The 71,387-nt window shown below is 41.8% G+C and overlaps 1 protein-coding gene across 1 annotated transcript; it reads right to left on the reverse strand.

Annotated features, from left to right (window-relative positions):
- Positions 1 to 32,784: 32,784 nt before the first annotated feature.
- Positions 32,785 to 49,546, reverse strand: cckbr.S (CCKBR cholecystokinin B receptor S homeolog). Its single transcript, XM_018250510.2, has 5 exons — positions 49,183 to 49,546; positions 37,450 to 37,701; positions 36,148 to 36,409; positions 34,859 to 34,986; positions 32,785 to 34,553 (listed from the first exon to the last, which is right to left on the reverse strand). The coding sequence occupies exons 1-5, from the start codon at positions 49,373 to 49,375 to the stop codon at positions 34,027 to 34,029; spliced, it is 1,362 nt and encodes a 453-aa protein (XP_018105999.1). The 5' UTR covers positions 49,376 to 49,546; the 3' UTR covers positions 32,785 to 34,026.
- Between the last annotated feature and the right edge of the window lie 21,841 nt (positions 49,547 to 71,387).

Here is a 71,387-nt window from a genome sequence, read left to right on the forward strand (position 1 = left end):
GAAATGACCTTTCTGCAGTAAAAGCCTTTTTCTCCCACACTAATAATGGCTGCCCACGTATGTGCCATAATTATCCTAATTGTGTGACCTTTATTTCAGGGAAAGGCCTTTTGTAAGGGTAATGGTATGAATGGGGTCATATTAACAGGGGTGAAAGTGCAAGGGAAGCTCAGGGGAGGAGGAGGCTCTGGGAGTTTAATTATAATAACGAGCTCATTATGGTATCTAAGCAATGACATTTGCACTTCTATTTTATATCTCAAGGCACATTCCCAGCATGCCCTTTCCTCATGCACTTCGTCCATTATTATTGCTATCTCACAAGACTATCTGGATGTATCTCAGATACAGGTGAGCTCCTCTATGGCAGAAGTCACTTGGGTGAATGAAAAGATTGGGGTTACGGGAGAACAATATGGGAGCAGTGGGACAGGTCAGGTAAGGTTAGAGTTGACTTCTCCCTGTTTGGAATCTCAGCTCTTTCCTTTAAGCACCGGGGTAATTCGATTCCTATAACAAGAGAAGGAGGTGAGGCGGCTGCTTAATTCTGATTTATTTTACTTGCACTTATTCTCCGTATTGCTGTGCCAGATGCGAGGGAGATGGCGCTGATTAAACTAATGATCTGTGCTAATTACAATGGGCCGGTCACAATATTGCTATGCTCACATTAACCCCAGGAGCTGATCTTCTAGCAGAACAAATTAACCCACTAAAGCTCTTCAGCTGTTGTTGGACTATAACTCCCTGAAACCCTACCTGAGGGTTTAGCAACAAATTATAGGCCATAGTTTGGGCAGCACACATATGTCATATATTATGAGCAATGATGAGATCAGTTTGGTGGGGGGCAGCTGATCACTTTTCTGGGGGTAATGCCGAGTATCTCATCTAGTGGTGGGTAATTGAATGTAGAAACCTACAGCGATGTGAATACAGGAGCATTATTGAATAAAACATTTATAACTGATGCCATCGTGTCCTATTATCACTATCCTGCCACAATGTCACTTTCTCACATTTTTGTCTCCATCTTGTTCTACTTTCTCCATCTTTTTTTTTTACTTGTCCTAATCTCCCTGTTTTGCCCAGTTGTCACCATGCTGCTCTACGGCACTGCCATTTTCATCTACTTTTGCCTACTCTTTGTACCTTGTTGTACAGTAACAATCTCGCCCAACTTTCACCATCTTCTCCAGCTCCTTTTTACTTATCCCACTGTCTCCCATCTCTCCCATTTTGTTCTGTTATTGTGTTGTTTCCATCTTGCCCTATTGTCACCATCCTGCACATCATCATCATCATCATCATCATCAATCATCTTATTTTACAGTCTACACACTGTCCTATCATATCTTTCCATTTTACTGACACCATTTTACCCTCCTGTCCCCAACTGTCACATCTTGCTCTACTGTCTCCATCTTATCCTTAATTCTTTTCCTGCTGCCTCAATTGTCTCCTACTCTCACCATTCTGCCCAACTCTTGCCATTTTGTCTTACTTTTTGTATCATGCAATCCATTTGTCCAAGTACCATCTTTATAAGATACTCTTCCAGCTTCTCCAGCATCCTGCTATTGTCAAGTAGTTTCCCTATTAGTTACCTGTTGCCCTACCATGACCTGCCTCCATCTTGTCATCATTTACCAATGTCACTGTTTTGCCTTAATATAAGCAATATTTTCCAATTTCCCCACCTGTAACCTCCGCTTCACAAGACTATGGTCCCACAGAAACCGAAGAGACAAAACATTATAACATATGGGCTGTATTTTATGAGTCCGTAACTGTCCATTAAGGAAAGTTGGGATTTCCTTATACAGAACTGACCCATCATCTAAAGCCATTAGATCCTATTCACATACAGTAACGTATATTAAGGAATTGAAACAAAGGATTATTTACCAAGACATATTCAACACTCATTAAAGCCTTGACTTCAGGATGTGTCACATTGTGACCTCTCTAATTTTACAGCTAAGGCACAGATTTATCTCTTATTATATCTTTCTAAATGCTTATTATGAAAGAAAATTTGCAAAAAAAATCCTCTTTTGGTGATGAAAACCACAATCTGTTCCATTTCTACCTGCCAGGGACAAGAAGTTACTCTACAAGGGTAAACCCAAGGTCATTCCTATTGGATCCTGTTTGTCCCATACTTATTATTGTGTGATTGTTACTATGGCGACACTAAGAGGGAACAGTTGGAATAAAACTTGATGCTGACGTCTGTATTGTAACACTGGGCAGAATTAATTGATAATTCAGTTGCAGATGTTGAATCCTCACATAATCCTGATAGTTCTCAAGACTGGAATATTTTATATTTAATTGGGGCAGAGGCAGTGAAATGTATCATCAAGGTTTCATCAATGTTTCTTCCTTTTTTGAGGATTAATTTGCTAATCTGGTGCAATTAGCCATATGATTCATAGCAACCAATCAGATGAAAAGTCAGTAATTGAGGTATAGTAAAAGAGTAAACCAATCAAAGGGAAGGATTTCTGTGGATAATTGAATTGGATCAAATCAGTGACCAATCCTTCTTGTCTCCAAAAGAAGAAGAAAAAGTAACTTAAGAGGTAACTTTATTGTGTTCTGGCTTCTTTTATTAACCTATATTAACCTCATTAACCTATAAAAGACTTTGGCTGCAATCAGCACCAAGATGGAATACGCTAATGAAATCAGCCTGACATTCGCCTGTATACTGAGAATAGAGCAACCTAATCAGCCAACCAGAGCAGATAATGATCCTGCCAGCTGGGTACATCAATAATCTGACTTTTGCTCCGTGCATAAATAAAGGCACCAAAATAAACAACAAAATGTGCAATTATAATGGACAGGTTCAGTCTCTGGAACAAAACCTGAGCAAAACTTCCATAATGTTCTGTGTATTGGGGAAAAAGAATGAAGACAGATTGAGAGAGGAGAAATATAGAAGGGGAGAGAAGAGGGAGGATGGGGGAGAGTAAGGCCAAACAGTTGGGGGAGAAAAGGAAAGGAGAGGGGATGAGAGACAGAAGGAGAGAAGGGAAAGGGGGTTAGGGAGTAGAGAGACAAATGGGGGAGAGGAGAAATATAGAAGGGGAGAGAAGAGGGAGGATGGGGGAGAGTAAGGCCAAACAGTTGGGGGAGAAAAGGAAAGGAGAGGGGATGAGAGACAAAAGGAGAGAAGGGAGAGGGGGTTAGGGAGTAGAGAGACAAATGGGGGAGAGGAGAAATATAGAAGGGGAGAGAAGAGGGAGGATGGGGAAGAGTAAGGCCAAACAGTTGGGTAAAAAGTAAAGGAGAGGGGATGAGAGACAGAAGGAGAGAAGGGAAAGGGGATTAGGGAGTAGAGAGACAAATGGGGGAGAGGAGAAATATAGAAGGGGAGAGAAGAGGGAGGATGGGGGAGAGTAAGGCCAAACAGTTGGGTAAAAAGTAAAGGAGAGGGGATGAGAGACAGAAGGAGAGAAGGGAAAGGGGATTAGGGAGTAGAGAGACAAATGGGGGAGAGGAGAAATATAGAAGGGGAGAGAAGAGGGAGGATGGGGGAGAGTAAGGCCAAACCGATGGGGGAGAAAAGGAAAGGAGAGGGGATGAGAGACAGAAGGAGAGAAGGGAAAGGGGGTTAGAGAGTAGAGAGACAAATGGGGGAGAGGAGAAATATAGAAGGGGAGAGAAGAGGGAGGATGGGGGAGAGTAAGGCCAAACAGTTGGGTAAAAAGGAAAGGAGAGGGGATGAGAGACAGAAGGAGAGAAGGGAAAGGGGTTAGGGAGTAGAGAGACAAATGGGGGAGAGGAGAAATATAGAAGGGGAGAGAAGAGGGAGGATGGGGGAGAGTAAGGCCAAACAGTTGGGGAGAAAAGGAAAGGAGAGGGGATGAGAGACAGAAGGAGAGAAGGGAAAGGGGTTAGGGAGTAGAGAGACAAATGGGGGAGAGGAGAAATATAGAAGGGGAGAGAAGAGGGAGGATGGGGGAGAGTAAGGCCAAACAGTTGGGTAAAAAGGAAAGGAGAGGGGATGAGAGACAGAAGGAGAGAAGGGAAAGGGGTTAGGGAGTAGAGAGACAAATGGGGGAGAGGAGAAATATAGAAGGGGAGAGAAGAGGGAGGATGGGGGAGAGTAAGGCCAAACAGTTGGGGGAGAAAAGGAAAGGAGAGGGGATGAGAGACAGAGGAGAGAAGGGAAAGGGGGTTAGGGAGTAGAGAGACAAATGGGGGAGAAGAGAAATATAGAAGGGGAGAGAAGAGGGAGGATGGGGGAGAGTAAGGCCAAACAGTTGGGTAAAAAGGAAAGGAGAGGGGATGAGAGACAGAAGGAGAGAAGGGAAAGGGGTTAGGGAGTAGAGAGACAAATGGGGGAGAGGAGAAATATAGAAGGGGAGAGAAGAGGGAGGATGGGGGAGAGTAAGGCCAAACAGTTGGGGGAGAAAAGGAAAGGAGAGGGATGAGAGACAGAAGGAGAGAAGGGAAAGGGGGTTAGGGAGTAGAGAGACAAATGGGGGAGAGGAGAAATATAGAAGGGGAGAGAAGAGGGAGGATGGGGAGAGTAAGGCCAAACAGTTGGGGAATAGAAAAGGAAAGGAGAGGGGATGAGAGACAGAAGGAGAGAAGGGAAAGGGGGTTAGGGAGTAGAGAGACAAATGGGGGAGAGGAGAAATATAGAAGGGAAGAGAAGAGGGAGGATGGGGGAGAGTAAAGCCAAACAGTTGGGGGAGAAAAGGAAAGGAGAGGGGATGAGAGACAGAAGGAGAGAAGGGAAAGGGGGTTAGGGAGTAGAGAGACAAATGGGGGAGAGGAGAAATCTAGAAGGGGAGAGAAGAGTAGAATGTAGAATGGGTATAATATACAGTGGGATAATATATAATGAGTAGAATGCAGAATGGGTATAATACAGAGTTAATATTATAAATAATCGGTATGGGATATGGGAGAGTTTGTCAAATCCTACTTTACAAAGAAAAATGCAGTTAATTAACAGCGGCGCAGTCTTTCTACAGATATTTCAGAAAATAATTATTAAGCAACATGACTTTCAGGAATAATTACGGGGCGCTGAGGGGGGCAGAGGAAGGAAAGTGAGTGATAAACTCATTAGTTCTGGTTAGTGGAAAAGAGTCAAACTTGGACACACTATAGTTTTAATAAAAATCAGTACAGACTCTTAATTCACCTTCCTTGGACTATGATAATAAGTGAACACCATTTGCTTTTAGAGAAATCTATAACTACAAGTTCCAACATTTTGTCAACTATCTCATCTAATAGTAACACTTTTTATCATCAAGGGCCCTCATTTCAATATGGTTTAAAGGTTGACTTGAGGATGTCAGTTTCTCTGTCCAATCAGAAACATTCTTTAAATACCGTCATTAGTACTTATCTGTTATCTACTGTGTATCCTGTGCTTGAATGGCTGCCCCCATGGTTACACAGCAGCTTGTTTATATAAACTATAGTAGTACTTATCTGTTATCTACTGTGTATCCTGTGCTTGAATGGCTGCCCCCATGGCTACACAGCAGCTTGTTTATATAAACTATAGTAGTACTTATCTGTTATCTACTGTGTATCCTGTCTTGAATGGTGCCCCCATGGCTACACAGCGCTTGTTTATATAAACTAAGTAGTACTTATCTGTTATCTACTGTGTATCCTGTGCTTGAATGGCTGCCCCCATGGTACACGCAGCTTGTTATATAAACTATAGTAGTACTTATCTGTTATCTACTGTGTATCCTGTGCTTGAATGGCTGCCCCTGGCTACACAGCGCTTGTTTATATAAACATAGTAGTACTTATCTGTTTTACTGTGTATCTGTGCTTGAATGGCTGCCCCATGGCTACACAGCAGTTGTTTATATAACTATAGTATACTTATCTGTTACTACTGTGTATCCTGTGCTTGAATGGCTGCCCATGGCTACACAGCAGCTTTTTATATAACTATAGTAGTACTTATCTGTTATCTACTGTGTATCCTGTGCTTGAATGGCTGCCCATGGCTACACAGCAGCTTGTTTATATAAACTATAGTATACTTATCTGTTATCTACTGTGTATCCTGTGCTTGAATGGCTGCCCATGCTACACAGCAGCTGTTTATATAACTATAGTAGTACTTATCTGTTATCTACTGTATCTGTCTGAATTGCCCATGGCTACAGCGCTTGTTATATAAACATAGAGTACTTATCTGTTATCTACTGTGTTCTGTGCTTGAATGTGCCAGGCTACACAGCGCTTGTTTTATAAAACTATAGTAGTACTTATCTGTTATCTACTGTGTATCCTGTGCTTGAATGGCTGCCCCATGGCTACACAGCAGCTTGTTTATATAAACTATAGTAGTACTTATCTGTTATCTACTGTGTATCCTGTGCTTGAATGGCTGCCCCATGGCTACACAGCAGCTTGTTTATATAAACTATAGTAGTACTTATCTGTTATCTACTGTGTATCCTGTGCTTGAATGGCTGCCCCCATGGCTACACAGCAGCTTGTTTATATAAACTATAGTAGTACTTATCTGTTATCTACTGTGTATCCTGTGCTTGAATGGCTGCCCCATGGCTACACAGCAGCTTGTTTATATAAACTATAGTAGTACTTATCTGTTATCTACTGTGTATCCTGTGCTTGAATGGCTGCCCCCATGGCTACACAGCAGCTTGTTTATATAAACTATAGTAGTACTTATCTGTTATCTACTGTGTATCCTGTGCTTGAATGGCTGCCCCATGGCTACACAGCAGCTTGTTTATATAAACTATAGTAGTACTTATCTGTTATCTACTGTGTATCCTGTGCTTGAATGGCTGCCCCATGGCTACACAGCGCTTGTTTATATAAACTATAGTAGTACTTATCTGTTATCTACTGTGTATCCTGTGCTTGAATGGCTGCCCCCATGGCTACACAGCGCTTGTTTATATAAACTATAGTAGTACTTATCTGTTATCTACTGTGTATCCTGTGCTTGAATGGCTGCCCCCATGGCTACACAGCAGCTTGTTTATTATAAACTATAGTAGTACTTATCTGTTATCTACTGTGTATCCTGTGCTTGAATGGCTGCCCCCATGGCTACACAGCGGCTTGTTTATATAAACTATAGTAGTACTTATCTGTTATCTACTGTGTATCCTGTGCTTGAATGGCTGCCCCATGGCTACACAGCAGCTTGTTTATATAAACTATAGTAGTACTTATCTGTTATCTACTGTGTATCCTGTGCTTGAATGGCTGCCCCCATGGCTACACAGCGCTTGTTTATATAAACTATAGTAGTACTTATCTGTTATCTACTGTGTATCCTGTGCTTGAATGGCTGCCCCCATGGCTACACAGCGCTTGTTTATATAAACTATAGTAGTACTTATCTGTTATCTACTGTGTATCCTGTGCTTGAATGGCTGCCCCATGGCTACACAGCAGCTTGTTTATATAAACTATAGTAGTACTTATCTGTTATCTACTGTGTATCCTGTGCTTGAATGGCTGCCCCCATGGCTACACAGCGGCTTGTTTATATAAACTATAGTAGTACTTATCTGTTATCTACTGTGTATCCTGTGCTTGAATGGCTGCCCCCATGGCTACACAGCAGCTTGTTTATATAAACTATAGTATACTTATCTGTTATCTACTGTGTATCCTGTGCTTGAATGGCTGCCCCATGGCTACACAGCGCTTGTTTATATAAACTATAGTAGTACTTATCTGTTATCTACTGTGTATCCTGTGCTTGAATGGCTGCCCCCATGCTACACAGCAGCTTGTTTATATAAACTATAGTAGTACTTATCTGTTATCTACTGTGTATCCTGTGCTTGAATGGCTGCCCCATGGATACACAGCGCTTGTTTATATAAACTATAGTAGTACTTATCTGTTATCTACTGTGTATCCTGTGCTTGAATGGCTGCCCCCATGGCTACACAGCAGCTTGTTTATATAAACTATAGTATACTTATCTGTTATCTACTGTGTATCCTGTGCTTGAATGGCTGCCCCCATGGCTACACAGCGGCTTGTTTATTAAACTATAGTAGTACTTATCTGTTATCTACTGTGTATCCTGTGCTTGAATGGCTGCCCCCATGGCTACACAGCGGCTTGTTTATTAAACTATAGTAGTACTTATCTGTTATCTACTGTGTATCCTGTGCTTGAATGGCTGCCCCATGGCTACACAGCGCTTGTTTATATAAACTATAGTAGTACTTATCTGTTATCTACTGTGTATCCTGTGCTTGAATGGCTGCCCCCATGGCTACACAGCAGCTTGTTTATATAAACTATAGTAGTACTTATCTGTTATCTACTGTGTATCCTGTGCTTGAATGGCTGCCCCCATGGCTACACAGCGGCTTGTTTATATAAACTATAGTAGTACTTATCTGTTATCTACTGTGTATCCTGTGCTTGAATGGCTGCCCCCATGGCTACACAGCGCTTGTTTATATAAACTATAGTAACTTATCTGTTATTACTGTGTATCCTGTGCTTGAATGGCTGCCCCCATGGCTACACAGCGGCTTGTTTATATAAACTATAGTATACTTATCTGTTTCTACTGTGTATCCTGTGCTGAATGGCTGCCCCCATGGCTACACAGCGCTTGTTATATAAACTATAGTAGTACTTATCTGTTATCTACTGTGTATCCTGTGCTTGAATGGCTGCCCCCATGGCTACACAGCGCTTGTTTATATAAACTATAGTAGTACTTATCTGTTATCTACTGTATCCTGTGCTTGAATGCTGCCCCCATGGCTACACAGCGCTTGTTTATATAAACTATAGTAGTACTTATCTGTTATCTACTGTGTATCCTGTGCTTGAATGGCTGCCCCATGGCTACACAGCGGCTGTTATATAAACTATAGTAGTACTTATCTGTTATCTACTGTGTATCCTGTGCTTGAATGCTGCCCCATGGCTACACAGCGCTTGTTTATATAAACTATAGTAGTACTTATCTGTTATCTACTGTGTATCCTGTGCTTAATGGCTGCCCCATGGTACACAGGGCTTGTTTATATAAACTATAGTAGTACTTATCTGTTATCTACTGTGTATCCTGTGCTTGAATGGCTGCCCCCATGGCTACACAGCAGCTTGTTATAAACTATAGTAGTACTTATCTGTTATCTACTGTGTATCCTGTGCTTGAATGGCTGCCCCCATGGCTACACAGCAGCTTGTTTATATAAACTATAGTAGTACTTATCTGTTATCTACTGTGTATCCTGTGCTTGAATGGCTGCCCCCATGGCTACACAGCAGCTTGTTTATATAAAACTATAGTAGTACTTATCTGTTATCTACTGTGTATCCTGTGCTTGAATGGTTATCTGTGCTGAATGGCTGCCCCCTGGTAACAGCAGCTGTTATATAAACTTAGTAGTACTTATCTGTTATCTACTGTGTATCCTGTGCTTGAATGGCTGCCCCCATGGCTACACAGCAGCTTGTTTATAAAACTATAGTATACTTATCTGTATCTACTGTTATCCTGTGCTTGAATGGCTGCCCATGGCTACACAGCAGCTGTTATATAACTATAGTAGTACTTATCTGTTATCTACTGGTATCCTGTGCTTGAATGGCTGCCCCCATGCTACACAGCAGCTTGTTATATAAACATAGTAGTACTTATCTGTTATCTACTGTGTATCCTGTGCTTGAATGGCTGCCCCATGGCTACACAGCGCTTGTTTATATAAACTATAGTAGTACTTATCTGTTATCTACTGTGTATCCTGTGCTAATGGTGCCCCATGGCTACACAGCAGCTTGTTTATATAAAATAGTAGTACTTATCTGTTATCTACTGTGTATCCTGTGCTTGAATGGCTGCCCCCATGGCTACACAGCAGCTGTTTATATAAACATAGTATACTATCTGTTATCTACTGTGTATCCTGTGCTTGAATGGCTGCCCCCATGGCTACACAGCGCTTGTTTATATAAACTATAGTAGTACTATCTGTTATCTACTGTGTATCCTGTGCTGAATGCTGCCCCATGGCTACACAGCGCTTGTTTATATAAACTATAGTAGTACTTATCTGTTATCTACTGTGTATCCTGTGCTGAATGGCTGCCCCATGGCTACACAGCGCTTGTTTATATAAACTATAGTAGTACTTATCTGTTATCTACTGTGTATCCTGTGCTTGAATGGCTGCCCCATGGCTACACAGCGCTTGTTTATATAAACTATAGTAGTACTTATCTGTTATCTACTGTGTATCCTGTGCTTGAATGGCTGCCCCATGGCTACACAGCAGCTTGTTTATATAAACTATAGTAGTACTTATCTGTTATCTACTGTGTATCCTGTGCTTGAATGGCTGCCCCATGGCTACACAGCGCTTGTTTATATAAACTATAGTAGTACTTATCTGTTATCTACTGTGTATCCTGTGCTTGAATGGCTGCCCCATGGCTACACAGCAGCTTTTTATATAAACTATAGTAGTACTTATCTGTTATCTACTGTGTATCCTTGCTTGAATGGCTGCCCATGCTACACAGCAGCTTGTTTATATAAACTATAGTGTACTTATCTGTTATCTACTGTGTATCCTGTCTTGAATGGCTGCCCCATGGCTACACAGCAGCTTGTTTATATAAACTATAGTAGTACTTATCTGTTATCTACTGTGTATCCTGTCTTGAATGGCTGCCCATGGCTACACAGCAGCTTTTTTATAAACTATAGTATACTTATCTGTTATCTACTGTGTATCCTGTGCTTGAATGGCTGCCCCATGGCTACACAGCAGCTTGTTTATATAAACTATAGTAGTACTTATCTGTTTCTACTGTGTATCCTGTGCTTGAATGGCTGCCCCCATGGTACACAGCGCTTGTTTATATAAACTATAGTAGTACTTATCTGTTATCTACTGTGTATCCTGTGCTTGAATGGCTCCCCATGGCTACACAGCGCTTGTTTATATAAACTATAGTAGTACTTATCTGTTATCTACTGTGTATCCTGTGCTTGAATGGCTGCCCCCATGGCTACACAGCAGCTTGTTTATATAAACTATAGTAGTACTTATCTGTTATCTACTGTGTATCCTGTGCTTGAATGGCTGCCCCATGGCTACACAGCGCTTGTTTATATAAACTAGTAGTACTTATCTGTTATCTACTGTGTATCCTGTGCTTGAATGCTGCCCATGGCTACACAGCGCTTGTTATATAAACTATAGTATACTTATCTGTTATCTACTGTGTATCCTGTGCTTGAATGGCTGCCCCCATGGCTACACAGCAGCTTGTTTATATAAACTATAGTAGTACTTATCTGTTATCTACTGTGTATCCTGTGCTTGAATGGCTGCCCCCATGGCTACACAGCAGCTTGTTTATATAAACTATAGTAGTACTTATCTGTTATCTACTGTGTATCCTGTGCTTGAATGGCTGCCCCCATGGCTACACAGCAGCTTGTTTATATAAACTATAGTAGTACTTATCTGTTATCTACTGTGTATCCTGTGCTTGAATGGCTGCCCCCATGGCTACACAGCGGCTTGTTTATATAAACTATAGTAGTACTTATCTGTTATCTACTGTGTATCCTGTGCTTGAATGTCTGCCCCCATGGCTACACAGCAGCTTGTTTATATAAACTATAGTAGTACTTATCTGTTATCTACTGTGTATCCTGTGCTTGAATGGCTGCCCCCATGGATACACAGCGGCTTGTTTATATAAACTATAGTAGTACTTATCTGTTATCTACTGTGTATCCTGTGCTTGAATGGCTGCCCCCATGGCTACACAGCAGCTTGTTTATATAAACTATAGTAGTACTTATCTGTTATCTACTGTGTATCCTGTGCTTGAATGGCTGCCCCCATGGCTACACAGCAGCTTGTTTATATAAACTATAGTAGTACTTATCTGTTATCTACTGTGTATCCTGTGCTTGAATGGCTGCCCCCCATGGCTACACAGCAGCTTGTTTATATAAACTATAGTAGTACTTATCTGTTATCTACTGTGTATCCTGTGCTTGAATGGCTGCCCCCATGGCTACACAGCGGCTTGTTTATATAAACTATAGTAGTACTTATCTGTTATCTACTGTGTATCCTGTGCTTGAATGTCTGCCCCCATGGCTACACAGCAGCTTGTTTATATAAACTATAGTAGTACTTATCTGTTATCTACTGTGTATCCTGTGCTTGAATGGCTGCCCCCATGGATACACAGCGGCTTGTTTATATAAACTATAGTAGTACTTATCTGTTATCTACTGTGTATCCTGTGCTTGAATGGCTGCCCCCATGGCTACACAGCAGCTTGTTTATATAAACTATAGTAGTACTTATCTGTTATCTACTGTGTATCCTGTGCTTGAATGGCTGCCCCCATGGCTACACAGCAGCTTGTTTATATAAACTATAGTAGTACTTATCTGTTATCTACTGTGTATCCTGTGCTTGAATGGCTGCCCCCATGGCTACACAGCAGCTTGTTTATATAAATTATAGTAACTATCAGTTGTAGCTGTGCAGGGCAACACTACATGATATTTACATTACTTTCAACACTTTGATTGTTTAGTATTACTGTTTCTTTACGTTTATGTGGCATTTCAGTCACAAGTTGAACAAGACCTACTTGGAGAGTAACAAGAAAAGGACCCGGTCACTTTGGTAGGAGTTTGTTTTCCTTAATTGACAACAGTAAAACTCTGTCACCTTGTTGAAATGTGAGGTATCCTGACGTATTGTCATAGCAAGTTTTTGGTTTATGTTGGTTTCTTTTAGATTCTCCTGAGCTAACGCATATATTTTGACTCTTCTATGTAAGTAATGTGAGTTGCCAAGTTTTGAGGTTGTGCAGTATCTTTAACCCAGTTTTCTTTCATAACATCAAGAATTCCACTGAGTTGTCTCCCATAAAGCATTTCAAAGGGAGAAAATGCAGTGGATATTTGAAGAACCTCCCTAACGGTGAACATTAAGTATGGAAGCCATTTGGTCCAATGTTTTGGGTCTTGAGAAACTTTAGAAGCCTGTACTTTGGTGTCTGATTCATCTGTTCAACCAGGCCATCCATTGGAGGATGATATGGATTTGATTTACCCATAACAAGTTGAGCATTTGTTTTCAGAACACAGAAGTAATATTGGTCCTGTAGGAATTTCCACTCTGCTAAAGATTTTTTCAATCTCCTGTGCAACTATGTTTGAATTAATGTTACTCGGAGGAATTCTTCTGGATACCTTGTCCAGTAGTCACCAACACATACGTCTGACCCTTATTACTTTCATCTTTATATTGCTCATTAATCATTATCCCGTTTGATATCTGGTGCTGTTTCTGCAAGGTGTTCAGGTTTTTTTAAGCTTCCATCTTTATTTTTTGGACTTATTTTCCCTTTACCATGGAAAATGTCAAATGGAAAAAGATGATACAGAAATGCAGACGCTCTTTTCTATCTGTTGCCCCTTTTGCTTGAGGCCGTGTGGTCACAGCTATTATGGGTGCCGATGCTTCACTCGATAATTGAAAAAAACAAAGAAAGAAACGGGAACTTGTCTACCCAAGATCACAAGAGTAATTCAAATGATCAATAATTCCAACAGCAACTGTCTCAAGCTAATGTCCAACATCAACAGTCACTTGGGATGTTAAATAAGGCTTGGTATAACCATGAGCACATTTGATTTCAGTCTTACACTTTCTTGGTGGTGAAATAAGCCTCTATATCTTCATCTGCAGTGAGCTTAGGAATGGAATTTCCAGATCTTTCACCGTTTGCTCTTCTGTAGGCTGGAAATGGCACTCACTCATTGTCTTTAGAATGTCTTTGATTTGTAGGACTATAACTCTCTCAGGCTGTTGCTTCTCCCACCTTCTCTCTTGTTCAGCTCTTAAATGTCTGTCTTCCTTTTGCCTCTTCTCTTCAGCTCCCCTTCTTTTGGACTCTGCATCCATCAGGACCATCCATTTCAGAAGACCTTCAAGATCCTCTGGAGGTTGAGTAGGAACAGTCTCAATCTACGGGTGGCCAGTTGAAGGAATGACTTTAGACTTCACATCTGGGAATAAAGGTTGTGCTGATTCTGGTGCAGCTGCTTCTTCCACCAGTGGCACAGGGGCTGATGATGCCATTGCAAGATCTTCCTGACTATTAGTCTCAGAAGCCATAGTTCTTCTCTTGTAAAGACCTCTCTTTATTCCTAGCTGTTCTTGCCTTCAATAAGATAGGCTGCCAGGCGATTTACTCCATTTCTATTCTTTGCATCAGATTTAGGAGCACGTTCCAGTGATGGGATGGCATCTCACTTCTGACACCAAGTGTCGTGTGGGTCCTTGTGCCAAAGTTTGATCAGCAAAGAAAAATAAGGATTTATTACTTAAGGCAGAAGCGAAATGGTGTTTCACACCTTAATAAACCATTGACTCAAAACGGCACCGCAGTCTTTCCACCGATATTTCAGAAAATAATTTTCACGCAACATGACTTGGAATATAATAAAGAATGGGGATAATTTATAATGATTAGAATATAAAATACAGAATGGGTCTGATATAGATTGAATGTAATGCTGAATATGGGTATGACAGAATTAGGATAATATAGGAAAGGTATAAAAAGGGTATGAGACTTGTATCTCTGCTGAATGCTGTTCTGCTTCATGGCCCCATTGATAGATAATAAGGATAATCATGAAGCGTTGCCGGGAGTAGGAGAACAAGGTTACCAGCACTGAATTCTCTATGAAATCTGATCATACCTGAGCCGCTGAGAAATAATAGCAAAAACCTTGGTCAGGGCTGTGGGAGGAAAGCTGAGTAGAAATATCTCTCATTTCATTAAGTAAGACAATAATCTGATCAGCCAATAGAAGTCTGTCCTGCATTATTAATGATGAGCTTCTATAGGCACTTCTATACATTCTGGAGCAATGGGACTTTGTGGCCTTGCTGCAAATCTGGCTATTGGCATCAATATCAATGAAGCAGAATGAGTTGACTTAAATATGTTCATTAAAAGAGAGAAAGGTGAGGTGAAGTCTAAAGCTGTTGCTTACAGAGGTCTTCTCTAATATTCTCACTGTAATATATTTTTGAAATGACATGGGGAGAAATTGGGTACCTGGTATATTATAGCACCCATAGGGCAAACTGAAACATCTCTGGAATGATGTGGGAGACTCTGGGCACCTATTGGCCGGCACTGGGCACACCTGATCATCTCTGGAATGGGGGGGGGGGTAGACCTGTGTTATCCATTCCATGTTGCTAATGAGTATTTAGAAGGTGCCTGGGGAGTGGGGCTGTTGGGAAAGGATGATTTCTGTGACAATAATATAAATCAATGAAATGACATTGATATCTGGGTTAGGTCCTATTTGTGTATTTGATAAGGAGAATACTTCTGAATAGGCAACGTGTAGAGTAGAAACTGTTGACCTCAGGTTGTTCCTAAGTTTTCCCCTAGAGACGACTGTTCCCACCCGTACAAGGCACAGTCTATTGTCACCCAACAAACATCTCTGTGATAATTGCCTGAGCCAGACCCTTATTGACTGTACAAACAGCTGATAGGCTGAACACTGAGCGTCTCCTGCCGGCAGAGCTTTGTGGGACCAACAGCGGCTGAGCAAATACCCAGAGGCCTAATTACCGGAACACAATGGACCCGTCTGTTTGAGCTGATTGTGGCTCTGCCTGAGAAGAGCTGACACTTCTATACACATGAGCCCGGCCAGGACAAGGCCCCTTCCACTTGTTATCTAAGTTATTAGCAGTGATTGCAATGAGTTAATGAAACCAGTATCTTCTCTTACTGGTTCAGGATGTTCCTGCTGAACTGTGCTTAGTACAGGGGAGATATGTCATTATTTAGCTTAATACAACATGTAAAATAATAACACAATAATGCAATGATGCCTCTCAGAAAACAAACAAAACACAAATCAAAGCCGGCAACTTCTCTACCCTGAAAACTGGAAATGTGGCTGCTCATACATTGACTTTTCTTTTATAGATAATGATAATCACACTCAGTGGTGTAACTAGATATGACAGGGCCCCACAGCATATTAATTCTAGGGCCCCTTCCATGTCCAAAGGTTTTCCTTCTTTACCAATATTGAATTGCTCATTATTCATGCCCCCCATATCTCCTGGGCCCCCCTGTAGGGTCTGTTTCCCCTATAGTTCCAGTCCTGTTCATTGTACATCACAACTGATACTGAAATGTCTGGTGGAGCCACAATTCCAACATTCCCTGGGATGGCTGAGATGAAAGCAGCAGACTAAATCCCTGCAAATGTATGTGGAGCTGGAGATGTGCTGGGGGACATTGCCTATAATGTGCAGGACTTTAGCTTGCCAGCCCCCCGTCCATATCCCCGGGACCCAAAATCCCTCTCCATCTCTCCTATCACATCACCTTTTGAGTCAAATCTTAACATCTGCGGGGGATGGACTTATGCTCTATGAGTATAATTACCCTACACACTAGTCATGTGTGGGTCGGGTTTTACCCAACCCACACCCGCCCGATACCCAATCTCCCTCCCCCTAACTTTTATAAACCCGCCCCACTGATGATGTCAAAAAAGGGGCGGCGCGTGTCTATAAAAGTAGAGCATTGTAAGGTCGCTGAGAAGAGCTTGATCCAGGTCCACCCGTGACTTGGAAAGGGGGATGCGAGTTCAATCCAAACCTGCCTGACTGGCTTACACAGCTCATAGCTTCCACTGAAGAATACTTATCAATGATATAGTATGGCCTATACCTGCCGCAGTACACTTCATGCAACTAGATACCTACAAAGAGGCATTTAATCAGGGTATAACACACAAGATAAAAGTGGAAAATCCCCACTGCCAGCTGAACAACAACATACATGCCAAGTGGACAAGGATACCCCATTGACACTAACATATCTGCTCTGCCCAATGCTTTCTAATGAGCTGAGGAAAGAGAGAATCCAATATTCCTATTAGTAAGAGCCACAACAGATTTGCACCTCAGCAGTAAACTCAAACTCAACTGGACAAGAGGCCCAAGTAATATATAATTAGCCCACAACTCAGGCTCAGCCAGGTAGGACCGGAACTCTTGGGCTCAACCAGGTAGGACTGGTCTATGGTCAGGTGGATGGAAAATTCAATGTGCCACTATTAACCTGTGTATAAGATATCAAGGGCATCTACATAATAACACAAAGTGTAATAATATTGGTCTCTTGACAGAAAAGTCACATCATGGGAATGACTCATAACAAGGTCATGTTTTGGCATAGAGCTCAAGAAATTGCCTTGTGTGTTTTTCATCCCAAGTAAAGTTACTACTGAATGACATTTTACACAAGTGAAACTTATATTTTATAAAGTATTGCCCCCCCCCCACAGCTTATTACAGAGTTGGAGAGATACAAATAAGGGATTTCAGTTACACAGACAGACTTGCCATCAAGATACTAGTTAGTGTGTACAAGAGAATCAGTGAGCCATTAGTTAGTGTGTTGAAGACAATTCTGGATTTTGTGAAAGGTAGAGAAGCTGTTGAGGGTTTCAAGCTTGGATGAAGTCGTAGGTTTCATGGGAGTATTTAAAGGCCCAGAGGCATTGAGATGGGAAAGAAAATGCCAGAAGATGGGTCAGTAGGTGAAAAGCAAGAAGGACCTCATGTGTGGACTGAAGGTTACATCTGGGGTTGTGCTGTGTAACTTATTAGGGGTGGAACAATGTTGAGTGCTGTGTGCGTACCAAAATGTTGAAGTAGATTCTGGGTATGGGTTGGAGGGGGCCGTTTAGGTGGAGCAATCTGGGATAAGGAACACTTCCTATATATATATATATTTAGCACAGCTTTTCCTTCTGGTGGTGCAACTCCCTAACATATGGCCACATCAATCAATGTAGTTCATGTGGAAGACGGTAACGAATCATAGGCAGAAGCAAAAGTGACTTCTAAGCAGTGGATTTTGGCAACCGCAGCTATCAGTATTAATAGATATTCCAAGCAGGATGACAGAAGTGGAAGGTGGGAAGATACCAGATCAGTTTTGTCCTTGTTGAGTTTGAGGCAATGATAGACCTGAACATTGGACCTAAGAGGAATTGCTGTGAGAATAGCAGGGTGCAATAACTGATCCTTGAGGTACCCCAAAATAAATTGGATTGGGGTGAGATGCTCCTTGGGGTGAGACGGTGGAGTCAGCATGAGAGACAGAAAATGATCAATTAGATAGGATTTCAAAAGAGGAGAAAACATGGAATGCTCAGTGGTGTCAAAGACTAAGACTATGGATCATTGGCAACTATTGCAAGTGCTGTTTTGTTGGAGTGAGGGGGGGCAGGACGAGCCTGCAGTGGGTCTAATAGGGGGCTAGTTGATAGTGGGTCAAGTCAATGTAAAAGTGCTAATGAAAATGAAAGCAGTGAGTGAATGTGACCTTTTGTATTTCACTTTTTTGTCTTTACCTGATCTATAAAAGCCTGAAGTTTCATTGTTCCATTTCCCCTTTGTACCAGTCTGACCTTAATGGGAACACGAAATACAGAATGAAAACGAGGTCTCTCCTATATCTCGATCTGAGACTTGTGCCCCAGGTGAAGAGACAATTGTAGTTGTATTAGTAATGCCCCACACTACCTATAAACTGATGAAAGTAGGACATGGGATTGGGGCGGTCACTGAATCAACAATATCATTTAATGGATTTTGGCTCCAGGTCCAGTTCCTTAAATGAATCATGAGGAGCTGTAACGGGATAAGACTGGGAGACATTTGAGTGCAGGAGAATCCCTTGAGATGTTCTTAATAAAGTCATAATAATGAGATGTTGCTCCTGCCCTTGAGCCCACATCACAGATAAACCATTATAATGAGATATTTGAAAAAAATTCAGTAGCAATCGATTATTTTAGATTCTTTATAAAAATTTCATTGAGTGTTGGGTAGAAATGTAACAAACTAAAAGGATAAAGACCCCTGTCCCCCAACACCCAGACCAATAGGGTTACTATAAAGTTGCTCCTTCTCTTCTGGGCAGGTTCCTACTTTGGTGCTGGGAGTGGTTTCCATTGATATAAGTAAGAGTTTGGGCAAGTTCATGTCAGGGGAATTTATTCGCCCATCACTAGTGTTCTGCCCTTTGTTGCATTGCTGCATGTTTTTGGGGAGCAGATCCCCCAGGAATCCAGCGCCGATTGTAATGGTTTGTAGTGGGGAGGGCTGGGATGGTGGAGACACACAGGGCCTGTGGCAAGTGATTGGGACGGGACTGACCTGCCCCCCGACTCCCATTTAAAACAGGGGCTGTTGAGACCTGTCCCCTCTGCCATTGCTTAATGTGCGGATCTGAATGATACACAAGCTGGAGGGCAAGTGGGGGGCAAGTGCAGAACACAATGTGCAAACAACTTCATTCTGTAACACAAATGTCCATTTATTCGTTGGCTGGAGGCAGAAAGTCTTTAGTGGAAGTGTTGGTTCTTGTCGCTTGCTCCATTCTCAGGAACATACTGAAAGAACTGGAACATGATGAGTGATGGACCTTCAACCAATACACTGATACACTTTGTACATATGGGGGTCCCTGAGTTTTTACTGAGCAGATACTCGCAGGGGTCTATATAAAGTAATACACAATTTATCATCAGCACAGACAGTAAGAGATCGCAGGAGCAAATGAAGCCCCTAAAAAGTCATTTATTTATAAATACATTAGACAGAATTCAGCATTTGCTTTTAGTCCCAATCACTTTCCCTGTATGGATTAAAGATGGCGGCAAGAACAGGGTCCTGAGCATTCTGGATAACAGGTCCCATACCTGTAATATAATTAATAGCTTCAATGCCCTTCAGATTGTAGTGGTATGGGATCTGTTATCCAGAATGCTCCGGACCTGGGGGTTTCTGGATAACAGACCTTTCTGTAATTTGGATTTTCATACTACTAGAAAATCATATAAACATAAAATAAAGCCAATAGGCTGGTTTTGCCTCCAATAAGGATTAATTTTATCTTAGTTGGGATCAAGTACAAGCTACTGTTTTATTATTACAGGTATGGGACCTGCTATCCAGAATGCTCAGGACCTGGGTTTTCCCGGATAATGGATCTTTCTGTAATTTGGATCTTCATACCTTAAGTCTACTAGAAAATCATATAAACATGAAATAAAGCCAATAGGCTGGTTTTGCTTCCAATAAGGATTAATTATATCTTAGTTGGGATCAAGTACAAGCGACTGTTTTATTATTACAGGTATGGGACCTGTTATCCAGAATGCTTGGGACCTGGGGTTTTCCGGATAATGGATCTTTCCATAATTTGGATCTTCATACCTTAAGTCTACTAGAAAATCATATAAACATGAAATAAAGCCAATAGGCTGGTTTTGTCTCCAATAAGGATTAATTATATCTTAGTTGGGATCAAGTACAAGCTACTGTTTTATTATTACAGGTATGGGACCTGTTATCCAGAATGCTTGGGACCTTTGGTTTTCTGGATAACAGATCTTTGAATAATTTGGATCTTCATACCTTAGATCTACTAAACATGAAATTAATCCAATAGGTTGGTTTTGCTTTCAATAAGGATTAATTATATCTTAGTTGGGATCAAGTACAGGTATGGAACCTGTTATCCAGAATGCTCGGGACCTGGGGGTGTCCGGATAACGGATCTTTCCATAATTTGGATCTTCATACCTTAAGTCTACTAGAAAATCATATAAACATGAAATAAAGCCAATAGGCTGGTTTTGCTTCCAATAAGGATTAATTATATCTTAGTTGGGATCAAGTACAAGCGACTGTTTTATTATTACACAGAAAAAGGAAATCCGTTTTATAAATGTGGATAAAATAGAGTCTATGGGAACTTTCTGGATAACGGATTTCCAGATAAAGGATCCGATACCTGTACTTGTAATGTAACTTGCCTATTTTCCATACAACTGTAGCTTATATATAACTGTATTATATGCCCATACATTCCATAAGATGGATCTTGTTTTTGTCCAACAATAGTTAAGAATATTCCAGATCTAGTCGTAGAGTTACTTATTCACAACTGTCAGCTGACCAGCTCCTCTGGCTGCTCATTGGCTGTGACTGCCACTTATACTTCCCAAACAGAATTTATATCCTATTTATAAACATTTCTACATTTACACTTCTTTCTATTTGGCAACTTTCAATTTAACAACAATTATTCTACTTTTGTTTTAGCACATTTTCTGTTATTTTCGGTTATTACTATAATTGCTTCCCCTTCCCCCTTCCTTTATGATTCATCCTGAGTGAATTGTTCTTATCTGAAGAAATAATTATCTTTTTATAGTAGAATTAATCAAAAGTTATTAGTGGAGAACCCCAGGGCTCTATACTTGCTCCTCTACTTTTCAACTTGTTTAGTAAAGGGGTGGTTCACCTAAGTACTGTTTCTATTTTTGCTCAGGATACAGTGTGAGTGTAAGGAGGGGTGAGTGTGAGTTTAAGGAGGGGTGAGTGTGAGTTTAAGGAGGGGTCAGTGTGAGTGTAAGGAGGGGTGAGTGTGAGTTTAAGGAGGGGTGAGTGTGAGTTTAAGGAGGGTTGAGTGTGAGTTTAAGGAGGGGTCAGTGTGAGTGTAAGGAGGGGTCAGTGTGAGTGTAAGGAGGGGTGAGTGTGAGTTTAAGGAGGGGTGAGTGTGAGTTTAAGGAGGGGTCAGTGTGAGTGTAAGGAGGGGTCAGTGTGAGTGTGAGTGTAAGGAGGGGTCAGTGTGAGTTTAAGGAGGGGTCGGTGTGAGTGTGAGTGTAAGGAGGGGTCAGTGTGAGTGTGAGGAGGGGTCAGTGTGAGTGTGAGGAGGGGTCAGTGTGAGTTTAAGGAGGGGTCAGTGTGAGTGTAAGGAGGGGTCAGTGTGAGTGTAAGGAGGGGTCAGTGTGAGTGAGAGTGTATGGAGGGGTCAGTGTGAGTCTGAGTGTATGGAGAGGTCAGTGTGAGTGTGAGTGTAAGGAGGGGTCAGTGTGAGTGTGAGTGTAAGGAGGGGTCAGTGTGAGTGTATGGAGGGGTCAGTGTGAGTGTATGGAGGGGTCAGTGTGAGTGTGAGTGTAAGGAGGGGTCAGTGTGAGTGTATGGAGGGGTCAGTGTGAGTGTAAGGAGGGGTCAGTGTGAGTGTAAGGAGGGGTCAGTGTGAGTGTAAGGAGGGGTCAGTGTGAGTGTAAGGAGGGGTCAGTGTGAGTGTATGGAGGGGTCAGTGTGAGTGTATGGAGGGGTCAGTGTGAGTGTATGGAGGGGTCAGTGTGAGTGTGAGTGTATGGAGGGGTCAGTGTGAGTGTGAGTGTAAGGAGGGGTCAGTGTGAGTGTATGGAGGGTCAGTGTGAGTGTAAGGAGGGGTCAGTGTGAGTGTAAGGAGGGGTCAGTGTGAGTGTAAGGAGGGGTCAGTGTGAGTGTAAGGAGGGGTCAGTGTGAGTGTATGGAGGGGTCAGTGTGAGTGTATGGAGGGGTCAGTGTGAGTGTATGGAGGGGTCAGTGTGAGTGTGAGTGTATGGAGGGGTCAGTGTGAGTGTGAGTGTAAGGAGGGGTCAGTGTGAGTGTAAGGAGGGGTCAGTGTGAGTGTATGGAGGGGTCAGTGTGAGTGTGAGTGTAAGGAGGGGTCAGTGTGAGTTTAAGGAGGGGTCAGTGTGAGTGTAAGGAGGGGTCAGTGTGAGTGTATGGAGGGGTCAGTGTGAGTGTATGGAGGGGTCAGTGTGAGTGTATGGAGGGGTCAGTGTGAGTGTGAGTGTATGGAGAGGTCAGTGTGAGTGTGAGTGTAAGGAGGGGTCAGTGTGAGTGTAAGGAGGGGTCAGTGTGAGTGTATGGAGGGGTCAGTGTGAGTGTGAGTGTGAGTGTAAGGAGGGGTCAGTGTGAGTTTAAGGAGGGGTCAGTGTGAGTGTAAGGAGGGGTCAGTGTGAGTGTAAGGAGGGGTCAGTGTGAGTGTGAGTGTATGGAGGGGTCAATGTGAGTGTGAGTGTATGGAGAGGTCAGTGTGAGTGTGAGTGTAAGGAGGGGTCAGTGTGAGTGTGAGTGTGAGTGTATGGAGGGATCAGTGTGAGTGTGAGTGTAAGGAGGGGTCAGTGTGAGTGTATGGAGGGGTCAGTGTGAGTGTATGGAGGGGTCAGTGTGAGTGTGAGTGTAAGGAGGGGTCAGTGTGAGTGTAAGGAGGGGTCAGTGTGAGTGTAAGGAGGGGTCAGTGTGAGTGTAAGGAGGGGTCAGTGTGAGTGTAAGGCGGGGTCAGTGTGAGTGTATCGAGGGGTCAGTGTGAGTGTGAGTGTATGGAGGGGTCAGTGTGAGTGTGAGTGTAAGGAGGGGTCAGTGTGAGTGTGAGTGTAAGGAGGGGTCAGTGTGAGTGTAAGGAGGGGTCAGTGTGAGTGTAAGGAGGGGTCAGTGTGAGTGTAAGGAGGGGTCAGTGTGAGTGTAAGGAGGGGTCAGTGTGAGTGTATGGAGGGTCAGTGTGAGTGTAAGGAGGGGTCAGTGTGAGTGTAAGGAGGGGTCAGTGTGAGTGTAAGGAGGGGTCAGTGTGAGTGTATGGAGGGTCAGTGTGAGTGTAAGGAGGGGTCAGTGTGAGTGTAAGGAGGGGTCAGTGTGAGTGTATGGAGGGGTCAGTGTGAGTGTAAGGCGGGGTCAGTGTGAGTGTATGGAGGGGTCAGTGTGAGTGTGAGTGTATGGAGGGGTCAGTGTGAGTGTGAGTGTATGGAGGGTCAGTGTGAGTGTATGGAGGGGTCAGTGTGAGTGTAAGGAGGGGTCAGTGTGAGTGTAAGGAGGGGTCAGTGTGAGTGTATGGAGGGGTCAGTGTGAGTGTAAGGCGGGGTCAGTGTGAGTGTATGGAGGGGTCAGTGTGAGTGTGAGTGTATGGAGGGGTCAGTGTGAGTGTGAGTGTATGGAGGGTCAGTGTGAGTGTATGGAGGGGTCAGTGTGAGTGTATGGAGGGTCAGTGTGAGTGTATGGAGGGGTCAGTGTGAGTGTATGGAGGGGTCAGTGTGAGTGTGAGTGTATGGAGGGGTCAGTGTGAGTGTGAGTGTATGGAGGGGTCAGTGTGAGTGTGTAGATGTCAGCTGGGGTGTTCAGCTCTGTCCTTCCCTCCCCTATACAGTTCCTGGGGTCCTCTGTGGCCCCCCGCACCCCCCTAAGTACCCGCTGACCCCCCCCCCCCAGTTCTGAACCCCAATTACTTCCAACGAAACAACTGGATCTGTAGAGCGAGAAGCAGGTGAAATGGGCCAGTTGCCAGACACAATTAAATAACCAGTGGCCACAAAGCTGAGTAGTTATATGACTGATGCCCCAGGTTGGGGCAATTAAATGCAGAGACATTCATGCTGAGTGTATATATTGATATATAGTGAATAAAGTACCCCCTCTTGTAAAATATAAGGATATTATAAGTTACCGAGGAGTTTCATGACCATATAAAAACACGAGGCTGAAGGCCGAGTTATACAGGTCATGGAACTCCGAGGTAACTTCTAATATCCTCATATTTTACAACTGGGGGTACTTTATTTATTATAATACACAAATTTTAGTGAGTCATGTGACAGAAATGACATCAGAACTCACCGTTTATAACTGATGACATCACTACTCACCGTTTATAAGGATATCATTTACAGGATATTCATGTCTTTTGTGTATTATATTGATATTATATATATATATGATATATTATGATAAGGGGGGGGTGCCAGTAACACAATGAGAGCTTTACTCACTGCACAAAACTCATTAACAGCCCCCTAATCACATTGTCTCCCCACTCATCCAGGCTCCACCATCTCTTCATTTATTTGTCTTTCTTTTCTCTGCGATTCAGTGTTTTGTTATTATTCACTTCTTCATAACCAGCCTCTCTACCTGCCCATGGGTTTTAATGAAACAGCCATCAATCATCATTGTCATCCAATCATGTGCCCCTCCTGCTACTTACTGTGCATCACAATGAGACCCACACAACTCACACACTACTTCCAGAATCCTCTCTTTCTGGGGGGAACAAGTCCCCGACTTCCCTGTCTCATCTGTAACATGGGCAAGGGGTCTAAAATGTGACCCCCCAGAAACAAACCACAAAGGAAAGGAGATCTCACCATCAGCATAGGAAGGGGTTCTTTACTGTAAGGACAGTCAGGTTATGGGATTCCCTACCAAGAGAGGGGAATGAGTGATTCATTGGTGGGGAGGAAAGGAGATCTCACCATCAGCATAGGAAGGGGTTCTTTACTGTAAGGGCAGTCAGGTTATGGGATTCCCTACCAAGAGAGGGGGAATGAGTGATTCATTGGTGGGGAGGAAAGGAGATCTCACCATCAGTATAGGAAGGGGTTCTTTACTGTAAGGGCAGTCAGGTTATGGGATTCCCTACCAAGAGAGGGGGAATGAGTGATTCATTGGTGGGGAGGAAAGGAGATCTCACCATCAGCATAGGAAGGGGTTCTTTACTGTAAGGACAGTCAGGTTATGGGATTCCCTACCAAGAGAGGGGGAATGAGTGATTCATTGGTGGGGAGGAAAGGAGATCTCACCATCAGCATAGGAAGGGGTTCTTTACTGTAAAGGCAGTCAGGTTATGGGATTCCCTACCAAGAGAGGGGGAATGAGTGATTCATTGGTGGGGAGAAAAGGAGATCTCACCATCAGCATAGGAAGGGGTTCTTTACTGTAAGGACAGTCAGGTTATGGGATTCCCTACCAAGAGAGGGGGAATGAGTGATTCATTGGTGGGGAGGAAAGGAGATCCCACTATCAGCATAGGAAGGGGTTCTTTACTGTAAGGACAGTCAGGTTATAGGAGAAGATAAGGTTAAAACTAAATAAGCCTTAACAGAAAGGTCCATCTAAATATACCAGTAAACCCCCAAAGTAATGTTGCTCTGAGTCCCCTGTCAAAGAAACACTGCATTTCTTACCTTCTATTGTGTACTCATGGGCTGGGGAACCTTTAATATTCTGTATGTGATTCAAGGAACAGTTCTGGGGGAACAAATACATTAAAGGTTTCCATGAGTTGCACTAATTAATTCCAGGAAATCCTCAGTTGATACAAGGGCAGGATTTTGGGTATAAAATATGAATATGTTCTATATTCCCCAAGGGAAATGTCCTAATAAATGGTCAAACGCAGGTCGTTGCTGCAAAAGTTGAGGTGCTTCAATTTGAAGAATGTGTTGAAAATAAAAGCACCTCAACCTCTGCAGCAACGACCTGCCATTGACCATTTGTTAGCACATTTCGTACTGGCCCATTGGGTGGAATCAGTGGTTAATAGGTCTAAGGAGTTGAATCCACACTTCTTACTGTTTTGAAGGTTCTCTATTCCATGGCGAGTGTTAGTCAGAAGCCAAAGACTCACACAGGAGATACAGGTCAGTGCTGAATATATGACTTAGTGAATAACACAATAAATCAGCATATTCAGAGGTAACTGTGTCACAAGATCCAGGTGTATCAGCGAATACATAATCATGTGACCCCTACATGCCCCTCCTCCTCAGGTTTCATGAACCATTGGCTGCACCGTCTCACAACACCTTCCCCAACTCATAAACATCTCCGGCTGATGAGGGACAGGGGCCGGCTGTTGTGTGTAGGCTCATGGCATTCTGGGAGTGTGGGCAAATCAAACCTGGGGGCTTTCATTTATTTAAAGTAGGAGCCATCAACCAAAAGTCCTTCAGCTGTTTTTGAACAACAGTTCCCAGCACATTCAAAAAGCACCCGAGGCTTCTGAGAGTTGTGAACAATGTAACATTTAGCAGCTGATCTAAAATATTATTGTTGACATCTTGGTTTACTCTCTCCATTTTACCCTACTGCCTATGCCTTGTGCCACTGTCTCCATCTTGCAATACCATCTCCATCTTGTCCTACTGTCTCCATCTTGTCCTACTGTCTCCATCTTGTCCTACTGTCTCCATCTTGCCCTACTGTCTCCATCTTGTCCTACTGTCTCCATCTTGTCCTACTGTTTCCATCTGGCCCAACTGTCTCCATCTTGTCCTACTGTCTCCATCTTGTCCTACTGTCTCCATCTTGTCCTAGTGTCTCCATCTTGTCCTAGTGTCTCCATCTTGCCCTTCTGTCTCCATCTTGTCCTGCTGTCTCCATCTTGTCCTAGTGTCTCCATGTTGTCCTACTGTTTCCATCTTGCCCTACTGTCTCTATCTTGTCCTACTGTCTCCATCTTGCCCTTCTGTCTCCATCTTGTACTACTGTCTCCATCTTGTACTACTGTCTCCATGTTGTCCTACTGTCTCCATCGTGCCCTTTTGTCTCCATCTTGTTCTACTGTCTCCATGTTGTCCTACTGTTTCCATCTTGCCCTAGTGTCTCCATCTTGCCCTAGTGTCTCCATCTTGCCCTACTGTCTCCATCTTATCCTACTGTCTCCATCTTGTCCTAATGTCTCCATCTTGCCCTACTGTCTCCATCTTGCCTTACTTTCTCAATCTTGTCCTACAGTCTTCATCTTGCCCTACTGTCTCCAACTTATCTTACAGTCTCCAACTTGTCCAACTGTCTCTATCTTATCCTATTGTGCCTGTTGTGCCCTTCTCTCTTCATCTTGCGTCTACATGTTGTCTTTATTTTGTTTTACTGTTACCATTTTGTCCTGCTGTCCCCATCTCATTTTATTGTTTTCATTGTGTCTTGCTATTTCCATCTTGTATTGCTCTAACCATCTTGTCCTACTGTCTCCATCTTACCATTCTGCCCTCATCTTGTTCTACTGTCATCATCCCGTCCTACTCATCCGAATGTCTTGCACATATTGACCATCTGTCATCTTCTTGTGGTTCTGTCTCCATCTTGTTCTAATATCTGCATTTGGCTATAGCATTGCTGAATGGCATGGTCCTGACACTTCTATACACAGTGGCTTATGGGTAGGAGAGTGGTCCACACTGTGTAAATCCTGGACTCCCAGCTGGTTCCTACAATCAGAAGCCAAACATAAGCTCAGCAAATACATTTACCCTTGTAATAGACAAACTGGCACCTGGTGCCGCTCCCTAATCCAGCTCTTATCTTTCCTCATTACGGTGCCTGCAGGGCTCACAAAAGCTTTTTATTTAATCACTTCAACCCCGACGGTCACCGTTGGCTGTATCAGCTGTCTCATATCTCTGGCCCTCTGTGTGCGGGGCCCTTTTACCCTGGTGATGTCACGGCCCCTGCTGCAAGGAGACTGCTTTCTGATCCTCAACTAATAAGGAACTGCACAGATTTGTTAGGAGATCACTGTGTCAGACACGGCTTATTCTATGCCAGGGGCCACAATCCAACCTGCAGCTCTCCAGCTGTTACTCAACTACAGCTCCCAGCATACCCCGCTTGGCACTGCATCTTGTATGTCCCTCTCTCCAATCTAGACAAATCCCCTAAAAAGTTCTGCTTCACCCCAATTCCTGCATTCAGGGCCATATTGGAAGCAGATTTTTCACTAATTTTCTGAACAGTGAAACGGGTCACATTCACTCGTCCCTAATTGTTATGGCTTTTGTGTGGAAATATTAATTGGTTGGCTGCTGTATAATTACACTGAAATTCTGGGGAGGAGTGTTGTGTTGCAGATAAAGAACTTGGTGAATTATTTTATATTTTGCATGAAATATTCAATTCATAAAAGTGCCCATTAGAGCTTTGATCTAATCCCAGGGATTAGGGCTCAGACACACACCAGAAGGAGCTTTACCATTCATAGGGGGAGTCCGAGATTTATTGGACACAGACCATTTCCCTGGATATTTTCTCAAATTGGTTTATTAAAAAAGAAAACTGCTATTGTTTTTCTCTTCAACAAGTAGAAAACAGCAAAGATCTTATATTATGGAAATTGCTGGACAAACAATGGGATTGCCCTTTGTTATCAACTTTTACTTTCCTTATTTACCAGTTGAGGGGCAGTAGATAACTCAGGCAGTGTTACCTGTGGTCTCTTGGGATCATAGAGTCCTCCCCCTGGAAATGCTGCAGTTAAGGTGTCTGGGTGAGGACACTGGAAGTTCTACAAGATTAGAGCTTCTTTATTCTCAGATCATGGATTGACAGGTAGTTACACAAAACTTTATTACCATTACAGATTTTTCTTAAACAACGAGATTGGTAACATAAATACAGACACAAGGAATATATTACATCCATTGGTTTCTTACAGCCAGAACATGACAATCATCTCAGAGAATGTCCTTGAATTCTTTCAACTGACATCAGCCCCATGGCCATTCAGCCTCAGACAGAACTTGAAAGAGTTCCTCAACAATCCAGGAGATCCTACAACACAACCTGATGGAAACAGTGACTGCAACTTTTTGTTTGTTCTGAATAATCAGGTGATGAATTCTTCTCCAGCTCTACCACGTTCTACAGTGGTCGGATGCCCAACAATTTCCATGGGACCAGAAAGAGCTGATTCATTGGGAAAGTTTGGCAAGATGAATGAATGGAGAGTCAGGTTAAGGTTGCAGAGGGAATTCGCTTTCATTTGATAAGTAATAAAACAAGTTTGTGGAACAATGGCTATTTGTAATAAGTTTTTATAACTTTTAATATAGTGTTCTGGCTCAGTACATTACACAAGACCAATCATCATATAAAGTCCAATATCAATTGCACAGGGAACTGTCTAAATACTGAGGCAAGAGCAGGTCACTAATATCATCACATGTACACATTGTCACTGAAACAGAGGGACTTCAACATGACTTCATTCCACCCAGCCTGCACTTTAGCTACAACTACTCCACCCCCCAATAGATCTATTGTTATATAGTCATCTCAAAAGACAAAATATTGCAAAAAGGATATAAAACCTATAGTCTTGCATCTGAAGGACATCTGAGGCCACTGCATTGCCACGTTGACCAATCAAAGTGTAGACAAAATGAAGGGGAAGTACATGGAGGTTGGAGCTCACATACATATATACAAATATAGGGTCTGGGTAGGAAGTATTTAACAAAATCTGCCCAACTTGGGCCTTAAATAGGAAAGAGTTTTCAAGGGAAGTCAAAAAGCCATTGCCCATTGAGAAGAAAATACCAGAAAGACTAGGACTGTTGGGAGAGGCTGTGAATGGTAAAACAGGAGGCAGTTGACTGCAAGTTGGGTGCCCATGATATATACACAATACTATCCAAATCTTCTTGCATTAAATTCTGCTGTGTCTCTTCTGCACAATTAGGGAGGCAATGAAGCTGATATCAAACACACAGACCATGGTTTACTGGAACATCAAAAGGGGTTCCCAGATCACTCCCCCCAAGATAAGCAAAACACATACATGGCACAATTACAGCTACAGTTGGCACTCAGAGCATGTTACCCCAAACTGTACACAGGGTGAACATCAATCACTATCAATGCAGTGGGGTAGAACCCCCAATACTTCTATTTACACACCTGTCCTGAGTAAAATCTAGGCTTGTATGGCATGCAAATGGCTGTGCAATTATTTAAGTTTGTGTAAACAAATGAAAAGATTTACCCTTGTAAGGGTAGGTTGAAGAGCATACAATAGGTACCCCAAATCCCAAATAAACTAAAGATTGATACATACTGTATATAAGGGAGGCCATGCTACTATATTGAAACAGTTTCTTCAAATGCTAAACTCTATAGGCCAGTGCTATGCAGGCTGATCCATTGGAGTACATATGGGTCAGCCAGCCTTTAAGGTGCAGGTAAGAATAATATAAGCATCTACAGTGAAGGGATATTGAGGTTATATGTCTTGAAGGCTGAAATATACACCACATAGTGTTCTGCACATTATCACCCACAAGTCTTCTCTTTTCATGGCAATATCTTCTCTCAGGAATCCTTTGCTCTAGATAAGGATGTGCCCCAACAAACAAACTGCTCTTGGTTTCAATGTTTTCCAAGTGACAAGTTAGGATCTTTACCTGCCTACAGCCTGCTCAATGTATCTCTACAACTATCTGTCCCGTTGGTCTAAATCAGTCAACAGTCTGCCTTATGGATCTATACCTGCCAATAGTCCAATAGTCTGCTCGGTGGATCTATATAAACCAACAGTCTGCCATATGGATCTATACCTGCCAATAGTCCAATAGTCTGCTCCGTGGATCTATATAAACCAACAGTCTGCCATATGGATCTATACCTTCCAACATTGTTCTACTGACATAGCATGGTTGGGAAAATAATGTTGGGTTGAGTTTAAAAGAACTATTATAAATAATAAAATTATTTCTGAACTTGATTTTTAAACAAATGTTGCCGAAAGTTACTATTTGGGTAAGTCTAAAAATTATAGGAAGATATTCTACCAGATATGAAGATGGGTTTCAGTTTATGTTACTATTTCTTGTCCTGGATCATAATATTTGTATCAGTATCAGACCAGTTCTGTAGAATAATTTGACTGAATGAAGAACTGCAAGATTTATGACTAAACTTTATAATTGTGGAGTTGAGAGAATTTGGGATTGATCACAGGGCAGTGTTAATGTAGTTAATGGAACAAAGCTGAATAAATGATGTTCCTTATGGACCTCTCCTGGGCTCCTGTTCTTCTAAAAGTCTTTAGAAGTCTTCTAGGTCCTATTGAAGGTGAGGTGAGTGTGTTTGTAGATGACACAGAGATTGATAGACCACAAGCCAAATGCAAGATAAACTAGGGAAGAACAGACAATGGTTTGGGATCATACATTGAATGAAACAAACATTGAATGCTAAACACAGGGCACAGAAATCCCAAAGTCCACATAGACTGAATGATGATTTAGTTTCACACGATAATAGAAAGGAGGGATCTGGCAATAAATATGGAAAGTTGTGGACAAAGCAAATCAATCAGTACAACACTAAAGATAATTCATGGAAATAAAAATAATATCTGGAATAACTCTAAGTCCTTCATAAGTGCAACATAAATGAGAGAAGAAGGATTTGGTATCAAGGAATTGGCAGAGTTCAGGGGAGAAGAATTTCAAGTAATCGGGGGGGGGGTTTAACATTAAGTGGGAGTATGGAAATCTTAAAGGGAACATAAAGCAACAGAAAGTTAAATGCAGGAAACATGAATGAAATGCAGATTCTCAGGGAATATACTTTATACAAAGCAATAGTAAAAAACAGATGGAAGATGAATTAAATGGGTTAACAGGTTATTTCCTGATGTAATGTGTATGTATTAGGCCTAAAGGGCAGTGCCATGTGTTGTATCACCTATAGGAAACCTACAGATCTCGTGTATTTGTTCCACTCACTGAAATGTCACATTCCCTCATCATTTGCTCCGGCAGTTTCTCATCCCTTTGAGTTCAATGAGGCTTGTGATGAACTGGACTGTTCCATGGACTGTTCCATGAGCGGCCGGGAAGCTTTCCAAACCCCTGATAACTCTAAGACTTTAAATGGAATTGTAACAAACGTTTAATTATTCACTGTGACTTCTAAAATATTTATCATGGAGTGGCAGCGGAAATGGCCCACAAGACAGAATCTTTACTTGTGGGACTGGAATGAGGAAAACAAGAGATAAAACAATTCATCAGTTTGTCACAATGGATTGGAGTTAATAAAGCTGATCAGACACTGGGGGCTTCTGTGCCACTGGGGGCACCTCTCTCTATAAAGACTGACACCACTAGATTCTCCCGGATATATTGACTCTCATTCAAACACATAAAGGTCATAAAAAATTAAAATGCCCTCTGGCTCATCTGTCACTATTAAAGTGCAAGTTGTTTCTGATCTGAAGCCTTAAGCTGATTGGCACAAGTAGGGCACCAAAAGGGAAAGCCAACCTGTATTATTTATTCACTGTCTGCATTAGGAATCTCTGCATCTGCTGAAATGATTCACATGGGTGCAAATAATACGAGAAGTATCCAGACAAAGAGACAAGCAATGATATGCATGGGCCATGGACAACAAATGCAGGTACAAATGCATGGAGTAGAAGTATAGAGTCCTATGAATGCAACATGCTTATAGGTTATTACATTGGCTCAGTGAGTAGCACTTGTCAAATGCAGCGCTGGGGTCCTGAGTTCAATTCCAGCATTCGCACTATGTACAAGGAGGTATTTGCTCTCCCCATGTCTGTGTGAATGGTTCCTTCCATGCTCCAAATACATACAGGCAGGTTCATTGACAACTGATACAGGACTTAGACTGCAAGCTCCAAGCGTGTGATATGAATAACCTCCGTAAAGCACTGAAATTTGTCAGAAATACCTGGAAATAATTTTAATTGCCTGGGGGTGTTTTTTTTTCAGTTTAAACTGAAATGATATTAGAACATGAAATTGTCCAACCAAACATTGGACATGGATTTGAGGTTCCTGTACTGAGAGCCCAAGGTTCCTTTAGGAGTATATGTAAGATGATGAATACCCTTAGAATTGCTTGAGGATGGTGCTGATATTGACTCATGGAGGGGTGCATGTTCCCTCACTTTGTTTTAGGATTCGTGCACAAGGAATACACATAGCAGCTCAGGATTCCCCAGAATTGAATATATTCAGGGAGGAGACATACAGCTTAGAGTACCTCCCAAACATGGAGAACGGTGTGACAGCATTCTAAAGAACCCACATACAGTAGTTTATTGGTTCCCATAGTTCTATGGGGATGTAACTTTGGAGAACAAACAGTTTTCAGTTCCTCAGCACTGCTTGATCATGTAGCCATGGTGTAGAACCTTCTTCCTTCAGACTTGGTGTAAGAATGGAGAACACATTTGTAGCTTTCTAATTCTCAGGACTGTGGGACAATGTAACTGTGAATACTCAACATTTATGGTTCCTCAGGAATGTTTGAGGATGTAACACAATTTTAGTCCCCCCCTTAGAGTTCCTCAGAACAGAGGAGGACATAAATATAGAAGTTAATCATGATCTGTGGGCTCCAGCACCCCTGAAGTATTGTATGTATATGAAAACCACAACCACGAGGAACAGGGTGAACATTAAAAGTAAGTCATTAAAGTCATGAAAGTCCAACTGCATCTCATCTAATTTATTTCAAGCAGTATTCAGGCGGGACCCAAGCTGCTAACTGTAGTATAACTGAATTTAGAGAGAGACGCTCCTGTGGCCGCTATATCCTCCTCTGTGTCGCGGAAATTGCGGCACGGCTTGATACAGCTGGCAAACGTGCCCAGAAAGGCCTTGCGGAAACGCTTGTTCATGAAGCAGTAGATGAGAGGGTTGACACAAGCTGATGTGTAACTCAGGAGGTGGATGAAAGAGATGGGTGCTCCCGTCAGGGCATTGAAAGCAGATAACTCATCAAAGGCCTTCCAAGTGTTGGCTACAAAAATGGGCATCCAACATATGAAGAACATGGCCACGATGACAATTAGCATTCGAATCACACGTTTCTTAGCCATGAGTTTGGCTTCTGAGTTGTTGATCCGTGCTCGATCCATCTGGGTGCAGGCACTCGGGGTCAATGTGGACATCTCCATGGTCATGCGCCTCTTGGTGACCTGAATGTAACAGCCGTCTCCCTCATCACCGCTCGGAATAGTGGTTGGAGTGGGGACTCCATTTTTGTGAGCTACAAAACAAAGATATTCCATTAAATAAATAAGGGATATTTCAGTACCCATATTCTCCATATTGTCCCATGTTGTCCAGCTGTTGTTAATCAATAACCCCAATGGTGTTCAGCTAAAATGCCAATGTATTGCTCTGGTACAACAGCAGTGGGTCAAAATCTCATTACCCTATAACTTCAACCTGAGGTATTCACTGCTTCATACTCAATATGTTTGTATGAAGCAGTGAACACTTGGACATTGGACATTCTACTTGTAACTCAACTCAGTAACATATTTCAATGCTATTTGTTTGTTCTGAGACCTTTGGCTTCTTTGTTGAGGTCCATCTCAAACTGAATGCCCCTGTACAGCTCACGTGAAATGAGTCCATAGGCCACGATCATCACCACCCCGGGTATGAAGAAGAGGATGGTAAGGAGGAGGATATACCTATAGGGGAGGCAAGAGAAAGATCTCAATGAAGGGATAGGATGAGGTCCCTCTAGGGGAGGCTAGAGAAGGGTCTCTATAAAAGGACGAGAGGAGGACATAGAGGAGACAAGAGGAAGACCTCTATGAAGGGGTGAGAGATGGAATGGAGGGATAAGGATGTACAAACAGGGTGGGAAAATGTCTCAATTGAAAACTGATATAGAAATAAAAAGATTATATTGAGGTCACTGTATGTTCTCTGTAGTGTTGGGTCAGTGTACTTATATACATTATATACTGTAAAACATACATTTGAATATATTGGGGCTGCAGTTTAATACAGACAGTTTATCATACCCTCCCTTTCAGCCTCCGAGTAGATGGGATATAGTAAAGTAAAGGTATGACTAAGTACCTTGGGGTCATGGGGGGCTATAAATAAGGAACTCTGGCAGTTACGAGACTCTGAAAATGGGAGAACGTCAGAAGGAGGTCAAGGTGCCAGTCAGTCTAATGGGCTACTAGATGGCACAGCAATGCTTTCTGTTCTGAGCCTCATGTAACACGGGGTGGGCCAGCTGAATTAATATTAAACTGAATAATAAGAGGCACTTACAGCTGCTTTATTATCAAACTATTCATTATAAAGAGCAGAGAACCCAGTGAGATATAGACCAGCCTTCCCCATAGCAAAGCTGTGCGCCCGATGAACTGTGAACTGCCCAACAATATTGGGGTTACACAGAGGGTGCCGCAACACTGGATGGAGCTTTGTAGGTGCCTCTTTGTGTTTATCCCAGCCATGTAAAGGTAAAGTAAAGGTAAAGTAGCTGCCCTTTCCTTATGTATAACTAGTGCTGCTTATCTCTGGGCAAACACCAGTCCTGATGCCCTTGGCAGTCCAACCTGCCTGCGCCACTGTATTATCTGTGCCACATTCCTTGTCCTACAATTTATCTGAAAAAAGGGGAAAACAGCACCTGACATTTGTTACAAATTAAAAAAAAGTCTTTCAAATTATTTACCCTTTTTTACCCTATTTGCCCTTCAGGCAATGACGGCAACATCGATATTAAAGGGCAGCCATGAGCTCGGGGCAACATGGGGACTATAAAAAAAGGACAGAGCTGTTCTTATTGGCTGAGAACGAGAGGAAGCAGTAGTATTATTAACCCTTACCATGCCTGCTGCACCTGTTTACTGGGCCACACCAGGCGACACTGGTGGCCGACTCTCCGGTCCTTCATGGGAAACGTTACGGTCTTGTTGTAGACCAGATACGGGATCATTATAATGCTGGACAGGACCCAGGTAGCGGCAATCACCCGATAGGCGTGGGATCGAGTCTGCCAGACCCGGGATTTCAGTGGGTTACAGATGGCACTGTAGCGCTCAATGGAAATGGCCACAAGGTTAAATGTGGAGACGCTGACAGAAAGGCCTGAAATGAAGGAGAAATTAGATTGTAAGCTCTGGTGGCCAGGGCCTGAGTCACTATGGTGGTTGATTAGCTGGCCATGCTGCCTTGAAACACTAAGTACCATTCTGCCCTGGGCACTACTACACTCCCATAAGTACCCAGGTTAAATGAATTCTGATGTTTATAGTGTAGTTTTTATGTCTAAATGACACAGTTTACACTGCAAATAATTCACTGTACAATATAAAATGTCATTCCTGAAGCAGCAAGTGTATTTAGTTGTAATATTGGTGTGTAGGTGCATCTCAGCTCATTTTGCCTGGTCATGTGATTTCAGAAAGAGCCAGCACTTTAGGATGGAACTGCTTTCTGGCAGCCTGTTGTTTCTCCTACTCAATGTTACTGAATGTGTCACAGTGGGACCTGGATTTTACTATTGAGTGCTGTTCTTAGATCTACCAGGCAGCTGTTATCTTGTGTTAGGGAGCTGCTATCTGGTTACCTTCCCATTGTTCTGTTGTTTGGCTGCTTTGGGGGGAAAGGGAGGGGGTAATATCACTCCAACTTGCAGTACAGCAGTAAAGAGTGATTGAAGTTTATCAGAGCACAAGTCACATGACTGGGGCAGCTGGGAAACTGACAATATGTCCAGCCCCATGTCAGATTTTAAAGTTAAATATAAAGAAACTTTTTGTTCTTTTGAGAAACGGATTTCAGTGCAGAATTCTGCTGGAGCAGCACTATTAACTGATGTGTTTTCAATTGACAGTATTCCTTTAATGGGATCCTGATGAAACAATCCTATGGCATGAGGGTGCACCCTAAGCTCAGCAGATATATATATTTATACAATCAAAGAGAAGAAATATGGCAGCTCCCATCCATATGTACAAATAGACATAAGGCTAAGGGTGAGTGTCAGGCAGTAGACTTATAAAGACTCATTAAGACTATGTGCTCTAGAATAACAACAGATTTGGAGGCATCCAGGAGACAAATAATGAGTTCCTTCCTTTTATTGAAACACAAGTTGCCATTGCAGGGATGGCTGGAGGTCTCACCCATGAAGTAGGCGGCAGTCCTGCATATGACCTCCCCGAAGATGAAGTTCTCCATAAGGTTGGGGATGAGGGTGAAGGGCATGCAGAGTACGGCCACCATGAGGTCACTGAGGGCCAGAGACAGGAGGAAGGAGTTGGTGATGGTGCGGAGACGTTTGTTCATCACTAACACAATAATGATCAGGGTGTTGCCGAAAACGCTCAGCAGGAAGATGACGCTGTACATCACGATCCGCACCCACAGGTTCAGGTCTGAGGAGAGACAAACATGGGTTTCACATAGATAATAGATAAGCACTCACCCCAAATCTCCCCCTAACTGACCTTCAGACTGGGCCCCCTTAGCTCATAACAAGATTAAAGATATATAGAAACATTGGGGTAACAGTCACCCTGCTATAGTTCCAGGGAAACCCAGGGTACAAATAAACACTCACCCCAAATCTCCCCCTAACTGACCTTCAGACTGGGCCCCCTTAGCTCATAACAAGGTTACAGATATATAGAAACATTGGGGTAACAGTCACCCTGCTATAGTTCCAGGGGTACCCAGGTTACAAATAAGCACTTACCCCAAATCTCCCCCTAACTGACCTTCAGACTGGGCCCCCTTAGCTCATAACAAGGTTACAGATATATAGAAACATTGGGGTGTCACCCTGCTATAGTTCCAGGGGTACCCAGGGTACAAATAATCACTCACCCCAAATCTCCCCCTAACTGACCTTCAGACTGGGCTCCCTTAGCTCATAACAAGGTTACAGATATATAGAAACATTGGGGTGTCACCCTGCTATCGTTCCAGGGGTACCCAGGGCACAAATAAACACTCACCCCAAATCTCCCCCTAACTGACCTTCAGACTGGGCCCCCTTAGCTCATAACAAGGTTACAGATATATAGAAACATTGGGGTAACAGTCACCCTGCTATAGTTCCAGGGGTACCCAGGTTACAAATAAGCACTCACCCCAAATCTCCCCCTAACTGACCTTCAGACTGGGTCCCCTTAGCTCATAACAAGGTTACAGATATATAGAAACATTGGGGTGTCACCCTGCTATAGTTCCAGGGGTACCCAGGGTACAAATAAACACTCACCCCAAATCTCCCCCTGACTGACCTTCAGACTGGGCCCCCTTAGCTCATAACAAGGTTACAGATATATAGTAACATTGGGGTGTCACCCTGCTATCGTTCCAGGGGTACCCAGGGCACAAATAAACACTCACCCCAAATCTCCCCCTAACTGACCTTCAGACTGGGCCCCCTTAGCTCATAACAAGGTTACAGATATATAGAAACATTGGGGTGTCACCCTGCTATAGTTCCAGGGGTACCCAGGGTACAAATAAGCACTCACCCCAAATCTCCCCCTAACTGACCTTCAGACTGGGCCCCTTAGCTCATAACAAGGTTACAGATATATAGAAACATTGGGGTGTCACCCTGCTATAGTTCTAGGGGTACCCAGGGTACAAATAAACACTCACCCCAAATTTCCCCCTAACTGACCTTCAGACTGGTCCCCTTAGCTCATAACAAGGTTACATATATATAGAAACATTGGGGTAACAGTCTTCCTGCTATAGTTCCAGGGGTACCCAGGGCACAAATAATCACTCTCCCCAAATCTCCACCTAACTGACCTTCAGACTGGGGCCCCTTAGCTCATAACAAGGTTACAGATATATAGAAACATTGGGGTGTCACCCTGCTATAGTTCTAGGGGTACCCAGGGTACAAATAAGCACTCACCCCAAATCTCCCCCTAACTGACCTTCAGACTGGGCCCCCTTAGCTCATAACAAGGTTACAGATATATAGAAACATTGGGGTGTCACCCTGCTATAGTTCCAGGGGTACCCAGGGTACAAATAAGCACTCACCCCAAATCTCCCCCTAACTGACCTTCAGACTGGGCCCCTTAGCTCATAACAAGGTTACAGATATATAGAAACATTGGGGTGTCACCCTGCTATAGTTCTAGGGGTACCCAGGGTACAAATAAACACTCACCCCAAATTTCCCCCTAACTGACCTTCAGACTGGTCCCCTTAGCTCATAACAAGGTTACATATATATAGAAACATTGGGGTAACAGTCTTCCTGCTATAGTTCCAGGGGTACCCAGGGCACAAATAATCACTCTCCCCAAATCTCCACCTAACTGACCTTCAGACTGGGGCCCCTTAGCTCATAACAAGGTTACAGATATATAGAAACATTGGGGTGTCACCCTGCTATAGTTCTAGGGGTACCCAGGGTACAAATAAGTAGTCACCCCAAATCTCCCCCTAACTGACCTTCAGACTGGGCCCCCTTAGCTCATAACAAGGTTACAGATATATAGAAACATTGGGGTAACAGTCACCCTGCTATAGTTCCAGGGGTACCCAGGGTACAAATAAGCACTCACCCCAAATCTCCCCCTAACTGACCTTCAGACTGGGGCCCCTTAGCTCATAACAAGGTTACAGATATATAGAAACATTGGGGTGTCACCCTGCTATAGTTCTAGGGGTACCCAGGGTACAAATAAGTAGTCACCCCAAATCTCCCCCTAACTGACCTTCAGACTGGGCCCCCTTAGCTCATAACAAGGTTACAGATATATAGAAACATTGGGGTGTCACCCTGCTATAGTTCCAGGGGTACCCAGGGTACAAATAAACACTCACCCCAAATCTCCCCCTAACTGACCTTCAGACTGGGCCCCTTAGCTCATAACAAGGTTACAGATATATAGAAACATTGGGGTGTCACCCTGCTATAGTTCCAGGGGTACCCAGGGTACAAATAAACACTCACCCCAAATCTCCCCCTAACTGACCTTCAGACTGGGACCCCTTAGCTCATAACAAGGTTACAGATATATAGAAACATTGGGGTGTCACCCTGCTATAGTTCCAGGGGTACCCAGGGTACAAATAAACACTCACCCCAAATCTCCCCCTAACTGACCTTCAGACTGGGCCCCCTTAGCTCATAACAAGGTTACAGATATATAGAAACATTGGGGTGTCACCCTGCTATAGTTCCAGGGGTACCCAGGGCATAATTAGATTAAAACTGGTCCAGATATATAGAATATATAATATTTGCTGGAATGTTCGGCCCATTTGCATGAGGCACAAAATAAAAGTTCAGTACAGGGGAGGCGAGTACAGTACAAGGGGGGGACAATTCTCAGCTCACTTTGCATTTTTGGCAGATGGGGGACACAAACAATATATGGCTCCTCACTGACACATATTATTTATGACAAATCCCAGTGAATAATGGGAAGTAAAGGGCCCCAGTCTGTACCAAACTAAGTCCAAAGTCTCCTTTGCTTTAGGAATTTACCTGGAAGATCCCAAATGAATAAATAAGGTTATTGTGACTGTTCCCTCTGAGCAGAACCTCCAGTGATTGGTTCCAGTCAATGATAAAGTGGCTCTTGCACCCCAATAGCCCTGTAAGAACAGTTAGTCTGTGGGGTCAGTGTGTTGTTGATGGAGCGAGTCAGAATAACTTTAGGGGAGGGGTAACTCATGTTTGGGCTCAGTGGGTTCAAAGGCAGGAGGGACCCAGTACTTTTACGCTGAACGGAAACCCAAACTTGCAGGGGGTCCCCAAGTCACACAATTTTTGACTGGTAAAAGCTCCAACAGATGTGGTTTAACTGTCGTCACAAGGGGGATATTATCACTATATATAAATATATAAGGGGATATGATCACTATATATAAATATATAAGGGGATATGATCACTATATATAAATATATAAGGGGGATATGATCACTATATATAAATATATAAGGGGATAGGATCACTATATATAAATATATAATGGGGCTATGATCACTATATATAAATATATAAGGGGGATATGATCACTATATATAAATATATAAGGGGATATGATCACTATATATAAATATATAAGGGGATATGATCACTATATATAAATATATAAGGGGGATATGATCACTATATATAAATATATAAGGGGATATGATCACTATATATAAATATATAAGGGGATATGATCACTAAATATAAATATATAAGGGGATATGATCACTATATATAAATATATAAGGGGATATGATCACTATATATAAATATATGAGGGGATATGATCACTATATATAAATATATGAGGGGATATGATCACTATATATAAATATATAAGGGGATATGATCACTATATATAAATATATAAGGGGATATGATCACTATATATAAATATATAAGGGGAGATGATCACTATATATAAATATATAAGGGGAGATGATCACTATATATAAATATATAAGGGGATAGGATCACTATATATAAATATATAAGGGGGATATGATCACTATATATAAATATATAAGGGGATATGATCACTATATATAAATATATAAGGGGGATAGGATCACTATATATAAATATATAAGGGATATGATCACTATATATAAATATATAAGGGGATAGGATCACTATATATAAATATATAAGGGGGATATGATCACTATATATAAATATATACGGGGATATGATCACTATATATAAATATATAAGGGGGATATGATCACTATATATAAATATATAAGGGGATATGATCACTATATATAAATATATAAGGGGATATGATCACTATATATAAATATATAAGGGGATATGATCGCTATATATAAATATATAAGGGGGATAGGATCACTATATATAAATATATAAGGGGATATGATCACTATATATAAATATATAAGGGGGATATGATCACTATATATAAATATATAAGGAGATATGATCACTATATATAAATATATAAGAGGATATGATCACTATATATAAATATATAAGGGGATATGATCACTATATATAGTGAATAAAGTACCCCCTCTTGTAAAATATAAGGATATTATAAATTACCGAGGAGTTTCATGACCATATAAAAGTACGAGGCCGAAGGCCGAGTGTTTTTATACAGGTCATGGAACTCCAAGGTAACAATAGCACCGTCCACAATAAATTTCTTTTGCTACATTAAGACCTGTGAGTGCGATCTTCACTACTTCTATTATATATATATATATATATATATATATATATATATACATACTCCAATAGATTAAAACATAACGTTTATTGTCCCATCATAAAAGCATGATACAAAGAGAAATACTTATCTATGTGGAGACATCACGCGACGTTTCGGGGGTCCCCTGCCCCCTTTCTCAAGCGTGTCCCCAATGTGTATCGCATTGAATCAGTGAAAGGACCCGGAAGTCCGTTGCTACCATTGAAATAGCGGAGGCTGCGTGTCCGATCGTTCTGACGCAGCCACGCCAGAGCGTGGGTGCGTCACAAGAGCGAACACACGCCAATCCGTCCATTGAATTCAGCCACGCCATATTTGAAATTGGCAGCAATCCATCTTTGGCAGTCGGGGATACAAAAGCATGGTTACATCCGTTAAAAATATACAAGATAGTCAAATACAGTTCTCCTCACAGTGTACGTATATTCGCCCTTACAATTGGCCAATGAATGTTCCAGTGTATATCACATATTAACTCGACAAGTCAAAGTTATAGGTTATAAACATTAAATAAAAAGATGTAAGTCAAAATCCCTATTTAACCCATTAGGGCTTAGTGATTTTAGTCGGTGAATCCATTGTACCTCTATCCTTTTGAGTAACATGATTCTGTCGCCCCCTCTCCTGGGTTGTGGTACATGTTGTATCACCCTAAACCTCAGATCATCCGCACTATGTCCCTTCTCCAAGCAATGTTTGGAGACAGGGAGAATGGAATTTTTGGTATTCACAGTGGATCTATGTTGGGAAAATCTATCCCTAATTTTCTGAATGGTTTCCCCTATATAGATTAAATTGCAGGGGCAAACCAACATATAAACTACATAATTCGTGTCGCACGAATAATGTCCCCTAATGTCATAGCTTCTGTTCGTAACTGGACTGCAAAATGAGTTACCTGTAAGGACAAACCGGCATTGAGCACAACCTTTGCAACGAAACATGCCCTCTTTGGGGGGCCCAGAAATGTAAATTGTCTAGGAGGAGGTCGCATATCAGCGCGTACCAACCTCCTCCCTATAGTGGAACCTTTTTTGAAAGACATCATAGGTGGTTGTTTGAATTCAGTTACTGTCGGATATGCATCTTTTAACAGATGCCAATGTTTACATAGGATCTGTCTAAATTTTTCACTACGGGAATGATATTGTCCCACAAAGGTAAGTCTCTTGTCTCTATTGTCAACCTTCTGTCTAGTGCTCCCAGCGATCAGCCTAGCCTTAGTACTTGTGGAATCCAGCGCATCAGGTGGATAGCCCCTATGCACCAATTTATTCCTCATTGTCATGAGGTCATGTTCAACCCAAGTAGGATCATTAGTGATTCTGCACACTCTTGTAAATTGACTGATAGGAATCGACTTTTTGACAGCCGGGGGATGAAAACTATCAAATTTTAGCAGCTGATTCCTATCCGTAGGCTTAGAGAACATTCTGGTCAAAAAACCTTCTTGGGAACGAATTACCTGAACATCCAGGAAATTTACAGTATGGAGATTGGCTGTCATGGTAAACTTTATGTCATCATTAGCAATATTAATAGCATCTCGGAAGGCGGACAAGGAGTCCAGGTCACCCCGCCATAAGAGGAACACATCATCGATGTACCGCCACCAGGCCAGACAATGTCTGGCAAACAGCACATCAGTATAGACATGTCCCTCCTCAAACCAACTCATGAATGAGTTGGCATATGACGGGGCGGCACTGGACCCCATGGCCGTCCCCCGCAGCTGCAAATAGTACGTTTCTCGGAATCTAAAATAGTTCCTATGTAAAATAAATTTGAGTATCTCCATAAAAAAAGAAATTTCCTCCTTATTATATAAGCCGCTGTTCTGTAGCAGCAATTCTGCAGCCTGTAGCCCCTGTGGATGTGGAATAGAAGTATACAGGCTAGCGACATCTAATGTCGCAAGCCAAATTGTTCCTTCGATTTTTCCCAATGCGTTCAATTTCCCCAGGAAATCAGAAGTATCCCTCAGGTATGATTTGGTTTTTTGTATTAGGGGGCTCAATATCCTATCCAATACTATCGCTGAATTATTAGTTAGCGAATCAATGCCGGCCACAATCGGCCTACCCGGCGGATTCACCGGGTCTTTGTGTATCTTTGGTAACACGTAAATGAGGGGGATCACAGGAAAATCTACCTGCATATATTTGAATGTGGCCAGAGTAATCACACCCTCCTCTAGTGCACGTTTCAATAACTCATCCATTTCACTCTTGAAACCCACAGTAGGATCACATGGTAAGCAGGTGTACACCTTTTGGTCAGACAACTGTCGTACAATCTCCCCAATGTATTTTTCCGTGTCCATTATCACAATCGCTCCCCCCTTATCGGAGGGTTTGATTGTGATATTGGACATGGATGTCAATTCCCTTAATGCAGCAGATTCAATTTTAGACAAATTATAATTCTCCTTATTAGTTTGTATTTGTAAATTGTTATCTATCTCAAGTTTCACCTTTTGTATGTAGGTCTCGACTGCTGGGTAGGTTGTAGGTGGAACAAACCTACTTTTAGCTCTGAGACCAAATTGCTTAGTATCAAACCCATCAGTATCCGAAATCAGTCCTTGATTATCATTTCCACTTGCAAAATGCACTTTGAGTCGTAAAGTCCTGAAGAACCGATACAAGTCCACCTGCAATTGAAAATCATCTATCTTAGAAGTAGGACAAAAATTCAACCCTTTACTCAAAATTTTTTGTTGTATGGGTGAAAGTTCCACTATTCTCCCTGTCTCCAAACATTGCTTGGAGAAGGGACATAGTGCGGATGATCTGAGGTTTAGGGTGATACAACATGTACCACAACCCAGGAGAGGGGGCGACAGAATCATGTTACTCAAAAGGATAGAGGTACAATGGATTCACCGACTAAAATCACTAAGCCCTAATGGGTTAAATAGGGATTTTGACTTACATCTTTTTATTTAATGTTTATAACCTATAACTTTGACTTGTCGAGTTAATATGTGATATACACTGGAACATTCATTGGCCAATTGTAAGGGCGAATATACGTACACTGTGAGGAGAACTGTATTTGACTATCTTGTATATTTTTAACGGATGTAACCATGCTTTTGTATCCCCGACTGCCAAAGATGGATTGCTGCCAATTTCAAATATGGCGTGGCTGAATTCAATGGACGGATTGGCGTGTGTTCGCTCTTGTGACGCACCCACGCTCTGGCGTGGCTGCGTCAGAACGATCGGACACGCAGCCTCCGCTATTTCAATGGTAGCAACGGACTTCCGGGTCCTTTCACTGATTCAATGCGATACACATTGGGGACACGCTTGAGAAAGGGGGCAGGGGACCCCCGAAACGTCGCGTGATGTCTCCACATAGATAAGTATTTCTCTTTGTATCATGCTTTTATGATGGGACAATAAACGTTATGTTTTAATCTATTGGAGTGCGACTCTGCTGGAACATATGTTTGTGATATATGGATTCACTCACCATTAATGAGGACGCACCTTACATGTTGACATTGTTTCAATAAGGGAGTGCATTACGAGACATTTGGATTTTTTCGTATATATATATATATATATATATATAAATACATTCACATTCCCGTGTCTCTTCTCCTGACCCTCCATTCCCAGATTTCTTTCTTCCCTAAACCTCTTTGTTCTCCCCTCATCCACTTCTTCCCCGACTCTCCCTTTCCCCCCCCAATGTCAGCCGTGATGTGTAAGAACCCCAATATTGACACATCCGTGGGGGGGGCACTCGTATTAAAGCACGGGGTGGGATTGTTACTATGGTCACTTATTCGCTTAGAGAAGAATGGGGGTGCACTGGAGAATAGTGGGGGGTCACAGTGGGCGGGCCATGGAGATCCAATAAATTCCCACTTTTACTAACGTGATTCTTGATCTGTCCCAGCCCCACATCTACATGAGGAGTCACAAGTCCTTCCCTGAGTATAAATTCCTATAAATCTACTCACTGGTTACACAGGGTCCAACTCTTCTCATTCACAACTGCTGCAGCTGCTCCTGGGGGACAATTGCACAACTCCTGAGGCAGAATGGAATGAACCAGTGGGACAGGACAGGGGGATTCAGAGGGATAATTTGGGATAGGGGAATAGGAGAATGAGGAGATGGGACAAAATCGCAAGCAACTGATTTCAGCAGAAATTCACGTTAATCTCATTGGGCAATGAGTCCACTGGGATTGGCCAGAGGGGTTCAATGAGGAGACATCTGTGATGTTCTCAAGGGGATCCCTGGACAATCACGAGTAGGGCCCATGGGGTGTCACATATGAGGTTGGGGTGTTGGTGGGAAACATAATGTACCAAGAGCATCACTAGTGAGATAATATGAGGGTAACCTGTGTGTAACCGTGTAGTACCAGCTACTAATATAATCACACAATGGCAGATACATAGAGTAACAATTTGTATTGTCTGAAACTATACTATACTGGACTCACTACAGCTCAGAGTAACACTGAGTAATGACACATTGAGCTACTCACTGCCGCATGCACTGCTCTTGTCTGTCCATTTCTCTTCTCTGCACTGCTGCCTCTGACTTCTAAAACAATGTAGCAGAAGCCAGTTCATTAAGAGATCAGGAAAACTGCCTTGTGCTACATTGTTTCAAGTGTCAGAAGAGAAAAGGACAGACACAATGACAGTTACACAGAACTATAAACCCAGTGAGAATGAGGAATGAATGGATATTGGGAAGTTGTATCAGGAGTCAGAGGCAGCAGTGCAGAGAAAGGGACAGACACAATGACAGTTACACAGAACTATAAACCCAGTGAGAATGAGGAATGAATGGATATTGGGAAGTTGTATCAGGAGTCAGAGGCAGCAGTGCAGAGAAGAGAAAGGGACAGACACAATGACAGTTACACAGAACTATAAACCCAGTGAGAATGAGGAATGAATGGATATTGGGAAGTTGTATCAGGAGTCAGAGGCAGCAGTGCAGAGAAGAGAAAGGGACAGACACAATGACAGTTACACAGAACTATAAACCCAGTGAGAATGAGGAATGAATGGATATTGGGAAGTTGTATCAGGAGTCAGAGGCAGCAGTGCAGAGAAAGGGACAGACACAATGACAGTTACACAGAACTATAAACCCAGTGAGAATGAGGAATGAATGGATATTGGGAAGTTGTATCAGGAGTCAGAAGCAGCAGTGCAGAGAAGAGAAAGGGACAGACACAATGACAGTTACACAGAACTATAAACCCAGTGAGAATGAGGAATGAATGGATATTGGGAAGTTGTATCAGGAGTCAGAGGCAGCAGTGCAGAGAAAGGGACAGACACAATGACAGTTACACAGAACTATAAACCCAGTGAGAATGAGGAATGAATGGATATTGGGAAGTTGTATCAGGAGTCAGAGGCAGCAGTGCAGAGAAGAGAAAGGGACAGACACAATGACAGTTACACAGAACTATAAACCCAGTGAGAATGAGGAATGAATGGATATTGGGAAGTTGTATCAGGAGTCAGAAGCAGCAGTGCAGAGAAAGGGACAGACACAATGACAGTTACACAGAACTATAAACCCAGTGAGAATGAGGAATGAATGGATATTGGGAAGTTGTATCAGGAGTCAGAAGCAGCAGTGCAGAGAAGAGAAAGGGACAGACACAATGACAGTTACACAGAACTATAAACCCAGTGAGAATGAGGAATGAATGGATATTGGGAAGTTGTATCAGGAGTCAGAGGCAGCAGTGCAGAGAAAGGGACAGACACAATGACAGTTACACAGAACTATAAACCCAGTGAGAATGAGGAATGAATGGATATTGGGAAGTTGTATCAGGAGTCAGAACCAGCAGTGCAGAGAAGAGAAAGGGACAGACACAATGACAGTTACACAGAACTATAAACCCAGTGAGAATGAGGAATGAATGGATATTGGGAGGTTGTATCAGGAGTCAGAAGCAGCAGTGCAGAGAAGAGAAAGGGACAGACACAATGACAATTACACAGAACTATAAACCCAGTGAGAATGAGGAATGAATGGATATTGGGAAGTTGTATCAGGAGTCAGAAGCAGCAGTGCAGAGAAAGGGACAGACACAATGACAGTTACACAGAACTATAAACCCAGTGAGAATGAGGAATGAATGGATATTGGGAAGTTGTATCAGGAGTCAGAGGCAGCAGTGCAGAGAAAGGGACAGACACAATGACAGTTACACAGAACTATAAACCCAGTGAGAATGAGGAATGAATGGATATTGGGAAGTTGTATCAGGAGTCAGAAGCAGCAGTGCAGGGAAGAGAAAGGGACAGACACAATGACAGTTACACAGAACTATAAACCCAGTGAGAATGAGGAATGAATGGATATTGGGAAGTTGTATCAGGAGTCGGAAGCAGCAGTGCAGAGAAAGGGACAGACACAATGACAGTTACACAGAACTATAAACCCAGTGAGAATGAGGAATGAATGGATATTGGGAAGTTGTATCAGGAGTCAGAAGCAGCAGTGCAGAGAAGAGCTTGATGAGTGAATGGATTTTGAGAAGATTTAAAATTTTTTCATTAGGCAAAAAATTCAGTTTTTGGGAAGATTTCCCCTTTAACATAATGTGGAAGACAGACAGACAGACAGACAGGTACAGGGAGAGTCTCTGTTTCTCACCTGAGGGACTGGGCTTCTTGCGATCCAATATGGGGGTGCAGTTGAGGTTCCAGGGGGGCCAGTTGGCAGTTGTGAGGTTGTGGGTGCCATTGGTGCTGGAGAGGTTCCATGCCAGGGTGCCAGAGAGGTTGCTATAGCGACAGATAAGTTCATGGAGGGCACTGATGTTACTGAGGGACCTGAGAGACTCCATCTGTGCCTCTGAGTGCAGCCCCCCAATTCTCACACTGCCATCACCCCACAAACTTCCCTGAGCTCTAGTAATGGCAGGGTGCCCAGATCAGTACTGAGTAACTATCTCTCTCCAGAAAATGCTGCCCCACCCCCACTCTGCTCCATTCCCTCTCCTGCTTCTGCCTCTTGTGCTCTGACTGCCAGAAACTGCTTCCCTGACAGTTGCCTCTGCCTCTCCCATGTGCTCTGAGCAGTCTGACTGCCAGCAAATCCCATATTCCATCACTGCCTGTTACAGTGTCACACCGCCCTCTACTGGCAGCTTCACAGCAATGCACCCGCCATATCCAGTCTCTGCTGCTGACTTGTCCACTTAACTTAATTACTGTTTATGCACCTACAGTAACACAAATAAAGAACTGATTTGTTTGAAAAATGAAAACTAATTATAGGTGGGAACTGGAACTTTAAAGGAACAGTAACGTCAAAAAATAAAAGTGTTTTAAAGTAATGAAAATATAATGCAGTGTTGCCCTGCACTGGTAAAACTGCTGTGTTTGCTTAAGAAACGCTACTATTGTTTATATAAATAAGATGCTGTGTAGCCATGGGGGCAGCCATTCAAAGGAGAAAAGGTTCAGGTTAAACAGCAGATAGCAAATAAGCTCTGTCTGTCCGTTATCTGTTATCCATTAGTCAACCTGTGCCATATAGCTGTTTCTCAATTTCCGCCATTGCTACACAGCAGCTTGTATATATGAACTATAGTAGTTTTTCTGAAGCAAACACATCAGTTTTACCAGTGAAGGGCAACACTGCATTATGTTTTCATAACTTTAAAACACTTTCATTTTTTGGTGTTATTGTTCCTTTAATTGTGTGGTTTTTTGCCCTTTACTGGCAGCTTCACAGTAATGCACCTTGGTCTAAATCATTTCATCAGAGGGTTATCAGTGATATGAAATGGTTACGCTGGGCTTGTGTGATTTACATTGTAATAACGATGTTATGCTTGTTGGTTCACTGTGAGAGAGAAGCCTTATGGGACACTATGGGATACTATGGGACACTATGGGATACTATGGGACACTATGGGACACTATGGGATACTATGGGATACTATGGGACACTATGGGACACTATGGGACACTGTGGGATACTATGGGATACTATGGGACACTATGGGATACTATGGGATACTATGGGACACTATGGGATACTATGGGACACTATGGGATACTATGGGACACTATGGGATACTATGGGACACTATGGGATACTATGGGACACTATGGGATACTATGGGATACTATGGGACACTATGGGACACTATGGGATACTATGGGACACTATGGGATACTATGGGACACTATGGGATACTATGGGATACCATGGGACACTATGGGATACTATGGGACACTATGGGATACTATGGGACACTATGGGACACTATGGGACACTATGGGACACTATGGGATACTATGGGATACTATGGGACACTATGGGATACTATGGGATACTATGGGACACTATGGGATACTATGGGACACTATGGGATACTATGGGACACTATGGGACCACTATGGGATACTATGGGACACTATGGGATACTATGGGACACTATGGGATACTATGGGATACTATGGGACACTATGGGACACTATGGGATACTATGGGACACTATGGGACACTATGGGATACTATGGGACACTATGGGACACTATGGGATACTATGGGACACTATGGGATACTATGGGGAACTATGGGACACTATGGGATAATATGGGACACTATGGGATACTATGGGAAACTATGGGATACTATGGGATACTATGGGATACTATGGGATACTATGGGGAACTATGGGATACTATGGGACACTATGGGACACTATGGGACACTATGGGATACTATGGGATACTATGGGACACTATGGGACACTATGGGACACTATGGGATACTATGGGACACTATGGGACACTATGGGATACTATGGGATACTATGGGACACGATGCGATACTATGGGACACTATGGGACACTATGGGACACTATGGGATACTATGGGACACTATGGGATACTATGGGATACTATGGGATACTATGGGATACTATGGGACACTATGGGATACTATGGGATACTATGGGATACTATGGGACACTATGGGAAACTATACATAGTTACATAGTTACATAGTTACAGTAAATTGGGTTGAAAAAAGACAAAGTCCATCAAGTCCAACCCCTCCAAAGTAAAACCCAGCCCCATACACACAGCCCTCCCTACTGTCACATAAATGATATATACCCATATCTATACTAACTATAGAGTTTAGTATCACAATAGCCTTTGTATTATGTCTGTCCAAGAAATCATCCAAGTCCCTCTTATAGTCATTAACTGAATCATCACCCGGCAGTGCATTCCCCAACCTCACTGTCCTCACTGTGATGAACCCCCTACTCTGTTCCTTTAAATGAAACTTCTTTTCCTCTAGTCTGAAGGGGAGGCCTCTGGTACCTCATTCTCTTTATGGGTAAAAAGGCCCCCTGCTATTTGTCTATAATGTCCTCTAATGTACTTGTAAAGTCTAATCATGTCCCCTCACAAGCGCCTTTTTTCCCCCAGAGAAAACAACCCCAACCTTGTCAGTCTCCCCTCATAATTTAACTCTTCCCTCCCTGAGATGGATCATGTGGGTCTGGTCCAAGGGGAGCTTTGTCCTTATGTAACAGGTGATAGGGGGCAACATGGTCACTACTTGTGTTCTAATGTTTTTTAAATGATGTTATTTTGTCATTAAAAATATGGAAATGAAGATGATGTCCCAGCTTTAGCGATGGAAGAGTTTGTCTCTCCCTAAAATATTCAGGTCGATGTGAAAAGTCTAATAGTGGAATAGGGTTAAAAACTCTACTTGAAAAGCTTTAGATTGACATGGAAATGTCTCTTTTTATTGGTCTGCTGTGATTAGTATGGAGATTTTTTTGTGTAAACTTTCAAATTGCACCATTTTTTTTGTGAAAATGTTCGAATTTCACGTTTTTTCTTGAACTTTCCAATTTCAAGTTTTTTTTGCAAATTTTTCACTGTTTCACCAATTATCAAGGCCTTTTTGCGAATTTTTCTGCAAAACTAAATGGGAGAAATTCACCCATCACTAATGGAAAGTCCTCTTTTGATTTGTCTACTATAAATATTATGGAAATGAAGATGGTTTGTTAGCTTTAGGAGTGGAAGTGTTTTTCTTTCCCTGTACTATTTCAGGTCAATGCGGAAGTTCCAATATTGGAATAAAGTTGAAAACTCTACACAACTTAACTTGCCATTGACATTTCTTGTTTGACTAAATATGAAAATGAAGATAGTTTTCTAGCTGTAGGTATGGAAGAGTTTCTTTCTCCCTAAACTTTCTCATAACAATATGAAAGGTCTATTTTGACAACCTTAGATTGGGAAGTCCTCTTTTGATTGGTCAGCTTTATATAATTTAGCTTTTTGGCTAAGATCAAGAGTAGAATATTCGGAGAACCACTTGATTCTCTGGCCTGTGGCCAAAACTTCATGAAAGTCCGGGACTATTGTGCTCCATAGCGGGGTGCCTGACTCACTATTGGGTTATACACATGCACAATGCACTTTATGCTTTTAAGATGGCTAAGGCCTTTTGGCTAGAGCACTAGTTTTTATATTTGGCCACCAGCCAGAGCCTATGGCACTACAGCACTGATTTCTATGCACTTGCTTTTATAGCACTGGTCTATTGCAGCACTTATTTTTAGTGATGGGCGAATTTATTCGCCAGGTGTGAATTCGCGGTGAATTTGCGCGATTCGCGGCAGGCGAATAAATTCGCGAAACTCCCGTGAAAATTCGCGGAAAAAATTCGCCGGCGTCAAATTTTTTTTTTCGAAAAAACGGACGCCGGCGTCATTTTCGCCCATCACTACTTATTTTTATATGTGTTTTATATATGTCTGCACTGATCTTTTTCCATGGGCTTTGGTGGGCACATAGAGTCCCTACTCAATTTCATGTCAATGTTAAAGTTCTAATAATGTAAGATGTTTGAAAAGTCTACTGTGACTGCCTCAGATTGACATGGACTGGAAAGTTTGATCAACTTTGACTTTCATGGAAATGAAGATGGTTTGCTAACTCTACGGATGGAAGATTTTTTTCTGTCCCTAAACTATTTCATGTCAATGTATGTGAAAGCTTGTGTAGTAGTATATGGTTGAATAGTCTATTTTCACTGCCTTAGATTGATATGTATTAGAAAGTGATTGGTGATTTGATTGGTCAACTTTGACAGATGTGGATTGCTAGCTTTAGGGATAGAAGAGTATTCCTCTTCCTATATTATTTTATGTCAATGTGAAAGGTGTATTTAGCCTTACACAGCCTTAGACTGGAAAGTCTACAATTGATTGTTCTACTTTGGTTATTATGGGAATGGCGTTGGTTTGCAAAGTCCACAAGTTCCTCATTTCTTGAAAAGTCAAATATTGGAATGGGGTTGAAAATTATATTTTAACAGCCTTGGATTGACATTGGTTGGAAAGTCTTCTTTTGGTTGGTCAACTTTGACTCATATGGAAATGAAGATGGTTTGGTAGCTGTAGGGATGAAACAGTTAGTCTCTCCCTATACTTTTTCATATAAATGTGAAAAGTCTAATCGTGGGATAGGGGTGACATATCTATTTTGACACACATAAAAGCTAAACCACAGATCTCAGTAAATATATAGTAAATAATATAGCATGATAGAGACCTCTAGTGACCAAACAGGGGTAGAGCTACAAATTCCAAAAATATCTCAATAGCCATGTTGTTTTGTAAAAAAAAGTTTAAGTGCATCATTATAAAATTACAAACAATCAATTGCCTATGACTAAGTGCAAGGTAAGCATGAAATGTGTTAGGCTCCATGTGGGGTTTTATTTGTAATTTTAATATCATGTAATAAAACTTACAAAAAGCATGGATAAAGAGATATTTTTTGGATTTGTATACCTACAGATGCAGCCACTTTGGTTTGTCTGTTTGACACAGAATAACTAAACACAGATATCCCATTTATCTCATTTAACACAGAAAACTGTGTCACAACATCCCATCTAATTAAAGCATTCACCATTGTGAACAATGGTGCTTTGGTATGCTAATGAAAAGGTTAAATGCATTAAATGAGTTAAGATAACTTTAGATAACACAGTTTCTTCAATTAACTCTGAGTCATGACGCATTTAACTCACAAATCCAAGTGGCTTCATCTGTATTTTGACAGCCTCAGATTTCTCTTTTCATTGGTCTACTTTGATTATTATGGAAATGAAGATGGCTTGCTAGCTTCAGTGATGGAAGTGTTTATTTCTCCTTATACTATTTCACTTCAATGTGAAAGGTCTCATAGTGGAATAGGGATGAAAACTCTAGTTTGACAGCCAATGATTGACCTTGAAAGATTTCTTTAGATTGGTTTATTATGGAAGTTAAGATGATTTGCTGTCTCTAGGGATTGAAGAGTTTGCCTTTCCCTATTCTTTTATCCATGTGACAGGTCTAACAGGCGGATAGGGTTGACATGTCTGTTTTAACTGCCTTAGATTGGAAAGTCCTCTCTTGATTGGTCTACTTTGATTATTATGGAAATGAAGATGGTTTGGTAGCGTTAGGGATGGAAGTGTTTTTCTCTCCTTATACTATTTCACATCAATGTGATCAATGTCAAGTTGATCAGAGTGAATGATGGGGCGGAGTTAATTCCAGGGCTAATTTCGTGAGTCAGTCCCTTAGTTCAGGTCACTGACATCAGCCAAGAATAGAATGAGCATGTGCAGTAGTTTGGCAAGACCAAAGAGCTACTGTGGTATCTTCAGAGGCATGGATCTTTATTTCTATAGAACTTTGGTGACTTTGGGTTGTCACCATGATCTTTTTTGCTCTAATTCACTTTCCCTATCTACTCTATTGCACTTCACCTGGTCTGAGGTGGCGAAGGAAGTCTGGCGTAAAAGCATTCAGAAAAATTTGCACGTCAGTGAATTTGCGTAGTTACGTCCGTTGCGTAAGGGTGCGAAGTAACACTAGCGAATTTACGCCAGCGTCAGTTAGTGAATCAGTGAATTAACAAGAATGCGCTACGCTAGCGAATAAATGCTAGCCTTAGGCGCTTCGTCCTTTAGTGAATTTGCCCCCTAGAGCGTATTGTGTTCTACTGTATTACTAGCTTTCTACACACCCATGATCTGTTGGACCCTCTACAATCTGGTTTCCGGCCTGGTCACTCTACTGAGACTGCTTTGTGCAGAGTTACAAATGATCTTCAGGTGCCAAAGCCAAAGGTCACTTCTCCATCCTTCTCCTCCTTGACCTCATCTGCATTTGATCCAGTTGATCGCTCTCTCCTGATGCAGATTCTCTATTCGCTTGGCATCCGTAACCAGGCTGCATCTTGGCTCTCTTCTTACCTCTCTAACCGATCATTCACTGTCTCCTATGATAACAAAACCTCATCTCCAGTTCCACTTAATGTGGGGGTGCCACAAGGCTCCGTACTTAGTCCGCTGTTGTTCTCCCTGTACTCTCTGTCTTTGGAAGATCTCATCCATTCATTTGGCTTTAATTATCATCTGTATGCTGATGTACCCCAATATATTTATCCACCCCTTCATTAACAGCTGAAACAGAGGCTCAGATCTCTAACTGCCTCCTGGCTATCCCAAATTGGATGAACCAGCGCCACCTCAAACTCAACCTAACACTGAATTTATCATCTTTCCACCTAAGCCTGGTCCTACTCCCCTATTTACTATCTCTATTGATGGTTCATTAATCCTGTCAACTCAGCTCACTGTCTGGGGGGGAATCTTTGACTCCTCTCTCTCCTTCTCTGATCATATTAACACCACTGTCAAAACCCGTCACTTTTTCTTACACAATATTGCCAAAATCCGTCCCTTCCTTTCACCTGATACATCCAAGACGCTCATGCATGCTCTCATCCTATCCCGACTAGATTACTGTAACCTTCTACTAACTGGCCTCCCTAACTGCCATCTCTCCCCTCTACAGTCTGTATTAAACACTGCTGCCAGAATTCTCCTCCTCTCATCCAAAAGGTACAGGCCCCTCCGCTGCTGAAGTCCTTATCATGGCTTCCTATAAAACAAAGAATAACTTATAAACTCCTCCTCCTCATAACCTTCCCTTCATTCCTCTGCACCTCACTACATCTCATCTCTTGTCTCTCTATATGTTCCTGCCCGAAACCTCCGCTCCTCTCAGACCAACCGCTTGGTTGTACCCCCACTACTACTGCTGTTTCCCGTATCAAACCCTTCTCTCTTGTGACTCCTTATATTTGGAATGTCATTCCTGAATCTCTCAGGAGAGAATCCTCCTTCAGTGTTTTTATAACAAAACTCAAAGACTCCCTCTGGGAGCACCTGGATAACAGCTGAACTGGCACTTATATAACAGTTATATGCGAATAGAGAAAAAAAGGAACTCTTTTATCACAGATAATTACAAAACCAAGATCTTAGTAGTTACTACAGGGATCTGACAACAGTCAGAAAAATCGTTTACAGAAAATAGATAGAAAAATACCCCGTCAGCAACAACTAATTGTATATCTAGTAATTATTTAATTAACTACCATTTAAGTAGTAGTTCAAACCACAAACTTTAAATTAAAGTGCAGTGTGTACCAATCAATTAATCCATCAACAATTTTGTGTAGAACCAATTAATTCCCAAGCCAATTAATTAATTAATTAACTATAAAGTGCTGCTTAGTGCATATATCCAATGAATGTTGCCAGACTACAGGTTAACAATCAATTCGTTAAAATTGTAATTAATGAGATCCACAATTCATTATAAAGTGCCAATTGATTGTAGAACAAAAAGTGTATTTTCAAGTTGATGTTCCTAAAAAAGGTTCATAATTTAGATAAAACTTTAGATAAAGTGCACTGCAATAAAGGTCAATCACTAGATAAGTATAAATAAATATATTTCTACTTATCTAGTAATTGACCTTTATCTGTTGTGTGGATAGCCCAGATTGGCGTTACACAGATATAATATGTGAGGATAGAAACAAACGAGCACGCACTTCTGGAGCCAGCCGATGTGTAACTTTCATTAATATGAAATAAACTTTTTTTTCCTTTACTTTGCAGCCTATTGCATTGCTTGGAGGTGTATGGTTCCGTGCTAATTATTATTTGATCAGTCATTTATAGTGCAAGGAGTAGAGCCAGTTGTATACATTTATTATTATTATTATTATTATTATATAATTATTATATCATTTTTGTATACTCTAGATATATGTGCCAACGATTTAGAATTAATTTGGACCAAAAGTATCTACACCGTCAAACTAGCACCTATATTAACTTGCAAAAGTTGTTGAAAGTATAATTATTGGTATATTTTTAGTTTTAAGTGTTATGTATGGTTGGAGGTCCAAGCTGCAAATTCTATTGAGATTCTTGTGTATAGAATAAGATATTGGTAATCTAACATTAACTCCATCTTGCTTTATTTCCAATCAGGGTCAGACTGCGGTGCCGCGCACTCCCTTGCTGCTGCCCCACCCCGGCGCGCATACGCAGACAGTTTCTGTGCCGGCGCAGATTGGGGTCTGGCCCGGTGGGGCCCATGAGGGTAGGGCCCATGAGGGTCGGGGTCCATCGTTTTTTTCCCCGTTTTTTCCCAGGCCAGTCCGACACTGTTTCCAATCTACTTATAAAAGAACTATACCAAATATGGGTAGAACTACTTGGCCTGGAGGGTTGGAGAATCATGTTTCAAGATTCCTCTCTTTTACTTTCTGCCAAAAGAAAGGCCTTAAAAAAAACTGCACCAGTTGGATATATGATTTTTTTTTAAAACTATTTGGTGAATTTAATGCTTCTGCTTTTGGGCTCCCAACTTTTGGGGATCCTACCAGTTTGTATCATATAAATTATATGATGGAGAAAGAGTTTTGTGGGGATATCTGACTAACAAGATGCCTTATGCCACTACCAGTTAAATTGGGTCTAAAAGATGAGATAAATGATGTCAAGCTAAAGAGAATCCACCAATTGCACCAAAAAGGGAACCAGATCGCAAAGGATCAATAATGTTCACTAAACACCGGGAGATCTATTTCTCAAAATTACAATTTGTGTATTTTTAGAGGTTTTTTGAGTCACAGCTAAATTCATACTTTAAAAAAAAGCATGAATGCCTACTTTTATTATTAAAATAACCAAATCTATAAAAGCATGAATGCCTTCTTTTATTAATAAAATCAATAAAAGCATTAATGAATACATGCAGAACAAATGAGAATCCAAAAACCTTGAAATCCTCTTTCATTTCATTTTGTGCATTTCAAGTGGGAAAAAAACTTCAAAAGACCGAAAACCTTGAAGTAACTAAATATTTGCAAAGAACAGCTCTAGTGATGGGCGAATCTGACCCGTTTTGCTTTGCTGAAAATTCAGGAAACAACGAAAAATCCACAAAATTGATTTGTGTACGGTCGACATTTTTTTTAGATGCGCGCCAAATTTTTTAAGCTCAACAGTTTTTTCACCCATTGGAGTCTATGGGCATCTTTTTTGTGGTGAAACCAGGTGAAAAATGTAGCTCTTGTTTAAAACCTAATAAAAGAGTTTTAGAGCTGAAAAGTTGGAATCATAACAAAAAATTAGATTAGATTAAATACAGCATAATAAGAGCCTTTGAATTAGAAGGCCATAGGATCTTAATATTTTAAGTCTATTCAATGTGAAATGCTTGGTAAAACCAAAAGCTTTTAATAACAAGCCATACTAAACCTTGCATCAGTAGCCAATACAAGACCAGACAAGATTTTCCTGCCCTCGGGACCATGTCTATATGAAGATCAGGCACCAACCTACTTATTTGTGATTCAATTTAAATTGTAAAAACAAATCTAAATCTGAAGCTAAAAAATAAATGTAGCCTCCAAATAAACGTGGAAAAGAAATGACTGAGAATATTCAAAGAACTGAGTGTTAAATCTAAAGAATAGAGAGACAACATTGTTGCAGCTCTAAAGACTAATATATATTTTTCACTTCTGTAAATAACTTGTTGTTGTTTTATTTGCTTTATTTTCTTTTTGCAAAAAAAATCCTGAAAAAAGTTATTTTTTTTAACCATTTCTTAATTGTATTTGTTTTTTCTTATTTTTGGGTAATACAGTATATTAAGATTATATATCAATGTAAAAGAAAAACCACTGAATGAGTTCTGTGCTTCCCTGGAGGGAAAGAGAGAGTGGTGACCAAAAATTCCAGATGAGTTCAAGTTGCAAGAACCAAGAAAGATTCAGAGAAACAGAGGATTCCTCACAAACTTGCTTTCTATTTAAAAAGGTATTGGTCAGAGTCGGACCAGAGCAAAATCCAGTATTTGGAACTTGGGCAAATGTTATACTTACAGTACATCTACTCACAGAAAATCTAAATTATGATTTATGAATTGATTTCTTCAACTAGTTGGTTTAGCAGCCTGGGGTAGACATGCAGATCCATTAGGGAGCTTAATCCTTCTTTGTAATGGGACTCCTGCAAAGCAATAATTAAAGGATAAAAAAGTAGCTTGAAGGAAAGATTCTCAAGGATGACGTTTTATTCATTTTGAATGGCCATTTTTTAAAATTCATAAATAAGAAGAAGTGATTGTAGAAATTCTTGACAAGAATGATTGTGTTCTTGTAGAATAACCGATGTAGGAGCTCCTGTTGCCATTCTACTTAAAGGGCACCAATCATGACCAAAATCATTTACTAAGTAAATACACTATGTGAAAGTTCAAGAAATTTGATTTTTAAAACAGTTAGAATTGTTTGTATAATGTAAATGATCAGCTCACTATTCCTTCTGCAACATCTCCCCTATCTCCCCTGCAGTTCTAGCTGAGGCAGCCATCTTGGATTTCACTGGCTCCTCCTACCTATATCTTCCCAGCCAACTGGAGCTCTGAAATCTTGCACATGCTCAGTTCAAATTCCTTGTTGCTTATCAACCCTTCAAAGCTATTTTCAAATCAGCCAAACCTGTGTGTTAGCTGCTGTACAGTAGTGCTGCCCCCTGCTGGAAGTTAGCAGGTGGCAGCACTTCTAGTGGATACTTCTAGTGGAGGAGTTTACTAAAACAAGGCATTCTGGGTAGAATACTCAAAGCAGTGTTACAATCTGAGCATGCTCCTGAAATTTGCATATTAGAGTCTCTGTTATAGTCACAGTATGGCCTCCCTCAGTGAAAGAACCCATTTGACAAAGTAAGGGATTTTTTTAAAACCTGCAGTTTTTTCAAAAAACTTTATATGTAGTTTGATTAAACGTGTTTAGCTTGTACTGGTCAGATTGTTAATATGTGTTTGATTTTGGCTGTGATAGGTGCCCTTTAAGAGATGGGATGAGTAGTGATGGGCGAATTCGCGGCGAATTTGCGCGATTCGCGCAGAGCGAATAAATTCGCGAAATGCCCGCAAAAATTTGCGGTAAAAATTCGCCAAAAACGGACGCCAGCGCAAAAAAACGGGCGCCGGCATCGAGAAAACGGGTGCCGGCGCCAAAAACGGCGCCGTTTCGCGAATTTTTCGCCGTTTCGCGAATTTCGCGCAAAATTCACAAATTTTTCGGCGAAACGGCGCAAATTCGCCGCCCATCACTAGGGATGAGCTAAATCTCACGTGAGCCTGAAGCTTTCTTTAGTCAGAGAAGAAACTGCACACAAACACCATGTGTATAAGCTAATTATTTGTGGCTTTCCTTTGCCAGCATAGTGGTTTCTCAGGATTTGAAGGGCTTCCAGCATCAGCTGCTTCTCTCATAATCAGAGACAGACTTTTATTATCCAAAAATGTAATGAACTCAGCATAAGCCTCCTCTTTCTTACTTCTGTCCTCATCCAAGTCTGTGTCCACTGTGGGTTTATGCAGGATGGTTTATTTGAAATTCATCAGGTGCACGTGTCCTAGAAACTTTGTCTCCCATAGTTCATAGTTCTTTTCATCTCTATCAAATATCAGCCTGCTCCATCAATTTCCCCCTCTCTCCTGGGCCCATAACCTGTTGCTATTCTGCTTAATAGATGGGATGGATGGGACAGAATTTCTGTTGTATCAACGATTTTCTTTTGATCATTTCTAACATGCAGTTGTTTACCAAATAATTGTGTCTCTGTCATTGGTTTCCCTGAGTTACTGCACCACTGTCCCTTTTGTTACATATGGGGTAAGGAATTAGGGCAGGTAGTGAACAGAGTCAGGAAGAAGCAAGGAGTCAATAATCCAGGAGATCAAAAACCAGGTTAAAAGCTTAAGGCAGGAACTGTAGCAAACAGAGACAGCATGGACAAAGAACATAGAAGGAAATATCCCTGTAAATTCAAATTTGGTGCCAATGTGACATTATGGCATAGTTATTGATGGATGAACAAATTCAAAAGAGACAAGAACATGTGTATGCAAAGAAATGTGCAAGAATATATGTTATTCATCCCAGGGTACGAAAAGAGGGATTGGAAAATTTCTACTGTGGTGCCACTATTCAAGAAGGGGAAACTGGTCACAGCTTGAACACTATAAGCCGGTTAGTTTTACATCAGTAGTGGGTTAGCATTTGGAAGAGAAACTTAAATACATTTCAAATCATAATAATATGAATTTGTGCCAGCATGGTTTTATGTGGAATAGATCTTGCCTTCTATGAGGAGCTGAGTAGGAAGCTAAAGTCTGGGATGGCAGTGGATGTGATTTACTTAGACTTTGCATTTGATACAGTGCCACACAGAAGCTCACTGGTTAAATCAAGAAATGTTGGCCTGGAACACAATATTTGTACCCAGAAAGAGAACTGGCTAAGGGATATGTTACAAAGAGTGGTTATAAATGGAACATTTTATAATTGCTGTTAGTGGAGAACTACAAGGCTCTGTACTTGGCCCTCTGCTTTTTAATTTATTAATTATTTTGAGATGGGCTGATTCCAGAGTTAATGATGACAGAGCTTCTTAGGACTGCTTGATACCATGTTAGTGAGGCAGGGAGAGTTAAGAGTATCTGTTGTGCTGAAGAAGAACTGAGAGAAAAGAAGGATGAATAGGTTCACCTACAAGTATGTGGAATCATTCTTTAGGGAATGTCTAGAAAGTAGAAGTACATTTTTTTGCTGTCATTTGCAAGTCTTTTCCCCCAAAGAGAGCAGATTTTATATGATCTGTATTGTCAGAAGATAGTTATAGTTTGGGTGGGTCTAGTACCCATGAAGCACTAACATGGTTAGATATCTCTCATCATCTCTCATTTGATAGATTAGGGTTAGAACTAAAAATCATCTGCTCTGTATTCATTTCTCTTTGGCATATATATGAATGGGTGACAGTGAATGAGGGAAAGGTTACTCTTTGATAAGTACCCATTTAAATATCCCATATAAATGATTAGCAGTGAAATTTCCCTCTGGTGGACTATAGTTTCACTATTTGGTAAAAATGTCTTGAAGTGAGGAATCAGTTCTCTTCCTGAATCCCTAGATCCTGCCTTGTTTCTGCTTCTCTGCCTGGTTCCTACTGTTCTCTTGAGACCCATCCTTGTTCCAGAGCTCCATTCCGGAACTTTAACCTTCACTGCTATTCGTGGTTTGGACCATTTATTGTACTTTATTCAACCTATAAACATAAATGAAAGGGATACAATAAGCTGATGGTAGAGTCGTTCCTGTACACAAGGTTCACATTTTCTCATCCAAATATTTATTTCAGTTACAGCATTAAAATGAAAGGGCTCCCTATTCTTTTTGTCATGGCCTAGTGGCTCTTGTGAGGTTGGAGTTGGGACCAAGGAGGAAGGTGTATACAGAAAGTCTTATATGCAGTATCTGAAGGGTTAAGAATGTTTGTAGTCATATTCAGGCAAAACGATTATAGCAGGCAGAGCATAGCGAAGTCAGGAGTCAAAACAAGGAATCAGTCAATAAAGTTTTATAATGCACCAGAAACAGTCATGAGTAGTACCTACTGTATATTTGGGCATTGAACTCACGAACCTCAGTGTCTTTTATTTTGAATTTGGCGGCAAACCATGGGGTGGTGACTGGATGCTCATTTCAGGAGGTATTTGGAGACGGTCAGCTACTGGGAATCTCAGGAATAGGGAAAGGATAAACTTAGGACCCAATTTGGGAGAAGTAATCTTGAGATGGATATTCTTGGTGAATAGCCAGTCTTTGCGTGGAATACTTATGTTTCTTCTGAGATGAGTGTCAACCTTTGGTGAGAGCAATCAGATCCTCCAGCTGTTCAGGGAGATCTCTAGACACAAGATCACCTTTAAGTTTATTAGACAGTCCTGATTAAAGACAGCCATGTAAGCCTCATTATTACAATTGTCATGAAACCTTAGCAGGTCTGAGGATCCTCTTTGTCACAAGTAGGTGGTGAAATGCAGAGTCCATTTTCTGATGCTGAAGGAGGAGAAGCTACTGAAGCAGGAGGGTTTCTGATGAACGGAGAGGCAGAAGGCATCCATGAGATGAGGGCCTCAAAAACTTGCCCTCTGCAATCCTGCTGAGCTTAATAGGCCTCCATGCAAGTCCCGATGCTAAGAAGAGTCTTTTCCAGGTCTGGTGGATCTTCCTCAGTTAGAGTCGTGGTCTGAATTTACTTTCAGGACCTATAATCTCTTGTTAGATTTGAGTCCGTTTTTTTGTAGCACCTTTTCTCCCCACTTTTGGGGGGCTACCAATAAAAAATGTTTTCTTACTTTCAAGTTTTCACCTACTAATTGACTAAAAATTAGATGGCCCATCATATACACAAGGAAAGGGACACAGTCACTCATTGACACAACACCATCACTCACATATTCTAGATTATGTAAGAAATGGTGAAAGCAGTTTGTAATACCACCACAACAGTAACTTTTAGATGGAATCAAATTCTTGAACAAAGAAATAAGGACATTTCCTCACTTTCACTAGAGGATCAAATTCCAAAATAGTTACTGCTTGGCTTAATGATGGTTTTTTATGTACTTTCTTTTTCCCTGTCTATTCCCTCCCATCTACTCTTGAACACTTACTCACATTCCCAACAACGAACTGTCTCAGAATTCATTGTTGCATTTGCCAAATCAATGCCAATCTCTGGATAGCTCAGACATAAAATATGAAATAAAGTATGACAAAGACTCCAGAGCCAGCAACGGGTTAGCCTTATTTATATAGTGAATAAAGTAGCCCCTCTTGTAAAATATAAGGATATTATAAGTTACCGAGGAGTTTCATGACCATATAAAAGTACGAGGCTGAAGGCCGAGTGTTTTTATACAGGTCAGGAAACTCCGAGGTAACTTCTAATATTCTCATATTTTGCAACTGGGGGTACTTTATTTATTATAATACACAAATTTAAGTGAGTCATGTGACAGAAATTACATCAGAACTCACCGTTTATAACTGATGACATCAGAACTCGCCGTTTATAAGGATTTAATTTACAGGATATTCATGGCTTTTGTGTATTATAATTACTCTTGCCTCATAAAGCCTTATTTATAATTACTCTTGCAAACGCAAATGGCACCAAAGCTCGTATGGCTTATGAAATAAAAGCTACATCTGCAAATTTATATTGGGATCTCCACCTGGAAAACACCACATCTCCTTTCATTCAAAAATTCCAAACAATTAAATCATGCAGAACTAGCACTACAACTCCTACACAGGTGCTACTGTCAGACCCTGATGCTGCTATACAGCCTGTAAACTATAAGCCTGTTAGTCTGACCTCTTTGGGGTAATAAAGGGTAAAATAACAGACTAGATCACAAGACTCAGTACAATAAGGCACATTTATTAGTGTTTACATTAGGGATGCACCGAATTCACTTTTTTGGATTCGGCCGAACCCCCGAATCCTTCATGAAAGATTCGGCCGAATACCGAACCGAATCCGAACCCTAATTTGCATATGCAAATTAGGGGTGGGAAGGGGAAAACATTTTTTACTTCCTTGTTTTCTGACAAAAAGTCATGCAATTTCCCTCCTGCCCCTAATTTGCATATGCAAATTAGGATTCGGATTCGGTTCGGCTGGGCAGAAGGATTTGGCCGAATCCGAATCCTGCTGAAAAAGGCAGAATCCTGGCCGAATCCCGAACCGAATCCTGGATTCGGTGCATCCCTAGTTTACATTTGAGTTTACACTGCAATTGTTTTGCACTAAAACTCACAAACTTGGAGACATTTCTGAGATGTGAATATTCAAGATTTGAGAGAATATAAAAAACGGAATAAAAAAAATTGTAATATAAAAGCTGGCGAGTTCATGTAGAAGTCAATAAGAGTTGTCTGTTCAAATACAAAGCGACTTTTTCAACTCAAGTTTTTCAATTTTACCCAAACAGGCTTTTTTTGAAACTTCAAACCTAAAATATGGACACTTTTTACATTTTAAGGAAAAGGGACACTCCATTGAGGACACCAATGTGCACATTTTGGATAGAGAAGACAGATGGTGTGAAAGAGGCCATTTATGCTAAAGTGAAAAACTATTCCTTAACTGAGGATGGACACCGCTTGTCATCAACATACAATGCCACTTTGACATATTTACCTTGGCTGCTTCACAACAATTCTCACATCCAATAATTTACATTGAAAGATTAACCTGCTTCAATGAACATCATGGTAACATTGTGACTGGATCCAACTTTTACATATCTGTGAATTTCAGCCAACATCATACTGAAGTTCAGTGGAACCATTGTGATTGAATGTCTGTGACTTTACTACCCTCAATGGTTTAAATGCTGGGGAATTCCCTACCACTTCAGTCGAACTAAAGAAGCCAATTGGATGAGGAGTGAAACATTTGCAAGAAAAAAACTCTAAATGTCCAGTTGCCTTTGAATGAATTATGATACTGTAATCAAAAGGATACGTCATTTATACACAAAATAATTGTGGTACATTATATCACATCAAACACCAAGTGCACCATGATCCCAACCTACTGTGTCCCTACAGTCTGGAGAACTATTCCCAAATAGGTCTCCAGGTAGAGCACAAATTTGTTGTCATTAGCTCATCTTGTCTACATAAGGCTCATAGAGGTTCTGTAACAGGGACTGCCACTGTCTCATTGACATAGTTGCTAATCCCCTTTATGGATTACTGTTCTTACTGAGGTCTTTCTCATCAGACTTTCTAGAAGCATCCACTACCTCCATAAAATAATGATGTGGTTTTCCCTTATCTGAATCACTTGCTGAGAAACATTCATTTTACATCTTCATCATCACAAGAAGAGATTTACATCAATGAGGAAGGAGAAAGTCATGTTCCCTAAAAAGGAAGGCAGTCTACTGAAGGTGACTATTGCAAAGATGAGTTTGAGTTGATTGATGGTTGATTGATTGATGGTAAGCACTTCTGCAACCAACCTTGCAACTTTTTAACTTCCTCAATGAAGTGACCACTGGCTGTAGCTAGGGACGCCCTGATCCAATGGTTGTAAAAAATTGTCCAATTACAATGAAAGACCCAATAAGTGATAAAAATGGATCTCCCTGAAGGGGTTTTTAATGAATTATTATTTTTTTGGGTATGTGTGTATATAACAGGAATTGTAGGAAAATCTACTGTTTTATTTTTATGATTCAACCCACGAAACATGGATTTTTGTAAAAATAACTGCCAATTCTAGCTTGAAACTTGGTAATGGGAATCATGTTACATTATTACATAGTTAAATCAGGTTGAAAAAAAGACAAAGTCCATCATTTTCAACTCTTTCAAATGAAATCCAGCCCCATACACACCCTCTGTCTGGCTTGTTCTTGTTTGTTGTGACTGAATCCATCTTGGTGTAAGGAGTTCTTACCTGGCGTCCCAAGATGGCGGAGTCCAAGATATCGGCGTTCCCCATGTGCTTCCTTCTGGTCGCAGTTCTGTGACATCATGCCAGCGTCAGAAGATTCACCCGCGTCGGATTCGTTGCCGGCGTTGAAGGGTCAGCGTCAAAACGCCTGCGTAAGGACGCCAGCGTCATGATGCCACAGCGTCCGTTTTGGCACCAAAGGAGGCCTATAAAAGATGCCGAAGCACTGCAGACTGTGCCCTACTATAGGTTCTTCCTCGTAAGTTCCTGGGTGCGCTTCCTGTGTTTATCATTCTTGATCCTGTGCATTGACCCTTGCCTGACTTCGTATTCTGAAACTTTGCTGCCTGAACCGACCATTTTGCCTGGACTTTGACCACTCTTATTCTAAACCCTTGCCTGTACTTCAAACTATTGGACTGGTGCTTCCTCCTAGGTCCGCTACTCCTGGCTGAGCCTTCGGGCCCTTTACAGTATAGTAGGGCCATGGACCCCTCTGAGGAGGCACAACCTCAGCCCGACTTTGGGAGAGCCTTTTGTGGTTTGGCTTCATGGATGGAGATCTATGAAGCACAGAAGACCCATTTTGGCCAAGCTTTGGAGGCTATCCTAGAGAAACTGTCTGCCCTCACTCCAGGGACACCGGTTACAGCTTCGCCTCCCCTCCCGGTGGTACCAGTCAATGCTAATGCTTCCGAGACACGTATTCCAGCGCCTCCACTCTACGGTGGTGATCCTCAGGCGTGCAGAGGGTTCTTGAACCAGTGTGAAATTCAGTTTACCCTGCTTCCCAATCAGTATGTTTCTGAGCATGCTAAAATGGGGTATATCATCACCCGCTTGACTGGTAAAGCCTTGGAATGGGCATCCCCCCTGTGGGAGAAGGAGGATCCCTTGATTGACGATTCTAAAGCCTTCATACAAGATCTGCGAACCGTGTTTGATGCTCCCAGCTGGACTGCTTCCGCCTCTGCACTGTTGTTCCAGATTCGTCAAGGGACTCGTACTGTGCCTGAATATGCTATTGAGTTCCGCACCTTAGTTGCTGAGACAAGATGGAACAATGAGAGCTACCATGCCGCTTTCTACAACGGGCTCTCTATGTGTCTGAAGGATGACTTGGTCTCCCGTGAGCTGCCAATATGCTGGGAGGATCTTATCGCTTTGGCTGTCAAGGTGTATACCCGGCAAAGAGAGCACCAGGCGGATAGAGACTGTGTCAAAAGATTCCAACCTCTTTTGGCTCCCCGCTTCCAAAGGCTGCTGCTTCCTAGCACACCTCCTCCTACAGCACCAGCAACCCCTCCTGCCTCTTCTTCCACCTCTGCTGAAGAACCAATGCAGATAGGACGTGCTCGACTGTCTGAACAGGAGAAATTGAGGAGATGGGCAGCAGGACTTTGTCTTTACTGTGGTGGTAAATCTCACTTTGCCCATGAATGTCCAGTGAAGCCGGGAAACGCCATCGCCTAGGTAAGTTTGGGGAAACTTACCTGGGCGGGATTAATGCTCTTCCCCATAATTCCTCTCATCGATATCTTCTGCCTGTTCAGATTCATATCTCCACCAAGACCATTCGTTCTCAAGCCTTCCTTGACTCCGGGGCAGCAGGAAACTTCTTGGATCGGACATTTGCTGAACAACACGCCTTTCCTTTGCAACCATTACCCGAACCTCTTCAAGTCTTGGCCATTGATGATAGACCATTATCCTCAGCTTTCATCTTTAAATCGTCTTTCAAGCTTCTTTTCAAAGTCGTCACCCTACATTCTGAAGAGATTTCTTTCCTCATCATTGATTGCCTCTCCACACCAGTGGTTCTGGGACTACCATGGCTCCAACTTCCCAATCCGGTCATAGACTGGTCAACCTCTCAGATTACTCACTGGAGTTCCTTTTGCCAACAGAACTGCATTCCTGGAAAACCCATCCTGAAATTATCCTCAGTTGCCATGGATCTTCCTTCTTTGCCACCTGTTTAACGAGATTTTGCTGATGTGTTCTGTAAAAAGTCTGCTGCGACTCTTCCACCCCATCGGCCTTAAGATTGCCCTGTAGATCTGCTTCCTTGTACTATGCCTCCACGGGACAGATTTACCCTCTCTCTCCTTCCGAGACTAAGGCCATGAAAGAATACATCCAGAAGAATCTCCAAAGAGGTTTCATTCGTCCCTGTTCATCTCCTGCGGGTGCAGGGTTTTTCTTCGTCCAGAAGAAAGACGGTAGTCTTCGCCCCTGTGTAGATTACCGGGGGTTAAATAAGATCACCTCCAAAAACCGCTACCCTCTTCCTCTCATCTCGGAATTATTCGATCAACTCAAGGGAGCTAGTTTCTTCACAAAGCTTGATCTTCGCGTAGCCTATAATATGATCCGCATTCGTGAGGGCGATGAGGGGAAAACTGCTATTAATACTCGCGATGGACATTACGAATACCTCGTCTGTAACGCACCAGCAGTTTTCCAGGAGTTCGTAAATTATATTTTCAGAGATCTTCTTGGACTTTGTGTTATTGTCTACCTGGATGATATCCTGATTTTTTCCAAAACCTTGGATGAACACCGACTTCGAATACGTGATGTCCTCTCCCGTTTAAGGAAGAACACTCTTTTTGCTAAATTGGAGAAATGTTCTTTTGAGACCTCTAAGATTCCTTTTTTGGGTTATATCATTTCCCAAAGAGGCTTTGAGATGGATCCAGCCAAGACATCTTCCATTCAAGATTGGCCTCTTCCAACCAGTTCTAAGTCCATGCAATTCATCAAAGGTTTTTCTTCCAAGATTGCACCTATTCTTTCTCTTATTCATAAGGGTGGAAGACCGAATTGTTGGCCTCCACAGGCACTGGAAGCCTTTCAAGATCTGAAAGACTCTTTTTCCTCGGCTCCTATTCTAAGACATCCTGACCCTCTTCTGCCATTCTTTATTGAAGTGGATGCTTGTGGGGGCTGGAGCAGTTTTGTCATAGAGGTCTTCTAATGATGGAAAACTTCACCACTGTGCCTATTTCTCCAAGAAATTCTCTTCCTCTGAAAAGAATTACGTTGTGGGGAATCGTGAACTTTTAGCTGTGAAATTGGTCTTAGAAGAATGGAGATATTTGTTGGAGGGTTCTTCTGTCCCAGTTACCATCTTCACTGATCATAAGAACTTGGAATATATTCAGACTTTGAAACGTTTAAATCCCAGACAAGCTCGGTGGGCGCTCTTCTTTTCCAGGTTCAACTTTGTCCTGACCTTTCGTCCTGGTTCTAGAAATAAGAAGGCTGATGCTTTATCTAGGAGTTTTCTTCCTGATGAGACCAGTTCCGAGATCGGTGAACCTATTGTACCTTCTACCAAGATTGTGGTGGCTCTAACTCCTTCTGTGGCCTCCCAGTTACTATCTGCACAGTCCTCTTCTCCATCTGATACTCCCCTAGGGGTAGCATTTGTTCCCTCTGAACTTTGTCAGTCTATCCTTATGCAATCTCATAGCTCCAAGCAGGCTGGCCATCCAGGAGTTTGGAAGACAACGGATCTGCTTTCCCACCTTGTTTGGTGGCCTTCCCTTCGGAAAGATGTTAAAGACTTCGTCTCTTCTTGTGCTATCTGTGCAGCTTCAAAGTCTGGTCATTCTCCACCGAAAGGTCTTCTTCTTCCCTTGCCCATTCCTTCTCGACCCTGGACTCATCTGGCCATGGACTTTATTGTTGATCTCCCTGTTTCCCTGGGTCATACAGTTATCTGGGTGGTGGTAGATAGGTTCAGCAAGATGGCCCATTTCATTCCCCTTCGCAAGCTGCCTTCTGCTCCAGAACTCTCAAAATTGTTCATTCAACACATTTTTTGTCTTCATGGATTTCCTGCAGAGATTGTGTCGGACAGAGGCTCACAGTTTGTTTCCAAATTTTGGAGATCCTTTTTAGAAAGCATATATTCTGGCGGGTCAAACTAAGTAAAATATATCTTCCTATACCAAAGCAACAACCAGTTAAACTATACTAAAGATACATAAAGAATGCAAGGATAAAATTGCAATAAAACCACACAAATAGCGTAACTCAATGAACAGTGTAATTAGTGGCCAAAATCGATTATCCAAAAGTCACGCTGCCAAATTAACAA

The sequence above is a fragment of the Xenopus laevis genome, chromosome 2S (genome assembly GCF_017654675.1).
Source record: "Xenopus laevis strain J_2021 chromosome 2S, Xenopus_laevis_v10.1, whole genome shotgun sequence".
NCBI classification, from domain to species: Eukaryota; Metazoa; Chordata; class Amphibia; order Anura; family Pipidae; genus Xenopus; species Xenopus laevis.

Bases quoted from the DNA above. Each gene is read 5' to 3' on its own strand.
- cckbr.S (XM_018250510.2), bottom strand. From the start codon at position 49,375: ATGGAGTCTCTCAGGTCCCTCAGTAACATCAGTGCCCTCCATGAACTT. The intron at 34,987-36,147 runs GTAAGGGTTAAT...CCTCCCCTATAG, and splicing joins AAACAGGTGCAGCAGGCATG to GTATATCCTCCTCCTTACCA. The intron at 34,554-34,858 runs GTCTCAGAACAA...TTTGTTTTGTAG, and splicing joins CCTCAACAAAGAAGCCAAAG to CTCACAAAAATGGAGTCCCC.